Source organism: Chenopodium album, chromosome 11 (assembly GCF_948465745.1).
Source record: "Chenopodium album chromosome 11, dcCheAlbu1.1, whole genome shotgun sequence".
In the NCBI taxonomy this organism is placed as follows: Eukaryota; Viridiplantae; Streptophyta; class Magnoliopsida; order Caryophyllales; family Amaranthaceae; genus Chenopodium; species Chenopodium album.
Window position 1 is genome coordinate 50,783,948 of NC_137844.1, and position 72,089 is coordinate 50,856,036.

The following is a 72,089-nucleotide window of genomic DNA, read 5'->3' on the forward strand; positions in this document are numbered from 1 at the left end:
TGACATTCATGCATGTTTTCTTCTTCTTTTCTTGGATTTTAACACGTCTAGCGAAGAACTCACTCTGATAGTACGTAATTGTTAGGTTGGGTCTATATCATTTGTACAAATAATTAATAATATTGGCCTCGTTCTTTTGTATGTTTGTATTTGAAATCTTTATGCATGTGAGATAAAAAAAATTAACATTTGAACAATGGGAGTAATGATGATAGATAATAATATGCATGTCAAAGAATACAAGATTATTCAAACAATAAGGAGCACAAGCAAGATCCCTAGTAAAAGTATCTTTATTGATCTATACTCTGTATTAAGGAAAATTAGTCATGATGTCTTATTAGTCTGTCTTAATGTATAATTTTTAAAGACCAACTTTTTGTAATGTAAACTTATCGAGAATCAAAATGATAAACATAATTAACCCTAATTAAATGATATATATATATAAGAAGTTTAAAAGGAAAAGGTTGAGAATAAATAAACTTTTTTTTTTTAAAAAAAAAAGAAGGATAAATAAACATTAATTATATTAATCTATGCGTATTTTTATCATGAATTCTCATATTTATTTGGAGTACCATTTAAAAATGTATCTTTATATTATGTCCTTTAGGGTTAAATAAAACTATTATTAATTTATTATTACCCTATAGAAAATTTGAAGTTATGGATTAATATTTGACGAGGGTGAAAATAAAAACGTTGCAACTAATTAGAGATGAATTGAAAAAGGATAAGTATATCAGACAAAAATGGCCATTTTTTGGATAGTGAACGTCTAAGGTGATTGTCAAACAATTTTGTCCAAAGTTCCGAACATAAAGATGTGAAAATAAGTCACCCAGACAATGTAATCTGAAGGATGTATTCTCAAATATTTGTGGGGGCAATTACACCTTGTTGTCTTGGCGCTGGCCAAGGAAACATAGGCCACATAACCAATAAAAGAGCATTGACTAGAATTTTAGCATTTCATAAAGAACTTTTTCATCGTTTTTTTTAGCTTATTTTCCACAACAGTGGAAATTTGATTCACTAATGATATCTTTAGGTTTATGAAATGTAGGTCATTTACAAATATATGAAAAACTTTTTTTTTTTTTCTAATAGTAAATATATGAAAAACTATTATAATACTCCGTATTAAAGATATATTATATTACTGAAACCGCGATAAATAATAATATTTTTTACCTCACAGAGTCACGATATTCAAGTAAATAGTGATAAAGAATCAAACTCATTCTTGTTTTATGAGAACAATATAATATTAAAAAAATATTGTGGAATATGTGCATCCAGCATTACAAAGAGGTTCAAACGAAGTTGTTGATTGAGGCTTAAAATATAAAATAATTAATAATCACACAATAATAATAGTACGTACTAAAAAAATTTGGAATAAATTTGTCATACATTCACTAATTAATAAATGTATCACTGAGTATACTTATTGCTAGCTAATATCAAAACTGTATATATTGTAAAGGTGCTAGTGAAAAAAATAATTAATTTTGGATTTTGTCTTTTTTTTTTTTTTTTTTTTTTGAGGAATTGGATTTTGTCATTTTGCAGAAAAGGATTCCGCGAATACTGGTGTATTTATTCTGCTAAATATAGAGTCAATGAATGATAACTTTCAACATTAAAGCATAAAAGTTGGGTCCAAAAGGAGTAAAGGACCAAATCAAGTTAATATGTGTCATCAATTCTAGGCAGTAGGCACCCATCAAAAATAAATAAGTAAATAAAAAGAAGAGGGAATTAAATCACAAAAAGAAAGAGGAATTTATTATACATTTGTTGTATATTATTAATGTTTACAATATATACTTCATATGTCACAAAAATGATGATTAAACATGATAAAATTAATAATAAATTTATCATTTTAAAATCAAAGAGTAAAGTTTAAAGATAAGTCCCTAAATGTAGGGTTCCTCGCAGTATAACCTTCCAATGTGTGGTGTTGGTGACTTGTAGATCGAGTAGTGACTAGTGAATAACTGAATATCACTTAGGGGCTGTTTGGTTCGAACAGAGGAATTGGAATGGAATGAACAAGGAGAATGAAGGAGAAAGGAATGGATTGACCCTAATTTAGCTTGATTGTTTGGTTGTGTCTAGCAAACGGAATGAATTGCTCATTGATTCTCTTTGTGACTGTTTGGTTCAACATGAAATCAAATTATGAGTTTTTAAAATCTTTTTTTATTTTTTCCAACAGAAATCATGAAAAAAAATTGTAGTATCTAACAGAAATCAAGTCTCCCAAAATGAGAAAACATTGGTATATATAAAATTGGAAAAAAGTGAACATTGGCATTTTTTTATTTGGTAATTGATAGTCAGCCAACATTAAAGGAAAAAAAAAGGTAAAATCATGATTTATTCGTCCTTCCCAAAAAAAAAAAAAAAAAAAAAAAACCAAGCCCTTGAACAAACGTACATCAATGACTATCAATTACACACAATAATTCAACAAAAATAGGACTAAAGTGTAGTTTCTGTAACAATGAGTTAGATAACAAATAGGGTCTAACTTTTTGATAAATATTGTATTTGGGGTCCAACTTTTTTTTACTTTGTTTTTGGGGTCTAGGTTAAAAATTCCGGTGAGTTAACCTTAGTTTAACTCACCATTAACCTTAGATAAAAAAGTTAGGCTCTTGTAAAAAAATTAGACCCCTTATCTAATAAATTTATACCCTTAATACATTTAATTATAAAAATAACTAATAAATTTTATACAAAGATTCCAAACTAATAATAAAAGTTAATACAATGTGGAATACATATACCACATTTTCAAATTAATTTGGTTCTCTAAATTACTATGAATAATTTAGACGCTTTTAAAAAAAATGTTTTTTTTGTTGTTTTTTGGTTTTTTTTTATTTTTTTTTATTTTGACAAAAACACTTTTTTTTTTTTATGGTGACAAAAATTATCTGATTTATTTCAAACAATAAAATAATTTTGTAATACTTCGTAAGACTTAGTAATTTATGAAAATATATATTTTTTATAAAAAAATTAATATCATAATTATTTACAAACTAATTTTTAAGTTTTTGCTGTATCTGAATTCTCTAAAATAAGCGTGCGATAAAATCTCCAAAAAAAATTTCACAATAAGGGCCTATTTACTTCAGCTTAATTTCAGTTCAGTTTAGTTCAGTTCAACTCCAATTAGTTCAGTTCAGTTCAGTTCAGTTTAGTTCACCTCCTAATTTCCTTCTCTCATAAAATATTCATTTCAGCTCAATTCAGCTCAGCTCAGTAAATGTGAACAGGCCCTAATACGATATGTCAATTATGCATATTCTTTTTTTTATTTAAATTTAAGTTTAATAAATAAGATTCATATTTTATTAAATTGTTTCAAATCTTAGTTATATTAAAAGATTTCACTATTAATTTAATTCTTAGTATTATTATCAATTTTACACTTTTAATTAGTGAAAAATTGTCTTAAAAAATTGTGAAATATTACAAAATTTATTGATTCTCTTCTTATTACATATTTATTGAAATGAAACATGAATCATTATTAAAGAACAAATTAGCTAATTATGTATTTTGCTTACACAACCAAGGAAAAAAAAAACTAAGTTAAATTATTATCAATAATAACTAGTATCATATAGGAAATGATATCACTATAACTAAAAAAAAAAAAATACTAGAAGGGTCCAGTTTTTCAATTTTTCCAATTGGTTGTTTATTTTTTTGAAAAAAGAAAGAAAAGAAAGATTTTTTTTTTATTGGTTAACTAGAAGGGTCCAAGTTTTTTAACTAAGGGTCTAAATTTTTTGCACACAATTCATAAATCTCACCGGAAATAATATTCTAGACTCCAAACACTAAGTAGAAAAAAGTTAGACCCCAAATACAATATTTTCCAAAAAGTTGGACCCCAACTATGATCTTAACTCCCTTAACAATTCATGAAAAAAGAAAGGAAAAAAGGCTTGATTAGGGTATAAAACATGAATTCCAAAGAACAAGAACATGAAGAACGATGGTCGGATATTGTCGCCGGTGGTCATACCTCGTCAGAGTCGGAGATTGTCGCCGGTGCACGTAGTCTGGTGGCTGCCATGGTGGCTGGAGCTTCAGTGAGGGTGGCGACTATTTGGGTTTTTCAGGGTTTGAGAGGGGAGAGAGTGTGATGGGTAATGAAGTGGGGATTGGGAATGGAAAAGTCTAGGGGGAAGGGGTGGGGGTGGGAATCAGTATAGAACATATATTATTTGGATAAACTCAAAAATAAAAGTGGATAAAGGAAATGATAGAAAGTAACAAACAAACAATAACAAAGGGAATGAGCCATGTTCATTCCCTTTCCCTTTGATTATTACCCCCAACCGCCCCTTATATACTTTATGTTGTTTCAAAAAAAAAAAAACCTTCTGTCCCCCTTAAATTTGCCTCATCCCAAACTATTAAAAAAAAACTAGTATAATAGAATCTTGTCCTTTACTGGTCCATTGATGAGATTTTATTAGTGTGTTTGTGGATGATCCACTTAAATTAATGGTAAATACTTGTACTATTTTTGTGGATAATCCACTTAAATTTATGGTAAAAATCAAATATACAGCCATTATATATATGATGCTTTATAAAATTAGAAGAAATTAATCAGATCAATAGGTAGCACCCTGGCAAATGCCTAGGCAAACAGGTACTTCGTATTAATTTCTTGATGATCATAATCTAGCTGTGTAAACACGTATTATCTATAGATATGTGGAAAATGACATTGCACCCAACTTTTTCAGTAAAATCTTTCTTTCACAAAATAAGATTTTTTTTTTTAAAAAAAAAGAACAAAAATTAGAATTTTAACATCATTCAACATTGGCTATTCTGTTTAATTTCTAATTATTATTAGTCCCAATGTATACATGGATTAATAATTTTTTGACCACATCTACTATAGTTTAAATGTTAATTTTTATAGTACAGATTAAGATATGATGTTCGACATAGACATTTATTTAAGACGTTAGTGCGGATATATATGTTTATATTATGTTATCGCATCACGAAACTAACAACTAACCCATAACATAATCAATATCTTTCACAAATCAATGAGGTAAAACCAACAAAATGAGGCCCCTACCTAGAGAGAATGAGCACACAATTAAAAACCCAAAAGTCCCACCATCTAAAAGAAGATTAAGAAAAAATCACACAAACACTAAGAATGATTTAACAAGAAGACTGTTTTCTTTGATTAGACCTAAAGTTGATGGGTGATTAATCATAATTATTGAGACTTATAATAAACGTATTTTTCGCGCTTAATTCGTGTACTTTAATTGTTTTCATCTACATCAAAAACCCTAAAATTTTAATCAAAAACCCCCTTCATTTTAGCCAGCTAATTAGCAAACTCACCACCTTCTTTATTTCAACAACCACCATGCAAAAATCAAAAATAATCTTTTTAAAATTATTATAAACGTGATCTATCTAGTAGTACTTCCGCGAATTTCCCACGTTTTGACCACTTATTTCCCTAGAATATAAATTGTAATTGTGATTGAATTAATTAGATCAAATTATTAAACCCCTTTTCTATTTTTCAAATAGAAAATAATCCAAAAAATCAGTCACTATTAATATAGCTAGGCGTTGTCCTAGTATATTACACTCTACATGGCTGACCAAACTGAATCATCCAACGTTAACAAACAACTTAATCAACAACTGCCACTTCTTTCTGTGTCCATTCCTCAAACCGAGCCGTATCAAAAATCGTCACTACTACCACAACCACCACCACCGCCACAAAATATGGTAGATGCAGGGCCGTCAATGTCGACGGCCCTGCCAGTTGTATCCCCCACGGGGAAGCACCCCTTGTACCGGGGGATACGTCCCCGGGGAGGTAAATGGGTATCGGAAATTCGTGAACCAAGGAAAACAACAAGGATATGGCTCGGCACATGGCCTACAGCCGAAATGGCAGCAGCTGCTTATGATGCTGCTGCCCTCGCTCTTAAAGGGAGCGAGGCGGTGTTGAATTTTCCTGACGATGTACTGAGGTACCCGGTTCCGAACTCTAACTCTCCTGCAGACATCAGGAATGCTGCGGCTACTGCCGCAGCAATGAAGAAGGAGAGAGAGAAGAAGATTGGGGATGAATTGAAGAATGTTGGAAAAGAAGGAGCAGAAGAAGAGTTCATAGATATGGAGGCATTGTTTAATATGCCGAATTTGCTTGTTGATATGGCGGGAGGAATGATGGTTAGCCCGCCTCGATTAAGCGGGACGGATGATCACGACTTGGGTGAAGATGATTGTGATGTTGGTGAATCTGGGAGCTTGTGGAATTATGATTAATTTGGTTGTAGTAAGCTTAATTATTATTATTATAGCATGGCCTTATTGCTTGCAGTCTTTCCTGACTATTTATGAAACTTCATTATAAGTGACAGGCCTTGCTAACACTTTGACTCAGCGACTCAGTTGGTTGACATAGTAACCACGTCTTCATCGCATTTGGTTTTTGTTTTTTTTTTTTTTCTTTTTTAATTTTGGTATGTTTGTTTCCACTCAATATGAGTTTTTTTTTTCACCCATCTGATCAACTACTACGATTGATCATGTTGGATGTAAGTATATGTACGTATAGTAATTCTAAAGTATGTGGATGTTAACTAATGTATTTGGTCATTAAGCTGTCGAATGGTAGTAATCAATATTTGAGATTGAATATTGTGTACATTATTGTTTTTTGTCTCTTTCTACAAAAAGGTGTTATGCATTATGTCGATTTGGATTTTTGAGAGCCTATAAATATTCAAATATGAATCAAATATAATACTCAATCTATTTTTAAATACTATATACTGCAATAATTTTACTAGCATATTTGCCAATCTGCATGTTTAATTATAAATAAATATAGTTATATGTATTTGATTTGTTTATTTACAATTACACCAGACATGTATTTGACCATAAATATTTCTAATTGCCATAAAAAAAAATCTAATTTTAAAATAATGTTAATACCGAAAACATTGTCATTAATCCAACAAGATATATTTTACTATATATATGTTGATTATTTTTTGAATGGTTTTACAATATCTTAATTATATGTATATATATAATTTTAAAAATTAAACCAGAGTTAATATTTGAATGGTGTAAAATAAGGGTACTAATTGTATGGACTATTAATAAAATATACATATATATATATATATATATATATATATATATATATATATATATATATATATATATATATATATATATATATATATATATATATATCAAAGTACGCATAACGCACTACACAATAACATATGATCGATTAGCTCTCTCACTTTTAGTCAATTCAAGTGTTGGGAAATAAATGTGAATGGACGAAGTAATAGTAAATAAATGTTTTTCAAAATTAATGTATAAATATCCCGTCAAAAAAAAATTAATGTATAAATAGTGTAAGGCCCCATTCTCTTCATCTTATTTTTGCTGAACTGAAATTATTTTTACTGATACAAAATTATATTTGCTGAACTTAAATTATTTTTACTGAACTTAAATTAATTTTACTGAACTGAAATAATTTTTGTTGAATTGAAATTATTTTTACTGATTTTTTTGATTATAATTCTTCTTTAAGAAAACTGAATTTTACTGAACTGGACTTATTTTTACTGAATTGAAATTAATTTTACTGAACTAAACTTATTTTTACTGAACTGAAATTATTTTTACTTAATATTATTTTTTTAAGGTGAAGAAAACAGGGCTTAACAATGAATTGAAACCGTTGCAAGAATTCATAAACAAGGTGCAGTAGGATAATTTTTTTTTTTTCCGAATTGTGACTTGTGAGAGGGTTGCAGTAATATAGGTGCAAAGATCACAAATATATCTTCTCTGGGTGGTTGGGATTTTGTAACTAATTTGTGGCTATCCATGAACGTACATTATTTATACAAATGCCGGTGATAATGGCCATTATTTCCATATTCGGATAAATAATGAAGTCATAGAAATAGATAAGGGATAGACAAAACCCCTCAATATCGGCTTTATTTTTTTTAATTATAATAATAAGATGCCTTACTTCATTATAGGATGGACACCAATTAGCATTCGACACGTTCAAGTTACATAGGAAAGGAAATAAGAAAATTATGTAAAAAAAGCTTAGTGTTAAAAGTTGAATCCTGATTAATTAACAATATTATTGAGTAAAAAGAAAGCTTAATCATACCTTAGTATTAAATTAATTGTCCTTCTTTAGGGGAAATTATTAGTTTCCTTCCATTTAGGGAATAGTTTGGGTTGGTCAAAAAAGGCTAGGGCTTTTAGAAATGGTAGATTTCTTTCAAAAGAGTCACCATTCAAGATATTCTCATCAAACAAATCACCTATAGAAATTAAACTTAATACTTGTATGGATATGACATTTAAGTTAATTGAATAATTCAAGAGTGTTTTTTGTTCACTTTAAAATATCAGTTCAGATCCAATCAAATCTTACATATAACATGCATGAAAATCAGGGTTTACACTTTACCAGACCTCTAAGTACAACAAGGTTTCAACTCTAGCTATTTTATCATAGAGCCTTCGGAATAAGGGTTGGTGCAACAAAGTTGCAGGGCCAACTTAGGTCATAGCACCCGCCAGAACAAGGCGATATGGTTTACTCTCTAGGGTTTTGAAGGCTATCTTGCAAGATAGGGTCAAGATTTTTCCAATATTCATCATAGAGGACGAGACGACGACTCATGGGGTCATAGGGGAACTCAGGATGGTGTCCAAAGATTATGAAAGTTGGGTTTCAAGGAACATTAGGGGGGTGGGGGAGAGCCGGGGAGCAAATTATATATTGGCACAATTAGCCTTACATGTGGAGATAAATACTTGCTTGGGTGGATTGCAATGGCTTGTTTACCGACTACTGAAAGTTGTCAGATCACAATTAATACTGATTCTATACATCAATGACGTGGTTATAAAGGGGTGAAGAGATTTGAGATGTCAACCTTAGATGGACGAAAAATCGTATTCTTCGACTAGTCAAATAATTTAAATGGTGCAGCATACACAAGGTCCACATAGATGTGATGGATAAGGCACATATCTTCTATGGGACAACAAATTACAGCTTGTTGGCTTTTAATCATATTTTGTAGTTAGTTGGCCTTAGCACATGTAAAAAAAGAGAAAAGTTTTATTGACAAGAAGTGTGTGTGCAATTATGCATGCATATAAATTACACAATCAATGCTTATATAGTTATATCATAGGTTAAAAAACGTGAGCCTACAACATATACAATGCATATGCATTTGAAAACCAAGGCACATGTTATGTTTTCATCTATGTTGCCTTCTCATTTAACATACACAATGATCATTTAATTAGAACCTACTATAATAAGCTACATATTATTAGAGTTCATTTTTGATAGGGATCAAAATTCGCTAGAAATATCACACTCATATATACATATATATATATATATATATATATATATATATATATATATATATATATATATATATATATATATATATATATATATATATATATATATATATATATATATACTTCGTAGTTTTTATTTATTTTATTTTATTTTAAACATAGTTATCATTGTTGGGAATAAAGAAACAAAGATCTTATTTGTTCTTACTACTAATATCACAATCAACCCTAAAAAACATTTGAGAAAACATATAATTAAACTTATTAGATATTAATGCTTTGGAGCACTTCAAAAAAGGTGTAGACAAAAGAAGTACGGAGTATTTATTTTGTTAGGGTCGAATTGTAAAATTTAAATTTTCTCGATCACTCGTTTCAATAGTAGTACATAATAAGATAATAGAAAAATTCTATCGGATATACACCTTAGAATTTTCTCCTTCAATGAGGTCTATAATGTTTATATACTCTCTAGTCAATTATCCTTGATTCAAGTTCAGCATATACAATTCATGAAGTTGTTTACTCTTTTTGTATTTTATTTTATTTTTTATTCATAATCACGATTTTGTTTATTTGCATATAAGGCGACAAATTAAGTGGAAATTCGTTAAATGTACCAAATCTTATGTGGTATTATCAATAATATTTAATGTGGACGTGATTTAATCAGACTTTAGATATAGTCCAACCACTTTTATTATTCACAAATTAAAGATGGAATGTTGGTCAGACTAAATAAAAATTAGGGAAAAATAAATTGGAATACTCCTTTCATGTTTTAATAAGTATTACAATTTGACCAAATACGCATGTCGAGACACGACTTTGACCATTAATTTATTAATTATATATTAGTAAAATCATAGGAAATTTTATAATACTCCCTCCGTCCTCAAAACTTCGACCCTTTTGGGTTGATTTCGCGGTTATTAAGAAACTTAAATAAAAAGAAATAAAAACATATTGGAAAGATAAATTTACATGGGGTTTGTAAAAATATAGAGAGATAAAGTATTAAAAATATATGAAAAAACAAGATTTTATATGGGGAAGCTACTTTTGCACAAATATTGTTGTAAATTGGTGGGTATTTTAATGCAAATAGGTCGATCATTTTGGGACTAAAATTAGGCCAAAAGGGTCGAAGTTTTGGGGACGGAGGGAGTATGAAAGTATATATTGTAACGAATTCAACAATGTCTTATTCAATAACATTTGTTTTTTATATATTAGTAAAATAATCAAGTCAAAATCAGTATGTGAATAGTAAAAAAAGCCAAATTATAACACTTATTAAAACATGAAGGGAGTAGCTATGTTTTGAACACATGTAATGTGCTCAAGCCCTCTTTTGTTGCACTCTTTTTGCCTTCTTTTTTGAGCAAAGCAAATACTCTGTGTACATTTTGGCGTTTATTCCCCAAAAGAAATACAGTAAAAGCATTAAAAGCTATTCAAATTCATTTAGTCCATTTTTGGCAAATCTTGTTTGTCACCCTTTTTAGATGATGTTGGCTCAATTTATAAAAGACTAAGGGTCTGTTCTGATTTATTGAAAACAAGTGAATTGAACTGAATTGAATTGAATTGAATTGAATTAAACTGGATAGAGCTGAAATGAATTGTTTATAAAAGATAGAAATTAGGAACTGCATTGATTGGAGCTAAACTGAACTGAAATTAAGCTGAACAGAATAGGCCCTAATGCCCTGTTCGTTTGAGTTTTGAGTTGTTCTGCTTTGCTCTACTCTGTTTAAAAATAATAATTAAATATTTAATAATTATATAATTAATATTTTTTTGAGGAAAATAATATAATTAATAATTAATAATAATAGTAATAATTAATATCAAATTAATAATAATAATAATTATTATTATTATTTAATAATAATTATTATTATATATAATAACAATAATTAATTTCTGGATTTTCTATGTACATAGGTGATAGGTCAAATAGTTTAGTTGGTTAAATTATTGGACGTAAAACTCTGTATAAATTACCTTCGGAATATTCTATTGCACTAGTGATGTGTTCAATTCACTTAAAATTAAAAGATCCAAGGTTAATTAGGTATAAACAAATTTGATTAAGTTTAATCAAAAATACACGTAACATGAAAATTAGGGGTAATCTGTTATATGTATAGTAGCTCTAATGATTTGAACATTGATATTAGTTTTTGTTTATTATTATTATTATTATTATTATTATTTAATTTTTTTAGGCAAGGTACACAAAAGGGGGGTGGATGAGGTTGGAACCTCCATCACACGGGGGAACCATCATTCCATCTCCTAAATCCTCAAACATCGATATTAGCTTGCATCAATATCTTTATTGCAATGTTAGCATTTTGTTGTTGGTGAATTTTTTTTTTTGGGAAATTTCTTCTCATCACATTTTGTAATTTTTATCTCTTTATAATACTCCTCCAATGACCTGTTTGATCTATCGCAAGGATCATTTCGCATATATTTTGCCAAATGACTAATTTGTTATGTTCAATGAGACCATTAGATCAATAAAAGTTTCTTTTATTCCATATATATACTGTTAGAGGACCAACTCAACCAAAAGCTTAAGCTGATGGTTGAGGCCCAGGAATATGTTTTATACTCTATCATGTACTTTCTCGTTTTATTTCAATATTTGTTTTATATTTTCAGCTCTTGACTTCTTGGCCCCATTCAATTTAACTTATTTCGACTTAATTACAAACAATTAAATACAAATAAATATACTTAATAAATTTAATTAAACTCACATACATATGGTATGAGGTTCAAATCAGTTTTGCTACTGCAAAAGGAACAAATTAAAAAAAAAAAAAAAAAAAAAAAATCAAACACATTGACAAATAAATTTTGCCTCTTTGAAAAAAAAAAGGTAAAATCAATTTAACTTAATTAAGCTACATAAGTTCATACTTAATAAGTCGAATTAATTTTAGGAATAGTTTGATCAATAATTAAAGGTGAAAATTTATGTGGACAAAATGTGTACATGTGCCAAAATATAATTATCGATCAAACTATTATCGATCAAAATCTGCCCTGCTCTACTGAAATCTATTCTACTTTACTTAAAAATAATAATTATAATAACAATTAATATTTAATAATAATAATAATAATTAATATTCAATAATGATAATTAATACTTGATTAATATTTATTAATAATAATAATAATAAAATCTGCTATGCTTTGCTGAAATTTGTTCTGCTCAAAAGTTTAATAGAACCAGACCTAAGGGTTTGTTCACATTTACTTAATTTCAGTTCAGTTCAATTCAATTCAGCTCTAATCAGTTCTGTTCAGTTCAATTCAGCTCTAATCAGTTCAGTTCAGCTCCAATCAGTTCAGTTCAGTTCAGTTCAGCTCTTAATTTTCCTCTCTCATTAAATATTCATTTCAGCTCAGTTCAGTTCAGTTCAGTTCAGCTCCAATCAGTTCAGTTTAATTCAGTTCAGCTCCAATCAGTTCAGTTCAGTTCACATCAGCTCAGTTTAGTAAATGTGAACAGACCAGCTATCATTTCGAGTTAATTAATTACTCATAATAGTTGTAAGCAGTTATCGAATTGGTATATAATGGCGTATTAGAATTGTATGGAAGATGACGTAAAAGAATTTGATGAACAGTGAATATACTTGAAAAGATCACTTTCTGTAGGATTGTCCGCAGACCAAAAAGTAAGAGGTGACCATTTGTAAACGCCCCAGTTGCAACAGAGCAACCTTTTTACTTTTTAGTAATTAATAAAGTTCCACATTCCTTATTTTGGAATTCTTGCCTTAAAGTTTCATCTAAAGTCGTTAGATCTTGTTTCGTTGAAGTATGGAGTAATAAAATATAATGGAATTAAGGTTGGTGGAAAAATAAAGAATGTTACAGATATTAGAGCAATATAAATGGGCAGGAGAAAGAATATGAAAAATAATACTAAAATATAATATGAGGAGATCATTAAAAGGGAGGAAAATAGTAAAATATAATTAAAAGTTTTCAAAAAATAAAACAAAACATGTAATAAAATACAGCCGTAAAAAAAAAAAAAAAAAAAAAAAGAGTGGAATAAGTACTATTAAAATACAGATGAAATATTGGAATTTTTTATTTCTTCAAAAAGAAATTTTTTTACCAAAATTTTATTTACATTTGAAATACGAGTAGCTTTTATAATAAGACTTATGAAGTAATAAATTTATGTAAGTTCAAATTTATAAATTTTAGGTGGATAAAACACAAGTCTAGACAATATTGAGTACTAGTTTAGGTCCCGTGTCACACACGGTAATTTTTAAAAGATAATACTCTGTATCAACTTTTAAATATAATGGGTTATTTTACAAAAAAAATTAAAAATCTAAAAAAAATTAATAAATATACACACTACTTTAATGTGAATTCTAATCAATAAATGAACCACTATTTTTATTAGGGGAAAAAATATGAATACTTCCTTGAAGTAGATTAAAATATGTTGCAAATTAGGTTAATATTTTCTACTATAGTCATAAATGTTTGTGTGGAAAGATATATTAAATCTTTTTTTTATTTAAACTAATTATCTTTGTTAACTTATATGAGAAATTATTTTTATATAAGAATTTATACTATAATTAACTTTTTTTTAAAAAAAAAAAAAAAAACTAAGGACACACCAGGAAATGACACGTGTCATTGCTGGTGTGTTTTTAGTATATAGTTATTGATTGATGGATTAACTCTCTGGTCATTTTATAAGAAATTATTATAAACCTATATCTTATCTTTTTTGAATTAAAATTGCCTTTTTTTTTTTAATGAAAATATGATGAGGAGATCAAGGACTGAGGAGAACAAAAGTATTTTGAGATAAGAAAGCATACTTTTCCAAAAAAAAAAAAAAAAAAAAAGCATAATGGTGAGTTAATTATCAACCTTTTATAACTTCATTTTGCAATATTAAATTTACGTTCAAGCAATTCAATAAAGATTTAAGAATATATCAATATGTGTTCAAACTTGATGCTTCGTTAATTATACAACTACTTAGGTCCTGTTCTGTTGAGCTTTTAGGCAGATTAGATTGCAGCAGAGCAGAGCAAAGCAGATTTCAGCATTATTATAGCATTATTATTATGTAAAAAGATATATTTCAGCATTATTAGCTGCATATAAGAAGCTGAAATTGAAAAGAATTGACAATAAATAAACATTTATTACACCGATTTACTTGTGAATTGCCGATACATTCCCAACTTAATACTAAAAAAAAAAGAAAATAAATGCTTATAGGGCTGCATATAGCATTACCCTTATTATTATTATTATTATTATTTATTTATTTATTTTGTAATGAAATGATTTTCAATCAGCCGAGTTCATGACGAGCTTAATTATTTCAAACCTCAGTTATTTTTATTTTATTATTTTTAAGAACAAGCATATTGTCAGGAACTACCCGCCTAATCTATCATTTTGTCAACAACTACTCGCTTAAAATTTTTACCAAAAAAACTACCACTAGAATTTAAAAGTTGACTGGCACTATCAATTTTGATTTTTCGACAACAAAATCGGGCAAGTGGGGCTCACTTTTTTTCCCTTTCAAAACTTAAACACGAAATGATGAATTACACTATTAAGAAGCCCAAACAAGTGAATTAACATCAATTTAGAAGCATTGCATACCTCATAATTAAAACCACAGTTACTTTCCCCTTCTTCAATTGGCGAAATTTTGAAAATTTTGTGTTTTTAGGTTTGAGTCGTTGTAAAGAAGATTTTACAATTACTATGGGTAGTGCTACTCAAACTTTTAAAATTTAAAGAGTAGTTTTTCCCTACCTTATAAAAAGTATGAGAATACTCTTATGAACAGTGTTAAACTCAGGAAATATTGGAGAAAACGGCTTAAGTTTTGTATTGATGATAACCACATATATATATATACAATACAATAAAATACCTAAATTGCCTAAAACTCCTAACAAGATAAACTTAACATAAATACAATATTAATATAAGTACACCAAATTGACTCTAATAAATATTATTACCAATTTGCCCAAATTTTAAAAAAAAATGTAAGAAGATATTGGTACAATGGTACCTAACTAGATTAGTATATGTGGAATGGTAATAGTTTTTTTTTCTTTAAATATTAATTTGTCCTAATAAATACATCTTACTATTTACATTATTGAATTATTTAGATGTTACGAGTAATTGTAGTTTAGTTAGAGTATATTTCTTACCGTGGAATGGTAATAGTTTTTTTTTTCTTCCAAGTTGGAGTATTTTTCCTAACTTTCAAAAATTAGAGATTTTTTCAAAATTGTTATATACTTTGAGTAATGTGTAACTTAATCACGAACAAAAAGTCATTTTTTCAAATAATTACAACAAAATACCATATACATAGTCATAAAGCATTAGTAACAGACACATAGTTGCAATTACTCTTCTCAAAGGCTAACCATATCGAGCGCATCTCGCGCGTTAGACCCTCTAGTTTGATTAAAATTTTAAGCGGGTAGTTGTTGACAAAATGACCTATAAAGTGGATAGTTCCTAACAATTTTTCCCTTGTTTTATAGACTTATAGTAAGGCAAGTGATATGAAAAGCTTATAAGTGGTATATTCATAGTAACTTGGAAGGGAAAAAAATATACTTGGAACAAATAAACGATTCCTATATACTTTATTGAAATTAAATTGGTATTTTGCTCATGATGAAGGATACTAATAATAAATTAGTTTTCATAAATGTTAAAAAAAAAAAACCATAGAAATAAATTCATGAATAAATGTAACAAGTTCAAATTCAATACTCCGTACATTGAATGAACAAACTTATGGGTGTATTTCATTCACCTGATTTTCACTTATTTTATCTTTTCTAATCGAACTTATCAGGTGACTTAGACCATATTAGAACTTATTTTAATTGTAATAATTTGAACTTGGACAATATTTATTAATTCTTATTGGAACTTATTTATCATGATCTTATCTTACTTGGATTTGTTTTCTTAAAATAAGGTGAGAAATATAGATATAAAAATTTTGTGCAAACTTACATAATTTGATTATTAGTAAAAGAGAGCTTGTTTATCGTAGACATTGTTATATACCCCGGGTTTACCGTACAGGCATACACCCAACTAACCCAAGGTTAGTTTTTGAGAGCTCTTCATTGATGATTTAATGATAACAATCATCAAAATGAGAACAAAATACTTATTGGTGCACCATACACTTGAGTGTATATAACAATCTCTATGTTTAACATGTTAATTCGATTGATTTAGGTCATTAGGCACCACTAGTTTTCTTTTTACAAGCTAACAATTGTAGATTCCACCATGTTTTTCTCTCATTACACAAGATTGATTTAGGTCATTAGGTGCTACTTGTGTAATGAGAGTCTCTATTATGAATTCTATTATTCAACCAAAACTAAGCAAAGTAAAATATAATTCAGGAGCAAACAAATAAAGATGGAGAAAGTTGCATATAGGCATATAGCATTATAGCCTATAATTTGACGGCCTTAAACACAACTTAATTTTTAAGGAAAGGAGAGTTTTGTCATAAGATGAACTTTGGAGTCTTTGGACCACCCTTATTACTATGATTATATGGAGGGCGAAGGAAATTTTTTAAAGATTGTGATCCCCACTAGTGTAATCTAAAAGCATAACAAGGTGGTTTTCACATGTCAAATCTCTACTTTAGCAACATATTACTATGCAACAATTATGTCCTATATAGCGGGGTTCATAAGATAAACATAGTCATATTTCTAACCACTTATAAACCTTCATCTAATAGTTTCATAATTAGGGTCATTCTAAAGGCTTTAAATGTAATAATGAGGTGTCACTCCAAACTTAACGAGAGATGATAAAAGTTGAACTTTAGTATCATGATAGTTCAATCCAATTCATACATAAGAAATATGGATTTGGAGTGATATTTTAAAATAAAAATTAGAATGGATTGTTAATTCAAAAAGTGGGTTAGTTTTGAAAAGTAAAATTTTAAAAAATAAAAAAATCATATTCACTCCATTTTCAGTTACTTGATTCACTTTTCATTTCTGATCGTTTTTAATTACTTATTCTATTTCCTGATTTAAAAAGCTTTTACAATATTTATGTCAATTCTCTCAATTAGTGGACCCAACATAAACCATACTTCCTCTTATTTATATATATATATATGATGATTCATACTTAAGCAAAAATATAGTCATGTGGGATTTTGTTAGATTCGTCTCGATTATACTATTTTAATATCAAATGTTTATAATTATTACATATTGGTAATTAAAGATATTAATCATTGAAATCATGCATCAGCAAGCGTGAAAAGAGAAGTTTTGCAACTATAAAAAAACAGAGAAAGTATTTTATAAATTTCATATTCTCTCTCCTTCAATTCTCCCAACTACTTTTGCTTTTTTATAATTTTTTTATTCTTCTACTAACCCCACTACTTCCGTATTTTATTACTTCTCCAATTTCTCCTAAAATTCTGCGCATGGAGAAATGGAGCAAGTAATTAAAAACGAATTGAATGGAGTAATAATTACTACGGTATAGTATTTAAAAAAAATATAGTTAAAATATGAAATGTGTTCTAGCTAGGGCTGTTCATCGATCCAAGACCGGACCGGACCAGACCAACCCGGATTGAAGACCAGGCGGCCGATTAAGCTAGGACCAAACACGGACCGAACCGAAAGAATCAGTCCAAAACCTGAACCGCACCGCTTTGAACCGATTTAAGATTTTTTTTAAAAAAAGAATTCTAATTTTTTAATAATTTTATGGAAAACTCGAAAAAAGTAAAGGAAAATTTACACTTTAACGTCTTCTTTTTGTATATTTAGTACAAAAAAGCTCATAAATTTAAAGTTTTCTAAGCTAATTAAGGATAATCTTAACCATTATTTAGGTTTCACGTATATTTTTAATAAAAAAATCGGTTCGATCCAAAACCGGTTTTTATAGGGCTTTGGACTGGACCGAAGACCGGGAAAATAAATTTATAGACTCGAAGACCGGACATCCGGTCCGGTCCGGGGTCGGTTCGAGGTGGTCTGGTCCATTTTTCGGTTTGGACCGATTTATGAACACCCTTAGTTCTAGCCACATGAAAGATTACATGTGACATAATTAAATAGGATCTTACATATGAGAGGGAGTGTTCGGGTCCAAGCTAGGGGGGTTGGTTGGGGCCATGGCCTCCCCCTTGGCTCAAGATAAAAATTAAAATTTGCTTATACTTGTTATAAGTTGTAATTAAATTTTGTTTATACTTGTTATAAGTTGTAGTGTGGAGGAGTTAGTTTTTGTCATGTGATAGTGGACAAGACGTCAATAGTTCAAATCTTACAACTAATAAATTTTATTTTATTTTTATTATTTATTTATTTTTATGATCCTCCCCCTCTTTAAAATTATGGCTGAGTGTTGAAATGTAACATTCCTAAAAAATACTTGTAAATGTGTAATGTCCTACAATGATAAATGATATGAGAAGTAAAACATTTTATAAGGCTTAGGGGATTACTCCTCCTATTGCCGAACCATATAATTTTGGTATGAAATCTCCTAGGACTTATGAAGTGCAAACGTGGTGGTTGTAGCTAGCTTAGACCTGTATTAAATACACAGTAAATATAAAAAATAATAATTAAAAAAAAAAGTAAAATATGTCAATTATTTTGAGATGAATAAAGTACTACTCTTTAGACAATATGGCGTAACATCCTCAAGAATGTAGGGGTGTTTAAAATTGGTTCATACTGAAAATTGGACTCAGATGACCCATGGACCAAATTGAGGAGGAAATTTAATTCCTGGTCTCTCGTTTGGTCCACTCCAAAGCCCCTTAAACCTAGTCTTAAATAGACTGTTTATTTATTTACAATTATGCATATATACATTTCGTATGTTTCAAAAAACATCATTATTTCTAACTTCAAATGCATGGACAATTTCTAGGTTAGACTTTTGTTTTTTTTTTTTTTTTCATATAAAACCATTACAGAAAAAAGAAATTATAATAAACAAATGGATTGAGTAGATCATACTTAGGTGTAGCATTGGGTAACTAAGATGGGTTTTAATTTGATTATTAGTTTATTACTATGGCTTCTTTAGTTTACACAAGTTAAATATTTGCTTCTCAATTACACATAACTTTAAATATTAATGTTTTAAATTTATATAAGCAAAAGATATACTAAAAATTTGGTATTTGCTCACACATGGCTATATTTATTTTTGTAAATCATAAAAGATGACAAAGAGTATGTGGGTAATGTAAGAGTACAAAATAATACTCGGTACTACGTAGAAAAGAAAAATTAAAAAAAGAGACTATACAGTTTAATTCATCTCTTACACAAATATAACATGTAGAGTTTCACAATTTCAGACCTAAAATACTAATCGCAAAAAAAAAAAAAAAACAAAAAAAAAAAAAAAAAAAAAAAAAAAAAAAAAAACCAATCGCCCGATTTTGTGGCAAGGAAAAATGTAAGTAATGTTTGATTGGGCTTCACTTAAAGTGGGCCATTCAATGGGTATGCTAACTGTGGTTACCAAAAAAGGCCCAATTTACCCCATAGATAATGGGCCTTCTCAACAAGTGATTTACGAAATTACAAAAACACTTCTATAGTTCCCGATATTTACATATTATGTCAATTTGTAATCGCCTCTTTCAAATGTAATAATAAAAAAAATAAATATAAATAAATAAGTTCTTGTACCTATCATTTACTGGACAGCAATTTCATTTCATACCCTCTTCTATAATAATTGACTGTTTGACAGACTTTGACTTTTATAATAACTTTGACCATATTATTTTGCTGTTGCATAAAATAAAATGTTCATGCGTCACATATTGGATTTATTTATTTTATTATTATTATTATTATTTTATTTATTTATTTTTTGAGAAAGATAGGTTGGATTTATCTTAATGTATCAATATCCTTAGCCAAAATAAATAAATAAATAAAAACCTAATCCCCCGATTTTGTGGAGGGACAGTATAAATTTCTAAGCAAAACACTAGTTATTCATGATAATCACAATTCACAACCAAAAAGAAATTCGATCTTTAATATACCCAAGAGAATATAGAAAAAATAACCAATATCCTTAGCTTTAAATATCAGTTTAGAGTCTGTTCACATTTACTTAATTTCAGTTCAGTTCAGTTCAGCTCAGTTCATTAAATGTGAACAATGTGAACAGACCCTTAATCTTTTTGATATTGAGTTAGTTCCTTAACATGATATTAATTTAGAGTCGACGTAAAAAATAAAAATCACATATTACGTTAATATTGTGGAGAATGGTAGACTATCAGCTTAATATTACGCTAATATTGACGGCACAGTCGGCACTCTTACTTCTATAGAAAGAAAAAAAAATGCTGCCGAAATTCAGATTCATAGTACATGAAGTCGGCTAATGAAATGTAATGAGAGGAAGGGGGGCAAAAAGGATTATTCAAACAAGGTCACCCTTTTTGTTATATCATCTCACTTTCTTTTCATTTAAATTTAGGATTGTACTACTTTTTATTTTCATGACATCTACCAAAAAGAAAAAAAATCCTTGTAGGGTGTTTGTGGGGCTTTTTGTCTGATTTTTGAGCAATTTTTTTGGAACATTTTATGAAATATTTCATCTTTGATTTCAATTTAGTTTAAAAGTTTGACTAAGAGAAGAAAAAGATTATTATTAGGGTAGGCCGACATGAATTCCTTCTCAACAAGTCATATCATATGTACCACAAAATGAATTTAAAGTTTGACTAGCAAATCCTATGTATATTCTCTCAAGAATTAATTACAAGTGATCATGAGGTATGAAACTAATTTATTGATTGATATATTCACTAAAAAGGTACGAGTACACTATATCAAGTTGTTTTTAAGTCTTAGATGGTGATATGATAATGATGGCACTAAAAATACCGAGTCCAAAACGTAGATTTGTTTGATTGTTGTAAAGCATTTGAAATACAGCTTTATGCATGAATACTAAAATTCATATTCCTCTTTTTTATTTAAATATTGCACCATTTAATTTTATACTGAGAAAGTGGAAATATTGCTATATACACCCGGTGTACCGTACACCCAAGAGTATATATAGTTCTCATTTTGATGATTGTGAGAATTAAAGCTAAAAATTAATTGGGACCTTTAATCGTTATAATTTAAAGACTCACATACTTCTCGTGTCATTAGTTATATTTTATATTTGTAAAGTAAGAATTTCTTATCCGATTAGGATTATCTAGGTCTTCTAGGTGCTAGTTGATTTTATTATTTCTTCACATTTTTATTTCTTCATACATATATAGGGGAGGGATTCCATGAGAATAGGTCTTTATATGACAAAACTATCATATATGAGAATACATCACAACCATTAAATAGAACAAGATCCAACAGCTGAGATCACTCCAAGAGTAATGGCAAAAATGTAAATTTATGCTCAAATAAAACCCTCTCAAAAACCTAAAACACACGCATTCAACCCTGCTCAAGTTACTAGCTTCTCTCTCTCTCTCCATAAGCTTGACTTTCTCTCTCCTCTTGTTCTTAGGTAAGTAATTCAATTCTTTATATTCTTATGCGATTTTTGTCAATTTTTGAAGTGATTTTTTGCTTCGATTTTTATGCACTTTTTGATTTTTATGCGATTTTTTGCTTTAATTTTTTGCTGCAATTATGTTTGATTATGTTCGATTTTCATCAAGCATTTGTTTGCTTTATGTTTGATTATGTGGAGTGCTTTTTTCTTTGATGTGGAGTGCTAAATTTATTGATCTTGATTGCTTGGATTGAATTTGTGTATATTATCAGATCAGTGTTTTATTTGAAATTTATCTGAATTTTTGCAGGTTCATTATATTAGGTTGAAAATTATGGATGAACAAGCAAATAATGAAGCAGGTTTTTTTTTTTATTTATTTTTTTTTTAACTTGGATGTTTTTATGTACAACATGTTCCAAAATCGTAGAACATGGTTGAAAATTTTAGAACATGTATGTATAAAATTAAAACATGCTGGTAGGAAAGCAAGGGAAAGTAATAAATGAGAATGTAGATGAGTAAAATTTGATAAATAATTTAGAACAAATGAGTAAAATTTTGGAACATGTTCTGATTTTTCTAATGGGATGTCTAAAATCATGTGTTCTAAATATTTAATCATGTGTTCTAAAATTTTAATCAAATGTTATGAAATTTTATTCACATGTTCTAAAATTTGCCTTTTATGTTATAAACTTTTAGTCCAATGTTCCAAATTATGCTCTAAATAATTAAGTAAACTTCAGTCTGAAATTTATGCTCTAAATAATGTCTTCTGTTCTGATTTAATTATGAGTTCTAAATATTACATCATATGTTCTAAATTTTTTTTTCATTTGCTCTAAAAATTTTATTAACTTGTTAAAATTACTTTTGTGCAGAAATAATTAACAATAACGAACAACTTGATAATGTTTCTAATGCCAATGCAAGTGTGCCAACTACTCCTACAGTAGTACCTATATTAACTCCCGGAGGAACAAAAGAATGGTTTCCTATGTGCCGCAATGAGTTAAAACCTGCAATAGGAATGAAATTTAATAGTGTTGATGAGGGTGTTGAATTTTATAAATCATATGCACTTGCTGCTGGTTTTAACACTAGGAAGTCTACTAGTAAAAGGCATACAGAGAACAAATTGGCATTCCAATATATCTTATGCAACAAACAGGGTTTCAAGGAGAAAAAAAAGCCTATCGTTGAGAGTATTCTAAATGATAAAGAAGGACAAAGCAAGGAAGGCAAGATTTCAATAACAAGAAAAAGATTAGTCACTCGCGTTGGGTGCAGAGCTCTTATGATTCTAAAACATTGTGAAGATGAAAAGTATATAGTGACACATTTCCACAAAGGACATACTCATCCCCTCTACACACCAAGTTGTAATCTATTTCAAAAAGAAGGAAGAAAGATGAACATTTTGCACAAAAAAATGATTGTTGATAATTCTAAGGTAACTCTTTCATAAATTTTTACACTAATGCTCTAAACTTTTACTCGTATGTTCTAAAATATTATTCACATGTTCCAAATGTTTCTTTATATGTTCTAAAACTGTTTTGTGCCTATAATAGATGAATATTGGTCCTGTAAAAACTTTTCGAATGATGAAGGAAATACTTGGAGGTTATGATAATGTTGGCGCTTCCAAGCAAGGTTTTAAAAATTTTCACAGAGATTTAAAAGCATTCATTCAAGGTTCCGATGCTCAAATGTTTGAAGACAATTTCACAAAAAAAAAGTTGATGTGGAGTGCTTTTTTCTTTGATTTTGAAGTTGATGGTGATTCTTGTCTCTCTAGAGCTCTTTGGGCGGACCCTATTTGTAAAAAAAATTATGCTCTCTTCGGTGATATGATATCATTTGACACCACTTTCCAAACTAACAGGTGATTCATATAACTCATGTCTTATGTTCTGAATTATGTTTTGAATGTTCTAAAAATTGCTTCTAATGTTCTAAATTTTTAGTCTAATGTTCCAAATTATGTTTTACATGCTCATAAGCTTCATTCAAATGCTCATGTGAACTAACTCTTCATTCAAATGTTCTAAATATTGACTCTTATGTTCCGATTACAATTAAGTAAACTTCATTCTTGAAATTAAGCTGTAAATAAATAGTCTTATGTTCAAATCATGTGTTGTAAATATTTAATCACGTGTTCTAAAATTTTAGTCATATGTTCTAAATTTTTATTCACATGTTCTAAAATTTTCTTTTTATGTTATAAAGTTTAATTCTAATGTTCCAAATTATGTGTTATAAACACATTACCTTTATGCTCTAAATAATTAAGTAAACTTCAGTCTTAAATCTATGCTCTAAATAATGTCTTCTGTTCTGATTTAATCATGTGTTCTAAATATTTAATCACGTGTTCTAAACTTTTACTCATATGTTCTAAATTTTATTCACATGTTCTAAAAAGGTAGTGCTATATTTTGTATGTAATGAAATTTGATCTTCATGTTCTAAACAGGTACAACATGGTATTTACTCCATTTACAGGGGTTGATCATCACAAGAGTTGTATCACTTTTGCAGCTGGTTTCATAGCAAAAGAAGATATTGAATCATTTGAGTGGCTTTTCAAAACATTTCTTAAGGCAATGGGCAATAATGAACCTAATTGTCTAATCACAGATCAAGATCCAGCTATGAAAATTGTTGTTGGTAGAGTGTTTCAAAAATCTGAACATCGGTTCTGTATGTGGCATATAATGAAAAAGTTGCCAGATAAAGTAGGGCGAGCAATCACAAAGGAGGAAACAAGATTCCTGAAAAAAATATGTGCCTGTGTTTGGCATCTTGAAATTGAGCCTGCTGAGTTTGAAGAAAGGTGGAATAAGGTGATGGTTGAGTTTCAATTGGAAGGAAATGAGTGGTTGTGTTATATGTACGAGATAAGGGATAAGTGGATTCCGGCATATTTTAGAGATGTGTTCTTGGGAGGAATAATGCGTACCACATCAAGATCAGAAAGTGAAAATAACTTTTTTTGCTCCTTTATCAATCCTCACGTGTCACTTGTTGAGTTTTACATGAGATATGAAGCTGCAATTGATGCCCAGAGACACTCTCAAGGTCAAAATGACAATGATTCAAAGCACAAATACCCAGAGTGCAAGACACCACTAGGGATAGAAAAGTATGCCTCAACCATGTACACTATTTCTGTTTTTTATGATTTCCAATATGAGGTAGAAATGACTTGTTTTTCTTGTGGGTGTGAAGAGTTTAAGAGAGAAAATGGATTGGAAATTGCAAAAGTAAGTGAAGGGGTCGGAGTAGAACATTGGATGTTGTGTTTAATCCGACTAACCAAGAGACAACATGTTCTTGCAAGTTGTTTTATAGGCAAGGCATTCCATGCAGGCACATGGTTTGGGTTTGGAAAGAAAAACAGTTTGAAATTATCCCTGAGCAGTATATTCTAAACAGATGGACTAATATCGCAACGAAAAGGCCAATATTTGACCTAGGAGGAAATTTGTTGGAACAATGTGCCAATATAATCGACAAGAAAAAGTTGTTGAATGAGTTGTGGTCAGAGATACATAATTGTGTTAGTTTGGCAGAGGGTGACGATGAGGATATCAAAGACCTTGTGATTAATCTTCGAGGATTGAGGCTGGATTTGGAAGCTAAGAGGAATGCAAGAAGTAATGGTGAAAGGAATGCTACTAACAAAGAAAAAGACATAGAACTATTAATTGGAGCTAGTGTTCCAACTGAAATATCTATCAAACCTCCAAAAATTTCGAAGAATAAAGGCACTGGAGTTCATTTGCCAAATGTTGAAACAAGATCTGTAGAGACTTCAAATGTTGAAACAAGATCTGTAGAGACTTCAAATGTTGAAACAAGATCTAGAACTGGGAAAAGGCTAAAGGGGGACAAAGAAAAGGCAGTAGAACAAAACCAGAAAAAGAAAAGGTTATGCAAAGGTTGTGGGGAATTGAGTCACCATGATATTCAAAATTGTCCAAAGAAAGTTAGATGATACTTAATGATTTTAGAACATTTTGTTTGAACTTGTGTATTGAATAACACTTTTTTTGTATTATAAAAATGATTACATTTTGGAACTTGTGATTTTAATTTAGAACATATGACTAAAAATTTAGAACATATAAGTTATAATTAGTAATCATGCATGTGTGTTGTATGTTTCCGATGTGATTTTAAAATTTTAATTTAGACAATATGATTAAAATTTGTCACATAAATTCTTAGTTCTTGAATAAATGAGTAATATTTTGACATTAATAATTTAGAATATATGGGTAAAGATTTGGAACATATGACTAAAAATTTAGAACATATAAGTTATAATTAGTAATCATGCATGTCTATTGTTTGTTTCCGATGTGATTTCAAAATTTTAATTTAGACCATATGATTAATAATATTTTGACATTAATAATTTAGAGCATATGGGTAAAAATTTGGAACATATAAAGTATTAATATATAATAAATTGTATTTTTATATTCTTGCATAACTATGAAGTAGATAACAAGAAAGACAAGATAAGCTTATATATTCGAATACAACCTTTTAGAAAAATAGTTTTCAAGTGAAGGCTTACAATTTAAAGTATAATTATACTACATAAAATTCTACATGCTATTTCTAAAATTATATTACAAAATATTTTCTTTCCCCCATTTCCGTGATCTTGAAGTTATCTCATAATGTAGCTCATTTTCCTTGTGTGATAATATTTTAGCACAAAAATCCACCCTCAATTTCTTCATTTGATTGATCTACAATATAATAAGATAAAATCATTAGACTTTAGAACATATGTATAAAAATTTAGAACATATGAAAACGAGTAATACTATAAAACAAACTTGCATCATTCAATTTTAATCCGCTATCCCACTTGGTATCTTTCTCACCATGATATGTTTCCATGTGTTTAAGCAAAAACACGCCGCAATCATCTTTGTTATCATTGGTCCTCCAACTCATTTTTAATGTCCTATTTTTGAAACTAGAAACCTCTTGATCGCATTTTGATCTCTTGGTTGACAAGAACATGGCAAAAGCCCTCAACTAAAAATTAAACATTAAAATGACATACGAAGTATAATTCCAAAAATATAAGTAAATATTAAGAATGTATAAGTAAACCTGTTAAGAGCATAAGTACTATTTGGAACATGAAATTTTTTTAAAATTTAGAACATATGTATTAAAATTTAGAACATATGACTAAAAATTTAGAAAATATGAGTTATAATTAGTAATCATGCATGTGTGTTGTACGTTTCCGATGTGATTTCAAAATTTTAATTTAGACCATATGATTAAAATTTATCACTTAAATTCTTAGTTCTTGAATACATGAGTAACATTTTGACATTAATAATTTAGAACATATGACTAAAAATTTAGAACATATAAGTTATAATTAGTAATCATGCATGTCTATTAATTTTTTTTTAAAGCATCTGATTTAGAACATATGTGTATAATTTTAGTACATGTGATTTAAGATTTAGAACATTGAAATAAATGTTTAGAACATCTGATTTTAAGCACAAGTAAATGAGACAGATAGATATTACCAAATTCTTCGGTTTATTGTTGTATTTGTGCCAAAAAGAATTTTTATATTCCAAATATCTGTTGTCAATCACGTCGAGAGTCTTGCTCAGAAAATTCACACAAAGCAGGTAGTAATGTGATGAAGATGCAACTGGGAAAAATACCTGCATATAATAATAGATCATGAAATTGAAATAGTTATTTTAAAAAAATGAAAGAAAGAAAGAAGAAAGCTTATAAAGAACGAAATCTATATTCAAATTCTTATGGATTTCTTAATGTCTTACCAAATGAACTCTATCAAAGTTTTGCACTTTAGAATGCTTCATCTCTTTATCCAACCTTTCATATAAAGTAGGATATCTATCTTGAATTTTCATAGTTGGACAAAAGTGATAATTCATACACAAAATTTCCTGAAAGCATTTAAAAATAAGTTATGAAATCTTAATTTATAACATGAAAGAAGCCAAATTAAATATTAAGAATCATACATAAGCTTGCGTTGAAAAAAACAATCTGTTTGTTGACCCTGGGGTTCGTCTTTTGCTTTCAATGTTCAATATGAATGACCAAGCATCAACAATGTTATTAAACACATGATTGTTCGCTGCAAGGCTTGACATCTCATCTCTACGGATTGTAGTTTGACCATCATCATATAAATTCTCACTACAAACATAAAAACAAATAGCATTAAATGTTATTATATAAGATTAAACCTTATAATATATAAATACTAATTTAGATAGAACATATAAATACTAAGTTAGAACATGTGAATACTAAGTTAGAACATGTAAATATTAAGTTAGAACATATGAGTAATAAATCTGAACACATGACTAATTATTTAGAACTTACTTAGGTAATCCATTGGCAAATGCATACTCTGCCATTCTCTTTTTGTGTCCATCGACCTTTTTGAATATGTTGTCATATTGAACCATAAAAGGTGAACGGATACAGTTTGGAAAGTTTTCAAGACATCTTTTCACCCTTTTTTCTACATTTTCTTTCCTGTAAATATATAGGTGAACGTATACAAATATTTAATGAGCATAGCATTTCAAAAAAATATACCACAAGTTCTAAAATTATAAATGTATATATATAATTAGTGTCCCAAAAAAATAAAAAAAAAACACAAACTAATAATTAGTGTTCTTAAAAAATAAAATATTAATTCATCAATAATTAATAATGTCCCTAAACATAACTACATTACCCATCCATCTTATCATCTTCTTTCTCATCATTGTTCTTGTTCTTCTCTTCATTTGCTTGAATATTGTTCTTCTCTCCATGAACATATTGTTGCACTTTAGCACCTGAGCATGCTCCTACTAATATTGAAGTGGAAGACCCTTGAGTTTGAGGAGGAGGAGGAGGAGTGGGTAACTGAGAATGAGAAAACAAATCAAAACTTGGAGGAGTCATCTCAAAAGGTGTCTTTTTCTTCTCTTTGAACTTTTCCCATGATCTTTTCATAACATCATCTAACTCCTTGATGAAAGCTAGTTTGTCAAACAAATGCTTGTCTTGACTTAGAATGGAGGGGCTATCCTTTTGTTTTTCTTCCTTTCTCATGGAATACTTATTCCAAATATTCTGAATAAATGTGTTCATATCAGATGCTTCTTCTTTAGCAAATATTTCATTCGCCTTATCCAACATGGCATGCATCTCACTTAAATTCTTAGCAAGATTCTTAGCCAATGTTCCGAATTTTTGAAGGAATTCCTAACAAACAAAAGTTATATAAATTTAGAACAATTGAATAACCATGTAAAGCATCTGATTTAAGTTTAGAACATATGACTAAATATTTAGAACATGTGGGTATATATTTAGAACATGCTATTTCAATCACATAGTACATACAGAAGGAGAGGGGCAGCGGCAGGGGAATAGCAGAAGGGAAGGGGGAAGCAGCAAGGTAGCAGCATAAGAGAGGGGGGCATTTAGAACATATAACTAACTATAATACATACCAGCATTTCATTAGAACCACTAACATCACTTCCACCAAGTTCGGGATCTCCAGCCACTTGTGATACATTGTTATCAAACCTATCAACTTCCATTCTATCAAGTACATGTCCCTTTCCAAATCCTCTTTTCATTTCCAATTTCATCCGTTCCTTGATCAAATCTTTCTTCCAAACAGAAAGGAGTGGGAATTGCCTTGGATTTCTTATTTTAGACCTTTCCAAACGATCAAAATAGCATATCTAATACAAATATACAAAAAAAATGCGTTAAACAAGGACAAATTTAGAAAAAGACAAAATAATATAAAAAAAGAAATTACCATCAAGAAAGGCAATGGACCGGTGAAGTAAGTTGAACCACCTTGCCATTCAATTACAGATGACTTTAAACTCCTATACACATATTCACACCAATCCAAACATTCGATCTTCTTTGTATCCATGCAACTATACAAAAACTTGTAATTTAAGGCTGGGTTGGCAGTGGATTTCATACAACAATTGACAACAGAAACTACAAAATGCCAAATGAATTCATCATAAACAAGTTCCTTCTTTAACTCCTTCAATCCGATTAATAATCACAGAGTTTGATGGACTTCCACCACTTATCCCAAAACAAGATCTCCATCGTGTAATAAACTCAACCCATTCTTCATCCTCCTCTTGTTGAGGCTCTTTAATAATTTCTCCTCCCATCGGCAAACCATAAACCAAATGTATGTCTACGGGTGTAATTTTAATCTCTTGGTTCCTCTCAAGAACTAAAGATACCCTATCACTGTCAAAACTCGACACAAGCTTAGAGCAAAACACAGATTTATGTGCATCTAAATCCAAATCTAAGAAACCTCCAAAGCCAATTTTTCTAATAACCGCCTTATGAGATTTTGGCAAATCTTTAAGCACGGTGTTCATAAAACTCTTGGGAGTAATTCGTTGATTTAATGCTCTACATTCCATTTGATCCACATGAACAACTTCAATATCATCATCAGAATCACTCTCATCAACCTTTCTTTTCCTTTTTTTCCCTTTGTCTTCCTTCTTTGGTTCTTTCTTCATTGCTTTGTTTTTCGGAACATCTTTAGCTCTAACTTTAAGTTTTCCCTCAATTGGATCACCTCCTTTAATATCTACTTCAGTACTCTTGTTTGCATTTCCAGAAGATGTTGTAGCAAACTGATTAGAGGTTGTAGCAGCACCATCACCAACAAGATTATCAAAATTATCACTGCAAGTCATAGACATATAAAATAGATAAAGGTTAGAAAACAAGGGAAAAATATTTAGAACAGAACATATGTGTAATAATGTAGAACATATGTACAAAAATTTAGAACCAAAGCAAGCAATAAACCGAAGCTGCTGTTGCCTTGCCAAGCTGCTGCTGCAGGTGGCCTGGCAAGGCTGCAGCCGCTGCTGCCCTGTCGAGATTTGGGTGCGAGGGTTTCTTAATGAAACAAACCCTGTCATGATACTATAGGAAACACCTTCAGCTAGTATAGGTGAGATGAATATATCTAAATCACCACAGATCCTGCTCCACCAACAAGATAGATAATTGTTTTTATAGTCCTTGAGATAGAGATATATGCAGATGTATTTATATGAAAGCTTAGGGTACTAGGATACTAGCAAGATAAGTAACTTCCTTTTAAGTGCAGGAATTCCTAAATCTCAAACTACAGAACTATACACAAAGTTTCAGGTTGATGAGTTACAAAGGAATATGATCACATAGATCTTATTAACCATCAAGACAAACGCCAAACAGATATACATTATGGATTAATCTTATACACTCCAAATACTTGTGAAATCATGGACAACACCTTGGGATGGAGGCAGTAGTTGAATATTGAATAACAAAAAAAATATGCAAAATCAATTTGCATGAACAGCTCAATGCTGATTTGACGCATTCTCATGCTGTTTTGACCTATTCATTTTATTGACAATATATAACTTGTTGTCAAAGGATCCAAGAAAGCTTAAAGACATTGAATGCATCGGTATCTTTTGTAACAAAATGCTGAGTAATTCACCATAAAAGGTTTTATGTAATGAATCAGTGAGTGTCCTGTGCTGATTATCCAGGTGCAATTTTATGGAGCAGTTCATGTAGTGTTTAGTAGGTTATGTTGAAGGTGAAGTAAAAACAATAATTATAGTGGGATTTTAAGACTAAAATCATATCAAATTTCCACACAAGGCAGACTAATGAGCAATTTAAGGAAACCAAATAAGTTACAGTCTTACAGATAAAGCACATTGGCTTACAATTGCAAAAGTGCTCTAGACACATGAGCAATGGATGCAAAATACTGCAGGTAGTGGACAGAGAGAAAATCTATTAATTAAAGCTAAAACATGATATGTTTTCCACTCCTTTATTCCCAATCTGAATAATGGTCTCACTTCCCATGTTGGGGTTTACCAAATGAATTTGACCTTTATCTAGATCTAATTTTGCCTATGTTATTGAACCTATCAGCCAACCTTTCGCCATACCTACAGAATGACAACTATTATGCTATAGATGGGATAGCCAAGATGATTAGAAATCCATACAACAGATTTAGGCTTCTAGCACCTACAAGATATCACTAAAGTTCAACAATGGCAACCTTATCCCATTTCATTAGCTCAATGGCTGGCTGTACAAAGGCCAACACTACAGGAATTACTCTGGTTTCTTTACATTTTCCTTATAACCTCGTGTAATACTATAATAATCATAATCATTAACCATCAAGACAAACGCCAAACGCCAAACAAACCCTGTCATAATACTATATATCCTGCAATACTAAACAAAATTCCAGTAGAAAACATAAAAATGTGAGTAAAATAAGAATTAAATTTAGAACATACAAGTAAAGTTTTAAAACATATGAGTAAAATTATAGAACATATCTAACATGCATAAAAAATTGAACAATATCCATTGATGATAACCGACCTTTGAAGCTGATCATTGTTTATAGCTTCTAGTAAAGATGACTCCACAATTGGACTTCTAGACCACTGATCACCAGTTTTTACAGCTTCATCATCATCACTTTTTTTGTTTTTGACAAGTGCTTCATCACCATCTCTATTTGAAAAAAAAAGTATGTTAGAAGCTTAAAATAGAGGTAAAAAAACATTTTAGAGACTCACACACTACAACCTACAGTCACTTAGAACCTGCTGCTGCCGTGCCGAGGCTGCTGCTGCAGGTGGCCTGGCAAGGCTGCAGCTGCTGCTGCCCTACCGAGGCTGTTGCCCTGCCGAGATTTGGGTGCGGGGATTTCTTGATGAAGCAAGCAATGTGTGATATAATTAGCTAGAAATTAAATATTTCTTTATTATGTTTTCAAGCAATAGAAACATGTAGAAGGTCATACCTTGTTATCTATAGTTGTTATCCTCTTAGATACATTCAAAATAACTTCAACTATTATAATTCAATTGATGCTAAACTAGGTTATGCACGGAACATGGACTTAAAATTCTTAGCTTGGTATTTTATCAAACAGGTTATGAGCATCTAAAAATGATTTCTAAATTTGCAAAAAATCAAACATCAAGAATACTATTGCAGATAATAAACAATGATGATAATGAAGAAGAGAGAGAAATACATCATAATCATATTATTGATCCATTAAATCCAATAAGTAAACATTTTTCAGCTAACAGAACATAAATTTAGAACCAAGTTACATCTTTCGTACTCAAGTTAGCAGTAGCTTACATCTTTCGTAACTGGAGTATTTAAATTGATACTTACATCTTTCGTTCATAAGGAGCAGTAGCTTCGATTGAATTCGTTTGATGAACAATTCGCGATTTCTAGGGTTTCAACAAAATCACAAAAACCTTATTCAATACAAAAATTAGAACATTGGAGCCAAATATCAAGGAAAAAATAACGAAAACAGCAATACCTAACAATAGTTGTAGATTGAAGTCGAAATTCAAAGATATCTTAGCATTTAGATCAACCCAGTGTTCATGAAGAAATTTTAGGGGAAAGAAGAGAGAGAAAGAGAAGACCTAATTCAATATCTAGAGATTGAAAAAGATTGACAATTGTTTTTCATTTTTCTTATATACAATCTAAAATTTACAATATTGCCATTACTTTGACCGGGTAGATATGGAGCGTTGGATCTTGTTTGATCCAATGGTTATAAATTATTCTCACATATAAAGTGTTCTCATATGAGAGAGGTATTCTCACATGAGCCTCCCCCTATATATATATATATATATATATATATATATATATATATATATATATATAATACAATTTGACAAGGAAGATGGAATCCTAAATTTGCTATAATTATTGATTTACTAGATCTAAGCCCGTGCGATGCACGGATTTTTATCAAATATTTTTCTATATTTATGTTGATTTTTTAAATTTTGCTTTTCTATATCTTATAAATAGCTACCTTTAATTTAAAAATTATAATAAAAATCATATCTTTTGAAGATAAATTTTATCATTCTTTTTTAATCTAATCTCATTTTTTTAAAAAATCATTATCTATAAGGATTATGTTTTTCTAATTGTGACTTTATGTACTTTAAATATTAATGATAACAATTATCATAGATAACATAAAATTAAAGGATTATATTTTTTTTAATTATGATTTTCTTTTAAATCATAATAATTATTATTATCTTTATTTTTTCAATTTAATTTGTATTCAATATATTTTTAAATTTTCTGTCGGATAACATGTTTTAATAATATTTCATAAAATTATGATTTAATATATTCATAAGATTAATTAATGATTTGAATTCTCAACCACTATAATTTAAGTTCATAAATCTCATTCTTTAATCAATTTTGAACGAAAGTGTTGAAAAAAGTTGACTTTAATTGAGGCATAAACATAATCATCCTGTAATTTAAAATAAGAAATAAAGTTATTCATAAAATTAATTAATTAAAAAATAAAGAGGCTTATAAAAAAAATTTAATAAATGGAAACAATTTATAAAAATAACTCCTCGTTAAATAGCATCATATCCAAACTTATTAAGCTATCTTGTTTGCGGAAGTTTAGTATGTCAAACAGGCAAGAAATTCGTAATTTGATTTTCCTTGCTTAAATCTGCATATAAAAACAAAATTCAATAAATAAAACATAACCATATAATCGTTAAGTATCCCCCAAAAAAATAAAATTTAAGTAATGGCGATTACAAACATAAATTTAAAAGGACTTACAAAATTAAAATAAGAATTACCTAGCCATTGATTACCTAAAACGACACAAAATTACTTATACAGAATTCTCTTGTGGTTTTGTATTGATACGAAATTTTGTTGGTTTCGTATGATGTGTCGTCAATTTATAATGGTAGGCATGACAAGTTTTAATTTAATTATGATTAATGAACAATTTTTAGTTCTTATCATAAATTCTATAAAAATTTATCTTTAATGGTATTTTATCATTTAAATTTAATACTATTATTTATGATGTAATCATATAATAATAAATTTTTTTTTTTTATAAATTATCATATAAGTTATTTTTTCTAAATTATCATGTTTTAAATTTATAATTACACGATAAAAATCTTTCCCATATAATCATACTAAAATGCCTACTTTATTTATATATATACTAGTTAGTGACCCGGGCGATGCCCTGGGTTTGTGTTTTTTTTTTTTTGGTTCTCTTCAAATGAGCATTGACATTTAGTTCAATCATTTAATAAAAACCACCAAAGAAAATTGGAATAAACCCATCGGTTACCAAATTTATTAGGCTCTACTTTTTGCTCCAATTGAAGAATGAAAATTATTACAATGACTAAATGACGCATAACAATTAAATGAAAATAATAGAGTGAAAAGCTTTTATATAGATCAGTTAGTAGTATCCTTTTAATTGTTTGTATTTATGATATTAATGAGATTTTAGTTTGCAAAACTAATCATATATACAAATGAAAAAGATTCCCCACGTGTTATATAGGTTGTGAGTTGTTAATATTGTGAGTTGAATGAAGATTGTGGGTTGAATCAAGTTTTTAAGGCAAATAAGAACGAAAATTTTAAGAGTTATTAAAATTTCATTTTTTTTTTTTGGTCAATTTCTAAATGTCAATTTATTACAAAGAGTAAATTATGCATAACAATTAAATGGAAATAATAGAGTGAAAAGGTTTTAGTTAAACCTTAGTGGTATCTTTTTTGTAGAGACATTGCTATTTTAATAGAGTTAATTGGTTTGATTACGTGGCATATTTGATGACATGGCTAAATAAGAGAAAAAATTGACACATGGAGGAATAGAACTTCTTGCCTTTGGGTTTTAATAATAATATTGATTTACATAACTTATATAATTACATAATTATATATATTAGTAATAACTAAACAAAAATTAAAAGTTCTGATATGATATGATGGTTTCTTAAATAAGCAAATACTCTGTATTGAATAGAGATGATTGATGTGGGTAGTTAAGGGTAAAAACAACCGGTATTTAAGAAAAAATATGCAAGGTTTTTATTTGTAGGATTGATCTGATATGAAACTTAATAAGATAATCTCACAATACGAAATTAAATAACAAAATGAACAATAAGAATATCATTTTGAAACAAGTGAGTAAGTAATAATTTTTTAAATATATCAATTACACAAAACCGTTTAGGTAAAACAAATTACATGAAAAAATTATATAATTAACAAATTGAGTTAAGATCAAATATGGTCCCTGAACTAACGTATTTGTGACATTTTAGTCCCTCAACTATTGAGTGAGGCAAATTGGTCCCTCGACCACCAAGGAGTACTATTTCCGGTCAAATAGTTTAGGGACTTTGCCTAGTCATCAATAGTTTAGGGACCTGCAATGCATACTTGGCAATAGTTTAGGGACTTTGCATTTTTTTTTTGTCTGCTTAGTCATCAATAGTTTAGGGTCTTCCATAAAAAAAATGCTTATAATTACATTAAAAAAAAACTGAAAAACTAAATCAGTCAATAGTTTAAGGATTTGCATTTAATGTATTAACATATTTGTACAGCAAATTATCCAAAAATTCATCTGTAAAATAAATAGCAATTATAAATAAAAATAATTTGTTGATGTATGTTCTTCAGATTGTTGTTGATCATCCAAAAAGTTCATATGCTCAAAAAATTTCTCCCACGAACTCAAATACCAAGTACCTACACATATAATTATATCAATTAGGAACCGTAATATGAATAGCATGAATTTTTTGAATTTTTTAAAGATAAATTTTAACAGCATAGCCAGAGGTTCAGGAACTTCCTGAATTTATAATTCAACTCAACTTCAATCACCAAACAACTTAACAGAAAGAATAAAGAAACATAACAGAAACAGTTACAAGGTAGTTATAACTGCTTTTCCTCTCAAAAAAGAATTTATAAGAGTTGATTAAAAATCAACTAGCTTATACGCTTATCACAGCACCAAACTAGATTCAAGGTAAATAATAATCCTGATGTTATTGCGTTATCCTTAGTGCCGGCTAGAACCAAGATCTTGTACACATCTTATCTGCTCCTCATTATACAAACCATCCTCCCAAAAGTTCATACAATCATCAATAACATCATAAATAAGCATAATTAAAATTAATCAACTATTAAAAAAAAAAAATTTGGCCTCAAACTCTTAAAAAATTCAAACCATACCTCACAAAATTTTTTAAGATAGTCAAGAACATCATATATAAGGATAATTTAAATAAATTAATAGCAAAAATTTCACATCACAACTCTATAAAATATAAACCCTAACTTAATTTTCGTAAATCAAAAGGGGCATAAACTGAAGAAAGATTAAAATAGGATGAAATTGAGGATAAATTTACCTTCACTTGATGTTATATTCGTAGATTTTCCTCTCCTTTGATCAGATGATAGTCCCAAATCTCACCATAAGTTACAATGGAGGTCATTCTTTTTTTTTTTAGGAAGAAATTGTTTCAAAGTTCAATACTCCCAAAAGTCCCAACTTCCCAAATACTATCCCCTGCTTCTCTCGTAAAAAAAAAAATCAATAGTCTTTTATTATTTTTTTCTTTTATTTATTTATATATATATTTTAAAAAGTCATTATTAATTAAATATTGCCATGTTGGCAAAAAAAAAAAATTGCCACATAATTTCAAATATTCCCTAAACTCTTGATGACTGGGCAAGGTCCCTAAACTATTGGCCGGAAATAGTACTCCTTGATGGTTGAGGGACCAATTTGGCTCACTCAATAGTTGGGACTAAAATGCTACAAATACGTTAGTTTAGGGACCGTATTTGATCTTAACTCTTAACAAATTACATGAGATAATTACGTAATTAACAAATTACATTATACTTTGTAGAGTATTTTATTTATTTTTGCAATGATCTAATTTTCGAGTATTTGATAATTTGCTTAACCGAATTAACTTATATCTTATTGTATCTTGTTTTTATTTGATTAGTTGGAGCCTATCAGAGACACTTTAGAATAAGCCCCTTAATGAGCTTCGGAGAGCTATCAAATCAATTGGTAATTTTTTAATTCATTCTATTTTGTAGTTAGTTTTATAATTATTTTTTTTCTTTGTGTTTTAGATTTATTAATTTGAATTTAATAATTGTATCAAATACTTAAAAATAGTGAAAAAAAAATGCGGAATCATTGTACAAGGACAAGGATGAAAAGTTCATTGAAATGATAGCTAGCGACCTTTCTAGAGAGTTAGAGAAGAAAATGAAGATGTCACTAGTATTCTCGTGTGCAACGGTGGATGGAAATCATTTTTTTCAAGATGTGTCTGTTATTCTCGACAAAGATTTTAACCAAGTTCATTACAAAATTGGAAAGTTGGATCAAAAATACCATTGGTTGCACCCACCTAACAAAATTGAAGAAACTGACATTATCTTTTTTTCATTGTCAGGTATATTTATTTAATTTAATTTTTTTAAATATAAATTCTTATATATTTATATAACTAGATGAAAGCCCGTGCTATGCACGGTTTTCCATATATTAATCTCAAGAAAAGATATTTTCGTATTTGATTTTTTTTCTTTTCTATTTAATAATTTCAGACAAAAAAAAACATAATAATTTAATTTAAAGTGTTATTGCCTATTGCAAAAGTATTATTTTTTTAATGTAATTTATAATACGACTTTATTTATTGTTGTTATGTATTTTATTTGTGGTTGTTAGTTATATGACAATTGAATTTAAAAATATAAATAAATTGTAAATATGATATCTTTCAAAAAAAAAATTGTAAATATGATAATTTATCGGTTATATAAGGATAAAATCTTTAATGTGAAATTTTTTTTTTTTATTTTTTACATATTTAAATTCTAAATTATTGTTTGTTGATTTTTTAAAAATAGAAATATTAAAAAATAATAAAAACATGTATACTATTATATTCTATTTCTTCATCTAATAAAACTGGATGAAGAAAACATGTTAGCAAAAATAAAATTTATATAAAATTAATCTTTATAGTCTTAAAAAATAAATCAATAAAATTTTTGTAAAATTGATCTAAAAATTGTAATTGTACAAAATCAAATCTATGTATTGGAATTTTTTAATCGTCCCTAGTCGCCGCTTCTTATTTGTAACGATTGAAAAGTAACTAATGGAGTAAACTTTTCTTTCAATTAATTTTGGACGAAACTGTGCAAAGTTGGCTTTAATTGAGGCATGAACGTTAATTTGTTCAATTAAGTTAATTTGATGACTTGATTAAGCTACCTAAATCACAAAAGAATTGTTTTAATCATAAAATTAATTAATAAAAACTAAAAAGGTTTATAAAAAATTTAATAAATGTAAACGATTTATATAGATATAATACCTTATCATACTTTGTTTTTCCAATCATTTTTGCTCGAATTTAATTCGTTGATTAATTAAATTAGATCTGCATATAAAAACAAAATTCAGTAAACAAAACATAAACATATAATCATTAAGCATTCCAAATAAACACAATGTAAGCAATAATCACAAATATACATTTAAACATGGATTTTAAAAATAAAACTAAGAATTACGCAGTCACTGATGACCTAAAGCTGACACAATATTCGCTTGATTTGGTTTTGTATTGATATGAAATTTTATTGGTGTTGTAGAATCTGTCAATTTATAGTAGTAGGCATCAAAATTTTTAATTTAATCATTATTAAGGAATAATTTTATTTCTTATCATAAACACTATCAAGATTATCTTAGATATATAAATCCTATATCTAAAGATAATTGTTTTCTTAAAAGATAATTTTTAGTTTTTTAAATAAGTTAAATCCTTATAAATCACTATTCGTTATTTTTAATTACGTGGCAAAATTCTTAAATCTCATTCGTCACTTTTATTTAGGTGGCAAGTGAATTTTTTAATTCTAAAATAAAATAGAAATCTAATTTTTAATTGGTCAAAAATATACCTTTGCTTATGTGGCGCGTCGAATGCTCTCCAAAATTGCCTACTTTATATATATATATATATATATATATATATATATATATATATATATATATATATATATATATATATATATATGTATTATATATTAGATTAGACTTGGATGTATAATTTTGATTTCACATGCTAAATAATAATAATAATAATAATAATAATAATAATAATAATAATAATAATAATAATAAGTTAATCTGATTGAAATTATACATCCCAAGCTTGATTTTGTTCCTAAATTAAATTTGAGCAAAAGGTTCTTGAAATTTCCCTGATTCATATGAAAATACTCAAAATAATATTGGGCTTAAGGACACAATTTTTCGTTATGTGGTGACAACGCAAAAATTGTGTGTGGTTTTTAGCAAGGGGTTTAGGGTTTGTTCTATTTACCTTATTTTCACTTATTTCAGGTCTAATAAGTTCATATAAATTTACTTGATTTAAGATAGGTTTAGACAATTTCAGTTCAAGAAAAATAAGTTCTGATAAGGATTACCGAAGTTTAATTTACAATTTAAATAAGTTTAATAGGTTCATTTAAGTTTAGGTTAGTAGAAATCAGGTGAACAAATACACCCTTAATGTGATAATGTGATGTGGACAGCGCAAAGTTGTAAACTTGGAATGTAAAAGCAAAGTGACATTGGTGGTGGTGCGATGGAGGGAAGCATAGACATCAAGAAAGTGCTAGGCGCCTAGGAGTACCATATGGGTAGAGAGGCAAATGAAAATTGAGAAGAGAGGTAGAAACTTTTGAAATTGAAGATGAAGTACATTTTGTAGTCTATAAAGGTTGAAAGAGTAATGACAAAGTAGAGAGAAAGAGGAATAGTTGTTGTTTGTGGTGGTGTTGGATGCTAAATAACGTTGTGAGGAGGGAGAGAGTTAGCGATAGCAATGGTATTAAAGTAAATTAACTTGATAGTTAACCATAATTAGTAGTTAATGGAGTAGATATTATTTAATTAGGTAAGGAGAAAGACTCTGACCAATTTTAACCCTTACAATTTTTGGTCCAATAATTGTTGTTGGTCCTATAATTGTGGGTAGGCATTTTGAAAATAAGGATTAGATATTCAAATAGATCCATATTGGGCCATTCTTAGTAATTGTGGTTGGTCCAATAATTTTGGGTAAGCATTTTGGGCTTGAATAGATTCAAGTCTCTTATACTACGGAGTAATTGGTTTTGGTTTTTTGGTATTAAGTCATTAACCATATTAACTATTAAGTCTCAATACAATATGAATTGTGTGAATTCTAGAGTTGTGTCACGTTCTAGTAGTGCAATTCTTTGTTCAATTTCATGTAAAAGTTTTTAAATATTTATTCATATACTATAGGCTTTTATTTATTTATTCGTTAAAGCGTTTGAGTTACATTTCAGCTTAGTTAGTCATCCATACCAATGTCAACCTTTCTTCACTAAATTTTCCAATCTAAACTTATTTGAAATTCACTATAAATTCTATTCATCTGATAATCCAAGCCTAGTGGCTCTAAATTCTAACTAATTTTATTTGTAAACTAAAAGATAACTATCAAGCACTAACTACTATAATTTGATAATTTCAAATTAGTTTAAACAAGATAAATTCATATATACATGTTAAAAGTTAAATCAAACTGAGCCGCGCGAATTCTACACTAAAATCTTCCTACCAGTTTAAAAACAATTACTTCAACTTTTATGAATAAAATTGATTAGATTTTCTAAATGCCACCCATCCTTCATGTGCAGTAGCTAGTGTACATGTGTAAGGTTATTTTTAGATAGGTGAAAAAATAGTGAAAAAGAAAACATAAGCATATTCATCTTATTTTCACTAATTATTAAGTTCATATAATTTCAGTTCAAGAAAAACAAGTTATCATAATGGTTATTCAATACAAATTACAACTAAAATAAATTTTAATCATTTCGGATAAAATTATAAGATAAGTTCAGATAAATATCAGATGAATAGAACACACCCATAATTTACTCCTAATTTTAACTTGGTTGGTTACCCCAATTGTTCTTGAACTTAGGTTTTGTGTTTATCAAAAATAAGTTTTCTCTGAATCTCAAGATAGGTGAAAAAGTAGTGAACAATATAGTAAACTATATATGCATGAACGTTTTCATACAAACTTTTTATTATACTAAAAGTGAACAAAATAGTATCTTAATTTATTTTCGCTTGAAGATAATAGGTCCTTTACATATTAAAAGAAAGACATAATACATGAGATCATGTTGGAAAATGTTTTTATGTAAAATTACTTAAAGATAAAAATATTCAAAAACTTTTGTATACATCATATTACTGCTTATATAAATAAAAGCTTAAATAACTTTTATATACATCAGGATAACTTATATAAACTAAGTAATTTTCATTTATTATAGGGTAACTTTTGATCATTTTAAGGTCAATTAGAGGATTGCATTGGAATGATTAAATATAATACAAAATACGAGTACAATGATATAAATTTATTTTTTACCAACTCACCGAGGGTTGAGGCCTCTCTCCCAAAAAAAAATAAAAAATAAAAAAATAACTCACTGAGGCCTCAAGGGGGTTCTTATCCATTTATATATTTGTTTATTTTTCAAATTGAAAATCTGAGATGTTTAGGTTGGAGTAACTTAGATAAATAGATATAATTTTAAATGTAAATAATTATATAATCCCTATAAAACTTATCTATTTGTTTCTTAAAATAATAAACCTTATCTTTCCTTAAAAAAAAAAAAAAAAAACAAAACAAAAAAACTTATCTATTTTTTATAGTATAAAAAAGGAAATATAAAGGAAGAGGTTGTTATAAGATAGACCTAGATTAAAAATTACCTAATTGAGGTATTATAGGGTTACTCAGTTATTTACATAGATAAGGAATTCGAGTCAAATTAAAAATACTATGTTGTGCTCTTTATAAATATCGTTCAACTTCTTAGTTCATTCATACGTTTAGCTTTTACCGAGAGTAGTGAAACTTAGAAGAACGAAGAGATCGAACAATGGCGGGTGGACTAGTAGTTGATTGTGGTAAGGAGGGTAAAAATTATCCCGGGAAACTTACCGTTCATGTCTTTCTAACGTGCCTACTCGCTGCTGCTGGTGGATTGATCTTTGGCTATGACATTGGAATTTCAGGTATAATTCAATTTATACTCGTAATGTTGTATATATGCTTAAATCTTTACTTTCGAATGTAAATTTCTACTATTGATCTAGTATGATTCAATATATACTTTGATGATCAAGTGCTATGATACGAATTTTGAAAAATTGGACGAATATATTCATATGCATTATTTAGGAAAATAGCTAGCCTAATTAAAAAAACGTAATACTTCGTATATTGTAACATAATGATTTAATTTAATTTATAATTTGGTTGTTTTATAATTTAGACTTGCAAGTATCACAAAGTTTTGTAATTTTTTTTATTTTTATTTTTTTAATAATATTATGAACATGAATTAGTCTAGAAATACTACAGAGTTATGCATTATACATTTATACGTCCAATTTTGTTATATTAAAGTATATTTAACCAGGATAATATGCATATTTGGATCGTAGTTATGACAATTATCTAACGTACCGGTAATTATTGAACCTAATGATATATATAGGCGGAGTGACATCAATGCCGATGTTTTTGGAGACATTCTTTCCATCAGTGTATAGGAAGCAATTGGCAGACTCAGGAACAAACCAGTACTGTAAATTCAACAGCGCGAAATTAACAATGTTTACGTCCTCCTTATACTTGGCTGCCCTAGTCGCCTCTGTCGCGGCATCCTTTGTCACACGGAAATTGGGTCGTAGGAGATCCATGTTTTTTGGTGGTCTTCTCTTTTGTGCTGGTGCAATTGTCAATGCTGCTGCTCAAAACGTCGCTATGCTTATCATTGGTCGTATTTTGCTTGGTTTCGGCATCGGCTTTGCTAATCAGGTACTCACAATTATACTTTTTGTTTGAAAATTTTACAGTTGTTTTAATGATTATATAGTTCATAATTGACATATTTTTTCGAAGTAATTAATTACATTACTTTATTAATGGTATTATATAGTATTATCAACATTTTTTTGATTTATCAAATTTTTAGTTTCATTTGTATAATTTTTATTCTTATTTTATAGTTTTATTTTATGTTGGATTAAAATTTTCAAAATTTATATTTACATCTTAGATACAATTAAGACTAATTGTGGCCATTTTATAATGTGAAAAAATAAACTGATCATATTATACTACTTCCGTTACATATTAATTGCAACTTTGGAATATTTGTACAACGTCCCAAAATTGCTTGAATTAAGTTTTTAGTCTGATTGTCATATTTTAGTGAGATTTCAATTTAATTTAGGAATTAGAATCTTGTAAACTAATTAATTAGTACTAATTGTAGTTAATTCTTTGAATATAATGCAGTCAGTACCAGTTTTTCTATCAGAGATGGCACCTTACAGGCACCGTGGCGCGCTAAACATGATGTTCCAACTGACAATAACCATAGGAATCCTAATAGCAAATCTCCTCAACTACAGATTTGCCAAGATTGAGCACTATGGATGGAGGTTGAGTCTCGGGGGTGCTATTGTACCCGCTTTGATCATCCTTGTAGGCTCACTAATCCTCCCCGAAACCCCAAACTCCCTAATCGAAAGAGGCAAAGTCGAAGAGGCCAAGCAAAAGCTACTCAAAATCCGAGGGGTGCACAACGTTGACACCGAGCTCCAAGACCTAATTGCAGCTAGTGAAGCTTCTAAGAAGGTGGAACATCCTTGGAGAAGCCTCTTAAACAGGCAATATAGGCCTCCTCTTACGTTTTCGATTGCTATCCCAATGTTTCAGCAACTAACTGGAATTAATGTCATCATGTTTTATGCACCTGTTTTGTTTAAAACCATTGGATTTGGAGATGATGCTTCACTTATGTCTGCTGTGATTACGGGTGGTGTTAATGTCATTGCCACTTTGGTCTCCATTTACGGGGTCGATAAATGGGGTAGGAGATCTCTCTTCCTTGAAGGAGGCCTTCAAATGCTCGTTTTTCAGGTAAATTTCTTCAATTTAAGTATTTTATATGCAAAATTATTAAAATAGCTCGCTAAAAAAGTATACTTATTTGACTATAAAATTGATAAGATCATTCGCTAGGTTTAATTTGACTTTAAAATTGGCTATTTGTATACTATAATTAAATGAGTCTCTACTGTATTGCAGATTTTAGTAACCATCTTTATTGGATGGAAATTTGGGGTGACCGGAAATGCGGTGGATCTACCTAAATGGTATGCGATAGTAGTTGTACTATTCATATGCATTTATGTCGCCGGATTTGCATGGTCATGGGGTCCTTTAGGGTGGCTTGTCCCTAGTGAAATTTTTCCGCTTGAGGTTAGATCAGCAGCTCAAAGCATCAACGTATCCGTAAATATGATCTTTACGTTTGCGATAGCTCAAGCTTTTCTGCCAATGCTATGCGCCCTTAAATTCGGCCTCTTTATATTCTTTGCATTTTTCGTCGTGGTGATGACGATATTTATTTACGTGTTATTGCCCGAGACCAAGAATGTGCCTATCGAAGAGATGGTGATTGTGTGGAAAAATCATAAAATTTGGGGTAAATTTATTCCAGATAACGCAATATCACCTGACCTTAAAATTTGAGTAGTATACTTTAAAACTTATTTATTGTTATTTATCAGTTTTATTGTTATTTATTGTTTAATAAAACAGAAATTATATTTAAATACAGATTTGAATTTATTCAAACTAATCCTTATTAATTACTGTTTTGTTGGTTTAGCCGTTTTTACTTAGAAATTCACTTTTATCCTATTAAATCTACAATCAATTTTATATTTAATTATTTTGTCAAGATTGGAGGAACGAAACGCCATAAAAACAAACGTGGAAATTGAATAACTCTATATTGTTCTCTACTTGATTAGCTAATCAACTTACATAGAAAAAATTTAAATGATTTACATCAAACATTTACTTTATTAGAGCACTTGGAAACTAATCTTGTTCCGCTAGAGTGGCTTGTCCCAAATGAAATCTTCCCGCTTGAGGTTAGATCAGCAGCTCAAAGTTATGCGCCCTCAAGTTCGGCCTCTTAATATTTTTTGCATTTTTCATGGTGGTGATGACAATATTCATTTACGTGTTATTGTCCGAGACCAAGAATGGGGGTAAATTTTTTTTAAGATGACATAATATCACCCGACAATAAAATTTGAGTCGTATACTTTTAAGAGTTTTATTGTTATTTATTGTTTTATAGAATAGAAATTATATTTAGTACAGATTTGAATTTATTCAAACTAATCTTTATTAATTAAAGATTGTTGGTTTAGCCACATTTGTTTTTACTTAGAAATTCTCTTTATATCTTACTGAATTTAAAAAACTTTATAATTAATTATTTTGTAAAGTATCTAGTACCATTTTATTAGACCTCTATTGTATGAAAAAATTGAATAAGCATATACTCCATAGTAGCTTGCCTGAATAATCCCTTAACGCTACCCCACCACCAGCAGGTCGCGGGGTACACCGCGTGCCGCACCATCAGTATTTAACGCTAGTCAACAATAAGGAGGAGCTAGCCACCTAATGAAAGCCTCACTTCGTTCCCAAGCACTCTTTAAGTTTTCCTCAAAATTGGATTATCTTGCGCATGATTAAAGACAATGTTGTTTATCCACCTCCAAATCCACCAAACAGTAATTGTGCAACTTATACGAATAGTTTTCCAACACATACGAATTATAATGTACGTTTTTGTGTAACGTTTTTTGCCAACAATTATAATATAGGAATAGTATATACGAATTATAATGTACGTTTTCCAAATAATTGTGTAACTCTAAGTCATATAAAAGCCCATTCTTTAGGATTTTAACTTCGCATCCAACATATACGAATTATAATGTACGTTTTTGCCTTTGTTTGCCTATAGTATAGACTATAGAGCCAGATATGCCCAGATTATCAAGACTTTGAGGAAATTATTTACTACTCATTGTGATTTAGCTACGTTACCTTCAAGGGAAAGGGTAGGAACTAGGAACTAGGATGCTCATTTAGTCATTTATGATGTCATTGTGACTTGTGAGTATGCACATGTAGTCAAATAGTAACAATCTATCCATTCTAGTAGATCCGATCAAAGTTGGTCCCGCTCGAAAAATGTCAGGTTTGGAAAGATTTTTTGGTCGGAAGTTTGGGCCTGTCTTTTTTTATTTAGGTTTTGGGTGGCCCAAAATTACAACTTTAGTTAAAAAAAAAAATAGGTTTGGCCTAATTTTGGCCCAAATAGCCCATTAGTTTTTTTTTTTATTTTTTTTTTAACATAAAATAGCGGTTTTGGACACAGCTTTTTGGCTTGAAGTCTTGGCCTAAAATCAACCACTTTTTCTTTCTTTCTTTTCATTTTTTTTAAACCAAAGCGCGACCCATGATCATCATTCATCTAACTAGTTCCAAAGTTAGATTGGAAAGTGAAAAAAAGGTTGTCATAGATTAGAAATGGTCAAGAATGGACTACTTTCTAGCTATAAGAATTGCTCAAGTATAGAATAGTGTTTGATAGCAAAGAGAAAATAGGCAAAAGTTTTAGTTATTCATTGACTAGTAATGTAAATACATAATTTAGAATTAGCAAGTATAGCACCTATTCAACAAATTTGGTTCACTAGATGCTAAATGTTAGATACTTAACTCATCATAAAGTCATAAGTACATACTCTTATAATGTCTAGAATGTTGTGGCCCATACACTATTTGTCACATCACTTTCTTAATTGTAATGACATTTTACTTGTTTTGCAAAGACAATAAATTAACGTTTGTTTTACGGTATGTTTGTATGAAATGCAACTAAGCAAAGTCTTTTATTAAGGTTCCTTTAAAATTCTTCCCATTAATTTACCTCTTCTGGAGATTGAAATTTGAAAATTCTTTTTCTTATTCTATTACTTCCTTCGTTTCAATTGTATTTCAACAATGAGACTTTTCACTATTCATCACTCTTGTTTGACCATATAATATGATGTATACGTTAAGCAAAATATAGTCATGTGTGATCTTGTTAGATTCGTCTCATAAAATATTTTCACAATATAAACTTTTTATAATTTTTACTCTTATACAACAATAAATATTCAACATATAAAATGTGATTTAAAATGCGTAATTTTATCCTTATAACAATATTATTCGAACAGAGGAAATGGATTCTTTCCAAGTGTAGTTGAATTTCAAAAGTTTTTCTTTCCAAGTGGATTCTAGAAAGGAAGGTGCTACTTAAGATGGGTTGTTGGTCATGTTTTATGCCGAGCTTACATGTCTTGGGCCTTGCTTGAATTGATCCACGATCAATCAAACCCATTACTTCAGTGAATATAAAGAGAAACAATGGTGATTGGTGTGTCCCACATTTTTTTTTTGACAAAAGAACATCATATTGGTTGAATTACTTGAATAGAGTATAAAGTGAGGTGAATTTTCACTTAAGTAAATTAAACATGACAATCATCTAAGAAATTACGAGGATCAATGATATATTGACATAAAGATAACACATGTCATCATCACAGTATATAATACTTTGGATTTTAGTAATAATCTAGAGTCATGCAACTTTATCATCTTTTATTTTGAAACATTATCAATCATTAATACCAAGTATCATATTAGAATGGTGGTTATATTGATGTTATTTTTAAGTCTTCGCATTATACAAGGGTGTTACATGAAATACATTTTTCATTTTAATAAATTATTCCATCCATTCCATAATATAGTTTTCGCTTCTCATATTTCACAAGAATTAAGAAATTGGATCAGAGAAGTGTATAAAAGTCTATAAAAATCAAAAAAAAATAAAAAAATATTACAATAGCAATAATGAATAAAGTGGAAAATTCCAAAAAGCATTTAGTATGTAGGGGCAAAAATTACCGGGATAAGACCCTGTTCACTTCACCTTAAAAAAATAATATTAAGTAAAAATAATTTCAATTCAGTAAAAATAAGTTCAGTTCAGTAAAATTCAGTTTTCTTAGAGAAGAATTATAATAGAAAATCAGTAAAAATAATTTCAGTTCAGTATAATTAATTTAAGTTCAGTAAAAATAATTTAAGTTTTGCAAATATAATTTTGTTTCAGTAAAAATAATTTCAATTCAGCAAAATAAGGTGAAGTGAATGGGGCCTAAATTTAAAGGTAATTTGTATGAGAATTATAAAAGTAGGGGTATTTTGATCATTATTTTAAGTCACCTAAAAAATGAAAGAAAAGAAATGGGAACAATATTTTGGGACACGCAAAATGTCATAATACAAAACAAGAAATATATTATAGGACAGCATATTTCCCAAGTTTACTTTTAGTTGCTACAGTTTGATTAAAACGGTAAGAGTATTTTAGGCGTAAATACAAGTTCATCTTCGAGATATACAATTATTGGTTATCACATGATATTTTCGTAAATAAATTAATGAGTAACTTCTATCTATAATCTCTCTATAATAATAATAATAATAATAATAATAATAATAATAATAATAATAATAATAATAATAATAATAATAATAATAATAATAATAATAATAATAATAATAATAATAATAATCTATACTAAAGTAATCGCTGAGATGGGACACTTGGCATAATTCTGTGAAATATTTTCCCTCCAAAACGCTATTTATTGATTTTTTTATATAAAAAAAATCTAAAATTCTTTTAATAAATTTTTTTATATGTAATATATATATGAATTTAAAGTTTAGACATTAAATAAATTCAAATTTAAAAAAAAAAAATTGTTACATAAGTCATTTAATTTAAATTAACTCCATTTCAATTGACTATCATAATTTTAAATCTTATTATTATTATGAATCTTATTATTATGAATCCATGCATTGCACGGGGCCAAAATTAGTAACTAATACTAAAGTAGCAATCGCTTACATCATCCTTTCCTAAAACTAGACACATGTCAGGTTGTCATTAAAAATTTTCCCTCCAAAACTATAAATGATGTCATCATGATATTTTATTTGATTTAATTAAAATTCTGATCAGCTATTTTATTATTAGTGTCAAATTTCGAAAATAGTTTATCAATCTAATAATAATAATTTAATTTTTCTTCCTCACGTAGCCCTTTTATTATTCAATTTTTATATGAACTCTAAATTTTATTTTTAGTATTTGATGCATTATTTATTTCGGGAATTTTTTATTTTTTATTTTATTTTATTTTATTTTTTTAAAATTTTGGTATGAAAAATAAACAAATTTTAAAAAAATTTATTTGTTCCAATCGTGCATCGCACGACACTAATCTAGTTTTCAATAAAAGAGGATCCCACGGTGATGATGGTAGGATAAAGTTATTGATTTATTTATCAAAATGTCATGTGATAAACAATTTTTATTTATCCCAATGATTAACTGGGGCTTTCTCGATTTTTAGTCAAATTGTTGCAACTTAAATTAAACCGATGAAGTAGATTAGATTTTAGCTGTCCATCACTTGATCAATGTAGACCATTGAGCAAATCAGGATATCGTCCAGACCGTTAATTGAATACTATATCCACGTAACCACTCTAACGAAAATATTGTGTAAATCTACTACTCCGTATTTGTTACTTAATATACAAGTGGTGAATAGATTAATGACCATGGTTCGATTATAGCCATATTATGCACAAGATTCAATGTAGGATCAAGTAAACCTTAACACTAATCATAATACAATATACTTGAGTGCACCAAAAATAATATAATATACTTGTAGTTTTTGTTCACATGCATTGTAGTACAACATATATACTTCCAATGAAGATCCTTTGTACTACAAACTTTGCATGGTAAAACAAATGAGTCAGTGGTGGCATTTACCATGCACTATATTAGTAATATTCGGCGTAATTTTTTGACATATTGTTTGAGTTAGATAGTACCCTATTTTTATTTATCGACATTCAACATACTATGATCGAGTCTAGCTATATGAGCCATGTGAGGTCTAAACCACACCTTAATTGTATAATTGAGGTCCCCATATCATGGTCTGTTTTTTTTAGTTTTTAGGTTAGTGTCCACACTCTACAAGCCTTTTGAAATTAAGCTAAAATGGAGAAAGATCCTCAAAGGTGATTGACTTTAATTTCCAACTAGGTTAGAAATGTTTTACTTTCATTCACAATATTATTTCTTTTCAATCTCTCGATAGGTTCTACTGATTGACAAAACATTAAATGCATACCTTAGCTTCATCAATCTTTGTCATCTATTTTGTTTTGGTGTGTTTTGAGAAGCATAAATCAAGGATAATGATAAACATACATGAAATTTGCTTCTCTTTCTTGCTATCTTGGATATCACTTTCTAAAGTATTATTGATCAACTATGTTAGTTAACATCAGGTGAAAATTTATACACCTTCTTTTATCAATATATGATTATTACTGTAAATTACAATACCACAGTCAGTCATTCACAATGAATTTCATCAGTAAAAAAGGATTCGATTTAAATGAAATTAAAATATCAACTCAGATCTTTTAATTTACCATAATTTTAATTAGAATCAATATCACCTCCTACATAATAATACTACTGCGTAGTAATTAACTAAAGAAGTAAAGATCACATTTCCAATGGTCCCAAAACTTATCTTCTAATTTTAGCAATATTTAAACATATCTAAAGTCATATGAAAATACAAAAATTCCTAAAATCTCATATGAGAACAAATAAAGAAAGATGTTAACAATATCTCTTGGCTTATCCACCTGTTTCCTAGGTCTGTAAACTGACTCATTCCTCTGTTGTTGTGAAAGATATTTTACTTTAAGATTCAGAAGACAATGGCAAATGATTGGCTGCTCAAAGAATACCAACATTTTAATTTGTAAATTATTATAACCGACCAATTTTATCATCATAAAAATATATTGTGATTTTCTTCCGATTCTATATATTGTTGTATCCAATGTAGGCTATGTGGCTTCACTCTACTCTCTTTATGCAATGTACTCGTAGCTATGTAAAGTCTATTCTCTTATGATATTATTAACTACTCTCTTTCTTTTTGCTTTCTTTTGTTAAGTAAAACGTTTATCTTGGACACATATATCAATGTAAAATCTTGACTAATAAATTATTAATAAGTAAATATTGTAATAATTGAATATTAATAAAATATTCACTGAGACGGTTTTAATAAATAGTTTTCAAAAAAAAAAAAAAAGATAATTTCAATTAATATTTATAAGACTATATTTTTTCTTATTATGTATAGATCACTAATATTAATCAAGGTAGATTAAGGATATGTTCTCTTCAGATTATTTTCAGTTCAATTCAGTTCTTAATTTCCTTCTCTCATAAAATTTTCAGTTCAGTTCAGTTCAGTTCAATTCAGCTCCAACAAGTTCAGTTCAATTCAACTCCAATAATTTCAGTTCAGTTCAGTTCGATTCATCTTAATTCAGTCAATCAGAACAGACCCTAAGTGAATCCTTATTCCTACCTTAATATATACTATGTATATGAATAGTGCATGGACATTTATATCCCTTAAAATGTTCTTTTACATATTTGCCCCCACTGAATTCAAAAGCCTTAAAAATGTCTCTCCTGACTCACCAAAATTGATTAATTATTTTTGTTTGTTATTTCAATATTTAAATCATCCTTTAGTCTCTCTATTTTTTTTTAGTTTTTTCTATTTGGATTATAAACACTATTTGATATAAAGTATGTAAAATTAATTTTAATATACACGGGTACAAAAATTACGAAGTATATGTTGTATGATGACTTGTTTAACTTAGTAATAAGTACTTAAAAATATCATGCAAATAGATATAATAAAATACCATATAGATATACATAAGGCATAAAGGTCAGCTATTATAATTCTCTCAAAGGCTAGCTATGTTAAGTGCATCGCGTGCGTAAGAATCCGCAAAAAGTTAAAACATTATTCTACTTAAAAGAATATAAAGGGACTAATTTTTGTCACATACAATGCATTAGTTTATAATATTTAACTATGAGTAGTTGTCCTATCAAACCTGTAAAATGCATATTATATATGAATATGTTATGTACAAGTACAACTGTAATTAATGTCCAAGGTATGCTTTTACTCCATAAAATTTAGTTACATCCATCTAAGAAAATACAATTTTGTATAATACAAGTACAATAAATATTCTAAACAAAAGTATTATAAGGATCAATACAATGAAAATAAAGTACCAATATTCAATTATTTAGATGGGGAAAAAAATTAAATATTCTAAACAAGGATCAATTTTGTTTGGCATCGTTTTTGTTTTCAGTTTTTTGATTTTTTGAAAAAAAAAACCAAAAACAGGAAACAAGAAAAAAGTGTTTTTACTTTTTTTTTTTTTTGTTAGTTTTCAAAATTGTCATGATTTTAATATGTATGACCACTTTTTAATTCACTATATGACATATTTTATATGATTTTGAAAAATAGAAATTCAAAAAACAGTAAACCACAGTGATGCCAAATGAACCCATTTTATAGGTTATAGTTTTGTCATAAATATTTCTAAGGAAATATAATTTATTTATTTTTTTTTTAAAAAAAAATAGACTAATTAAAATGAACCGAAAACATAGGTAGGTAAAATTTAAGAAGAAAAAGTATCCCAAAATAAAAGTTTAATTTCACTTTAGCATATATAGAGTATAGATATATAAAAATTATAGAGTATAGATATGTTGAATAAAAATTACTAGTATTATTAATCATATATAAGGTTGAATATCAAACCCATAGATAGGATGACCCATTAGCCCACACTTGATTCCAATATTTTTGTTGAAATACTATACACACATATTTTAATTGGAGAGGTGGGGGTCCTAATTGTCCATACATATCTTCCCTCTCGTGCAAATATATTTGAGGTAAGCTTCTTATAAACTCCACCCTTACTTGACCCCTAGTTTTGGTGTACTAAAAATCCCTTGTTTAGACAGTATATGTATTTTGTTAAGAAATTAACGGTGATGTGAGTTGGGACTAATTATATCATATTGAGTCACCTTTAACTTATTACTTTATTGTTTTATATATGGTCAAACTTTCTTTTGTCATAAGCTTAATTTGTAAAATATGTATCGATATTATACTATTATTGCTAGTAATTACGAAGACTATAACAATAGTTCATTACTAGTGCAAGTAGCTTGGTGGGCAATGTTACATCTAATAATCAATGGGCTATCTTTCCTTCCTGCAACAAGATAAAACTCACCTAGATACATGCATGGTAAAGTTGATTTTTTTGCCTGTAAAAAAAAAAAAAAAAAAAAAAAAAAAAAGTAGATTTGTTTCCCAAATAAACCTAGCTACTACAAAACAAATTAAATGTCAATCTCAATTTTTCGAAGAGCTTTAGGCCCTGTTCTCTTCACCTTAAAAAAATAATATTAAGTAAAAATAATTTCAGTTCAGCAAAAATAAGTTCAGTTCAGTAAAATTAATTTCAGTTCAGTAAAATTAAGTTCAGTTCAATAAAATTCAGTTTTCTTAAGAGAAGAATTATAATAGAAAATCAGTAAAAATAATTTCAGTTCAGCAAAAATAATTTCAGTTCAGTAAAATTAATTTAAGTTTAGAAAAAATAATTTAAGTTCAGCAAATATAATTTTATTTCAGTAAAAATAATTTCAGTTCAGCAAAAAATAAGGTGAAGAGAACGGGGTCTTAGACACGTTAGAATAATTTAATTCATGCATATTCATTAATTTTATTTGAAAAATCAAATCCCATGCAAGGATCACACGATTTATCCTCCTCTCTTAATTAGTCTCATTTGTCAAAGTTGACCAAGATACTAATTAATCTCCCCTTTCAAATAATTCAACCACTTTACTGTGAAGATTAAAAGTTGCTTATAATAACTTACGTATATCAGCATGAAACATGACATACCATTACACAAATGTCCCATGCAACAAGAAAAGAGTCACAAGAATGCTTTACCCAATAGTGGTCCTTCAACATGAGGGCTAAAATCTTTAGAAATTTCACCATTTAGGTAGGGGCATTATTGTCATTTGAATAGAACCTTCAAACTATACAAGTCAACTAGATAACGACTTCCGAGCTTTGTGTATCTTGTCTTCCTAACACTTTTCAAATCCTATGAGTTTCTTCTAGATTCAAGTACTTTGTTTTCCATGGTAAATTTATTGGATTACCTTTGATTTCTTTGTTGGTAAAGAGAAACTTCTAAATTATTTGACTATGTGTTAGGAATATATTGCATTTTGTTGAAATTTGGTGCAAAATACGATCAAAGTAATCTAGCTTGGCTACCCAACAAAAAAAGGACAATAGGAAAAAATATCAAATGGGGTTTTATTAGATTTGTACTGATGTGCATTTCCTAAATACACAATATTCATATTTTGTAAATTATGAAAATAAGATATTTGGTGATAAGAAATCGCAAATTAAATGATAACGTGTTATCTTAAATTATTTTTTCTAATCTAATATGAATTAATTTATTTGATCTAATCTGTAATCAGTAATAACGACCTAAATTAAGATTAACTAAACATAGCCTTACGCTCCCATACACTAAATGTTCCACTTTATCATGTTTCAAGTTCAATTAATCTAATTTTCACTCATGTAAACTTAATTAAACTCATTTGAACTAACAAACCTGAACCCATCATCTCAAGTTACAAGATTTTATTAGACCTTATTTTACTTCAAAAGTGATTGTGTAGCCCTTTTTAACACTTATGAGAATTAACACGAACTTATATCTCTAGAACTTATGCTTCCTAAAGAAATTGGAGATAAGGTGAACAAATAGGGTTAAGGCAATGTTCTCCCTCACTTTATTTTTCAATTCATCATTCTTCTTACCTTATTTTCTTATTTTTCAATTCATCATTCTTCTTACCTTATTTTCATCTTTAATTTGTTGGGATAATAAGTGTATATATATGAGTTTAGTACTAAAATAAGTTAAGATTAATCCTTTCTTGTAAGTTTGGATAATATAAATATCAGAATAAATAAAACCAAATAAGATAAAAACATATTTTAAGTATAGAGTACAATACCTAACGTAGCTTCACATTATGATTAGTGTAGCGTATTTAAAATTCTATCCCATTTCAACTCGAATGATTTTGATTATCAATAGTTTAATGATAAGTAGGGATGACAATATTAAGTGGATATCCACTAACCCGCTCCACCCGCAATAAATAAATGGACGAAAATCCGAATTAAATGGATGAGAAGCGGGTGATGGATGAAGCGGATGATGGATCGGATCGGATATGGATGATACTTTTTTCACCCGCTAACAATCCACCCACCCGTTTAACATATATTAATTTTTTAATCAAAGAATTTTAATAATAAAATATGAAATGTGCAAGAAAATTATATGTATTTTTTGTTGCAAATTAATTTTTCAAACAATATATTGTTATTGTTTCCTTTTTAATTAATAAAATTAATAAAACTATTGTACAAATAACCAAATATTAAAGTTTATGTGAGTTTTTTTTCAACTTTAATACTCATCCATTAGTCATCCGCTCCACCCGTTTCATCCGCGGATGATGGACGGATGGATATGGATGATGGGTGAAGCGGATGATGGATGGATGTGGATGGAGCGATTAGAGTAATGGATGGATGCGGGTGAAGCTCCACCCGATCCGAATCCGATCCATTGCCATCTCTAATGATAAGAGGTTGAACAAGTTTAAGCATTGATACTTGTCTCAGTTCTAGACAGGAAGAAAGGGACGGTGCATATATGAGAATGCAAGGATGTTGCTGATTTGATGTGATGCACTAATGTAATATAGACTAAATGATTTTTTTTTTTTTTTTTATAACCACGTTGGCAATGTAAACACCAAGATACTTCAAATAAGAATACAATAAAATTAATTTTTTTTTTAAAAAGGAAAAAGACAAAAAAGAACTCATATAAAACCATAGGACTCCCTCCCAATTCTTCCCATCAACTAACAAGGCCATTTTTTGTTTCCCATCAACCCCTTAAGTCATGTCTTCCTACACAACTAAAACTCATGAAAAAGAATCCACCAACATAATTCATGAGCCTTTGCTAGCCAACAAAACACCAATACCTTACCAACAAAAGCAACATGAACATCATCAAATCTCACAAACTCACCTTATGCTTGCTTTAAATGAAGCAAGGTTAATCACTAGATTAGCACTTCCTTTAGTCTTAACCGGCCTTCTTCTTTACTCGCGCTCCATGATTTCCATGCTCTTCCTAGGCCGAATTGGAGATCTTGCCTTAGCCGGTGGATCTCTAGCCATAGGGTTTGCCAACATAACCGGCTACTCGATTCTCTCTGGCCTTGCCATGAGAATGGAACCCATGTGTGGCCAAGCCTTTGGGGCTAAAAGATACAAGCTCCTAGGCTTAGTCATGCAAAAAACAATCCTCCTACTCCTCTTAGCATCAATACCTATTTCTTTCCTTTGGCTCAACATGAGAAAAATCTTGCTCTTTTGTCACCAAGATGAAAACATTGCTAATGAGGCTCAATCTTACATTCTTTTCACTCTTCCTGACCTCATTGCTCAATCACTCCTTCATCCGATACGAATCTACCTACGAACTCAATCCATAACACTACCCCTAACATGTTGTGCCTCCCTAGCAATCCTCCTCCACATGCCCATCAATTACTTCCTTGTTATACACCTTAACCTTGGAGCAAAAGGGGTTGCCTTAAGTGGGGTGTTAACCAACTTCAACCTAGTAGGATCACTTATCATTTACATTATTTTCTCGGGCATCTATAAAAACACTTGGTGTGCAATCACAAGCGAATGTGTTCGAGGGTGGAAGACCCTCGTCAACTTAGCCATCCCAAGTTGCATTTCGGTATGCTTAGAATGGTGGTGGTATGAAATCATGATTTTACTATGTGGGTTATTGTCTAATCCTCAAGCTACTGTTGCATCAATGGGAATTTTGATCCAAACGACAGCATTAATGTACATTTTCCCATCATCCCTAAGTTTAAGTGTATCAACTAGGGTGGGAAATGAATTGGGTGCAAACCAACCAAAAAGAGCAAAACTTTCAACAATTATAGGCCTCTTATTTAGCTTCATACTTGGATTTTGTGCACTTATTTTTACAATCATGGTAAGAAAAAAATGGGCAAGTTTTTTTACCAAAGATGTGGAAATTATAGCACTAACTTCAATAGTACGTTTTGCCCATAATTGGCCTTTGTGAGCTAGGAAATTGCCCACAAACTACAGGATGTGGGGTTTTAAGGGGGCTTGCTAGGCCCAAATTAGGTGCAATTGTTAACCTTGGAAGCTTTTATTTGGTGGGTATGCCTGTGGCTTTATGGTTGGGATTTAAGTTAGGATTTGGGTTCAAAGGTTTGTGGCTCGGGTTGCTAACGGCCCAAGGTTCGTGTGTCATTGCCATGTTTTTCGTGTTGGTTCGGACGAATTGGAAGGTTCACGCCCAACGGGCTCAAGAGTTAACCTTAGATGGTGGTGGTTTTGGAGCGGATAATTGTGAATTCGTGAAGTAATACATATACTAAAAAAAAAGTACTAATGGAGCAACGAACTAAAAAATCCGAGGTGTATTAGATAACTTAATTATGATTAAAATCAGTCATTGGTATGTCACATGGAAAAGAGTTGTGCCATACATTTTATTCAACATAGTATGATATTCTTAAACTAATATTATATTTATATTTATATTAAGATAGAAGATATTAGGAGTAAAGTACCTAACGAATTATTCAATAGGCACGTAGGTTAGAGTCAAGAAGCTAGTAAAATTCGAGGTTATATAAACGGAGGGTTGAGAGAGATTTAGAAGTGTCTCACAGGGGTAGGTTGGTCATTTCATGTGGGATTTAAATTTTGTCATTTTAGATTCAGTGGTACAAAATACACTCTCAGTGGTACAAAAATATAATTTTAATGGTATTTAAAAAAAGGTTCAAATATCTAATTACGCTGTCAAATAATACCATTACATCTCAGTGGTACATAATACACTCCCAGTGGTACTCAATGCGGTTTTAGTGGTACTTAAAAAAATCCTCAGTGATACAAAATATACTTTCAGTAGTTGTGGTCCCAATTTTTTTTGTCGTTTTCGCACGTGAAACCATTTCTGACTCCAAAGGTGGGCCCTACCTCACCCTTTTTCACTCTCTCTATCTCTCTCTTTCTTTCTCCCTCTTCCTAGTACATTTGCTATATTATTTTATGTTATGAGACATTTTATTTTGTCTCACAACCCTTCAAATGTAGTTCCTCGTAAAATTCAAGGCCTACGTCTAACGTGTATTTGGCTATTTGTGCTATACAGAGAGGGAAGTCAGTAATGGAACTTTGATATCTTTGTACACTTCATTGAAAATGAGTACTCGTACTAGTCTATACATTTTTATTGTTCCCGCAATTTTCAATTATTCAAATAGGGAATTTGTTGTTGTTGTTATTAAACTAGTATAGTATTGGTGGTGATAAGTAATTTTTCCATATTTCTTTTGTGTATTTTGTTGTTGATATCATTTTAAAATAACTTGGCTTGCTTTTTTATATATGTAAAAAAAAAGAAAAAAATAATAATAATAATAATAATGGTATATAAATATTAAAAAAAAACATGTAGATAGTCCTTTTTTAAAAATGTTTATTATTTATTGTTGCATTATAATATTTACTACAATGTTATATAAAATTTTCTAAAATGATGGTTAGACAAAATATATTTGATGTTTCATCATCTATTGAGCTTATATGTTTAGAGTGGAAGCTTAAAAAATGTATATTATTAGCTATCAATATCTTATATTGTTGTATATTGAAAAGATCAATTCAAAAGTAGTAATGAGTATACAACAATATTGATGTCAAAGTCAACTTTCGTATTTTTAGTTTTAAACCTACTTAATCCTAAAATCTAGCAAGTAAAAAAAAAGGGCAAAAAAATTAAAAAAATAAATAAATTGATGACATCATAAGTAAATTTGAAGGGAAAATTTTTAATGAGAACTTGACACATAGAACACTTTAAGAAATTGATGATATCAACACGTTTTGTTTTAGTAATAATTAATAGATTAGTTAGTATGTTTTTTATACAAAATTGAAAAAAAAAAAAAAAAATGGGAAGAAGTGTTTCCTTTCACCGAAATATTAATCACTATATACTTATTTAGACGTTGAGAACAGAATGTCTTATTCAAAACAAGTGATTATGTAATTGATAATTCTGTCTTAGACTACAATATGTCGATCTTATTAATGTATTATTTGTGTAATATGATCCCATGTATTGACAACAATATCATATTGTTGGTACGGACTACGGAGTAGTATCTAAGAAACCTTAACTTAAGAGTACTCCTATAAAAAAAAACAAAAGTACACACTCGTCTCTCCTCTCCTCTCCTCTCCTCTCCTCCTCTTTTCTAGGGTTTTCCTAAAATCTTGACCATTTAGGCCGGAAATAATCTAGTTTTTCGGAAATTAGACTATTTTCAATTCTTTTCCTTTAATTTTCTTTAATTTTACAATTTAAGTTTCAATAAATCTACACTAGACTCCAAAGCATAAAGCGCTATAATTGACATTTAATAGATTTTACAGAAACTATTGGGTGCGTCCACTCGCACCCAATAATTTGTGCGGCCATTCTCCATTTTACTCAATTTCACTTTTCTTCTCTCTGAAAATCAAAAAAGTGAATCTTTCTCTCTCCTCTTTCTTCTTTCTTCCACCAAATAGCGATTTATTTGGAGGAGATTTGCGATTTCGCACCACCAATTGTTGCGACTTGCGTTTTGTGGTTGGAGGTGGTGCCGCAATTGGGTGATTTTGGGGAGGTGCAGCTCACGAAGATCGAAGTTGAACTGATTGTTGCGATTTGCAATTTGTGGTTGCAGGTGGTTGTTGTGGGGATGCGGTTTTGGTGGCCAAAAATTAAGGGGTTGGTGGGTTCAGTGGTTTGTAGGTGCGGTGGCTTGGGTTGGGTGGTTGAAGGAGAAGGAGTGGGAGTGGCTTGGGCTTGGTGGTTTAAGGAGAAGGAGTGGGAGTGGTTAGCTTGGGTTCGGTGGTTGAAGAAGAAGGAGGGTGGTTGTTTGCTGCTGCTGGTGGTTTGATGGTGGCTGGGTGCTGCTTTTGTTGGTGGCGAGAGGAGGAACGAAGGAGTAGGTTGGGCGTGAGGAATGAAGGAGAAGGCTGGCGTGAAGAACAAAGTAGAAGAAGAAGGAGAATGACTTTTATTATTAAAAAAAAAAAAAAGTATGGCGCATATAAGGCAAAAAAAATTAACATATAAGCTAATAAATGTCTTATATCAGATATTAATAAAAAAATGTGTACCAGTCAATAAAAGGAACCTATCAGAATAAACAAAACATATATATTTGCCAACAAAAGGTACTTATCAGTCAAAAGACGGAACATATTAGCTAACAAATGAAGCATATCAACCAATAGAATGATAAAATCAGCAAATAAAAGCAACATGTAAGCCAATAAAAGAAATATATCAGCCAATAAGAGGAGTATATATATCAGCCAACAAAAGATACTTATCAGCTAACAGAAGGAACATATCAGCCAACAAAAGGATGAAATCAGCAAACAAAAGCAACAAGTAAACCAACATAATAAGTATATCAACCAACAAAATGATACATATAAGCTACAATTCAAATATACATATCAACCAACAAAATAGATATATAAGCCAACTAAAAAAACATATAACCCAAATGATATCTGATATCAGTCAAACTTATCAAAAATTTTACAAAAATATATATCAGCCAACAAAAAGAATATGTTAGCCAATACAAATAAAGTATATCAGCTAACACATAAAACTTATCAACCATCAAATAAAACATATCAGTCAAGCCAGCCGCACGAAAATTCGTGTTTCTTTTATTACATATCAACATATCAACCATCAATATGTTCTCTAGATTTTAATAGAAGTTTACTTTGCTTTTTAAAAATTATTGGAATCTATTTGAAACGAGAGAGTATGAGTAGTGTCTTACCTTTAAATCTTTAATTAGCTCCATTATTAATAGAAAACGTACCTTCTTTACAAAACATTATTAAATTAGCTATAATGTTTTCAATTGAATATCATGCTTAATAAATTATGAAAAATATTAATAATATAACATTTTTGCGTCAATTTTTCACAATTAATGACGATATTGATTTTTAAATGAAATTCTAGACATTTAATCACGTATACCTTCATTTTAATTATTATCTCATATCAAACAAGTTAACTTCATTTTAATTAGTATCTCATATATAATAAAAAAAGTTAATTATTATAATTTGTGATTCAAACTCTAATTGTGATTTCTCTTATTGTGTCACACCTCCATTACAAGCACTGGGTCTACGTCCAATCATCACACATGTCAGCTCATCCCTATTATGTTATTTTTTTTTTTTTTTTTTTTTGACAATGAGTACTTCATAAATAAAGGACAAATTACAACCTAGGAGATCTAAAATAAAAAACTAAAAACAACCAAACCCATTTAGCTAAGCCATTAGAGGGAAAACGAAGTGAATGATTACACCGTTGTGCATCGTTCCAAACACCTCGGAGCTCGGAAAACCAAAAGGTTTTGACCAAAACCTTTTCATGGACCACAAGTTGCCAAGCGAACCAACATCTTGGAGAAGGACAGATAATGCAAGCGAACACTAAAGAAGGAAATCAAAACCTGCTATAAAACCTATGCAAAATTCCGGTGGAAGTAGTGTAGTGACAATACACTCGAAAGTCGAAAGCACCCTGTTGCTGAAAAAAAGACCCATCACACGACTCCACTCCTAGGGATTGAAGAGCATAGCCACCTCCTAAGAGTCCGGGAGCCAAACCTCGAGAGTCGAAATTTTCCACGACTCTACCAAGTGAAACCTTACACCAAAATGCAGGTTTCTTTCCTGCAATTCTACCTATATAGAATGCAAGAAAATGGAGGACTTTGCTTACCCCAAACATTAAAGATGGGGAGCCTCCTTCAAGATTGTAATTTTTAATGATGACTGTCTTTGTCATCACCAACACCAACACTGACACTGGGATGATAGTCGATGAATGAAGACCCAAATCATCCCGCAACCAAGAAGCAACAGGACAAACGAACAAACCTCTCCCCTCAAACTTACCTTCTCCCTGCAAATTCCAAATGCGGGGGATACTTTTTGCTTGCATAAATACAGCTAGCCTCTGGAAAAGAGCACAAACACAGAAGACAGCACCCAAACTATCAAAGAGGGAAGCCACACATGCAACATGACAACCCCCCATAACACGATCCCACCCCGAACAAACAACTAAAAGGGCCACCGACCAAACTAGCAAGGGATTGTTTATCCTTACAACCCCTAAAACCAACCAACAAGGCTCCAAGAACAACAACACTTCATAACCCTCCATAACTAGAACTACTCTATGCATCTCTATCTCATGAACTAACTCAAGTCCAAGTAGAGAAAGAGACTTATTAAAAAACAGAAACCTAAGCAACAAAATAAACAGCTTAAACAAGAACAACATAAATCAACTAAACCAATACTAAAAAATAACAACTAAAGAAAACCAGCATACAAACTAGCGTGAGAACAGAGGAAAGGCAACGAAACCTGAAAACCTCACCGGCAGAAATCCAACCCAACACCGAGAACAATCATCAACGGCTACACGAAGAACCCCTCACTGACCCTAACCGTGGATACGCGAGGAAACCCTAACCTTAACTTCACCTTTACCGCCGGGAATTAATTAACGAAATTTCTTTCGACGACGGCGTTAAGACTAGCCTTTGGTTCTTAATTTGTTGAGGCAAGCCGCAGAACACTTGACGATGAACCCAAATAAGCGGAACCACCAAAGAGAAACCCTCAATTCTTCACCACAAACCCAAAAAACGAAAATTAAACAAACAGGGAAGGGGAAAAACGGGAAGGCTGGGCTCGCCGACGACGGCTAGGCGAAGCGCGCCAGTCGCCGGCGAGCAGGGAGTGAGAATAAGGGGGCGGTGGAAGCGGTGGAGATAAGGATGGGGGTTTAGAGAGAGAAAGCTTCTTAGAAGATGATGACGGTATATTTATCCCTATTATGTTCGTTATAACAGACTTTGAGTTTGTTAAAACTTTTACACAATCAGCATTTAGTTTTCTTTTATTACAATAAATGGTTTCAACCACTTTAAGTGATTAGTATTAATAGCCTTTTCATATCTAGTAGTTCTCAACTGGTTGCTTAGTTCTATAACCCGAACTCGAAGTCTAAGGATAGACCAATGAGGGAAGAAAATCTTGTGCACTGCTTCTTCTCTACTCACTATATGCTCGAGTTTGCGTTTTTTCACATAAATTATATTTAATCTTTACTTCTACAAACTAGCTAAATGATAGTTAACTAGTAATCAGATATTCCTTATAAATTCTCGCCTCTCCTCTTCTCTCCTCCTCTCTTCTAGGGTTTCTCCAAAATCTTGGCCGTTTAGGCAGGAAATAGTTTAATTTCTTCGGAAATTAGACTATTTCCGACCTTTTTTCCTAAATTTTCTTTAGTTTTGCAATTTAGGTTTCAATAAATCTGCACGAGTACGTGTAGATACGTCCGTCTCCCTATGGTGGAGTGTCTCTCTATGGTGGAATCGTTAGTTTTTGTTGGTTTAGTTGTTTGTTTATGTTTAGGGTTTGTTTGTGTTTTAGGGTTTATCAAAAGGTAATCATCTTTTGCCCTATTGTCAGTTCTTTGGTAAAGATTTGTTCGGGATCGCAACGGTTGTCAAATTTTCAAATGCGTTCAAGCGAATCAGATGAAAATCATCCTTACGGCTACAACAAATCATTAGACCGTCTCTCCAAAAAGGTTGTATATTCCAGCGATGTGTGCGAGAGATGTACCACGGTGCAAGATTTTTTCAACGATCGTAGCTTTGATGAAGTAAACCCCAATTTGATTCAATTTTATGTATTTGTTAATGTAGATTTCATTTGTAAATGGCGGATGACTTTTTATTAATGAATTGATTTGTTTCAAAAAAAAGCTAAATGATAGTTTTCACTGTATGATCAATTTTGTTTGAGGCATTTCAAGTTATAACAGATTTACCCAATTTGTTGTGTTACTATATATCTGAAATAATTTGGCGTGGTATAAGGAATTTCTTAAGATATATATATATATATATATAAAGCTAAACTTTTAGCCAGGTCACAAGACAGCGACACTTGGCGTTCCAACTTTTCGCCAAGTGTCGCGCCACGTTGGATAGATTTAGATAGAGTTCATAAGATAAAAAAGTTAGTTTAGAATTCTATTTGGATAGCATTTTAGGATAAAATTGTTAGTTTAAAGTTTTATTTTCGATAAAATATTAATATTTCAGATGTAAAAATTGAATTATAATTTTATTCAAAAAAAATTATTAGATTATAATTTTCAAAATTTATCATATAAATTTATTTTTATATCATAATATTTTTTTGGAGTGAAGGAAGTAGTTCAAAGAGTAAAACATCCATTTATAATATATACTAATCGGTTAAAATAATATACTTCACAATCTAAAACTTCTTAGAATTTTATTACTATGTAGACCTGTCAATTAGGGTTGGGTCATGAGTCATCTCAAATTGGGTCACTTCTGGTTACGAATTAGGAAATGTTCAACCCTTGTCCAAAGTTTTAGGTTCTGGTCAACCCAACGAGTTTTGAACATTTATTTTATTTAATTTATTTTTTGTTAATTTTTTTTTATTTTTTTAATGTATTAAATTAAATCGAATATTTCCACCAACATTATTATTAGTCATTACATGCCTACTAGATAGCAAATCGTAACAAAAACACATCAATTCCTAACTAATTTTGTATTAAAAAAATATTTTAAAATTTAATATATAGATTAAAAATTTATTTTAAAATTCAATAAACAACTCGGGTATCGCACGGGGCACAAAACTAGTGTATATATATATATAAAATTGTTAGTTTCTCTTCCATTTCATTTATCAAAAGTCTAATTTTAACTCAATTGCATAGGGGTCTCCTTAATAATTGGGATGGCCTAACACTAGTTTTATGGAACCATTTGTGAGACACAATAACAAAAATTAATTTTTTGGAATCATATAATATAAAGTATAAATGATTACTCAAGGACACAAACATTTTTCATTTCAAAATTATATAGCTGGGGATGGAAGTTAATTGAAGCACCATTATTTAGAGGAAGATTACTTGCATTTACTCAACTTGTTCGTAAATATGAGTCTCGGTGTCAATTTATAAGTCAATCCCCTAAGCTTAAAAACTTCCTAAATGTAGAATGTTCTAATATTCTTACTAAAAGTGTTCTAGACAATACGAGTAACTCTCAAGAACAGTACACACACATTCCATAATCATGTACATAAATATTTTAGGGTATACTTAGCTAGAATAATAGAAAATAGAGGTGACATTTTAAAAAATAAAAAATAAAATTATTGGGGTTGTGAATAAAATGTAGAAATACTTTTTTTTTTTTTGGGTTGTTAAATATCGCCCTCGAATATCTAACTAACGCCCGCAAAATAAAATAAAATTACGTATTTATCCTTATAATAATGTTTATAAAAATAATTAATTTTACCTCAATTTCACACTTTTACTGTACACAAAACTTTTTACTGTTCTCTCTAGTGGTCAACAGCCACTAACGCTCATCGAACAACCACCCCAACCACCATGAGTTTCAAAATCAAACAAATTTTTTAAATTTTGCAAAATCAAATTCGTTAGATCTTATGGACAACGACGAAATACCAGAAACACAACCTTAGACGCTCGCCAAAAGCTCGTCGAACCGTATGGAATCGGTACGTCGCGATAATTTTTTAAAAAAAATTCGAAACCCAAGAAACGCCTAGAATTTTCGAATACCCTAGGCTGAAACGCCTAGTTTTTTCGAAACATCCTAGGCTATTCAAAAAAACTAGGCGTTTCAGCCTAGGGTATTCTAAAAAACCAGGCGTTTCACCTCAAACGCCAGATTTTTCATACAACCACACAGTTGTTCGCACGAACTAGGCGTTTGAGCCTAGGACGTGCGAAAAATCTAGGCGTTTGCCGTAAATTCAGAAAATAAAAAAAAAAACAAAGATTTTCTCCGCCGGCGACCGACTTCCCTTTGCCCTTACTTGTCATTACCGCGGCTGTATAAATCGTGAAACCGGAGATAAGGAGTTGGTGGTTAAAAGAGGTGGTGGTAGTGGTGGTTAGTATGAAGAGGTGGTAGTGGTGGGTAGTATGAAGAGGGGGGTAAATTGAGGCGGTAATTTTTTTTAATTAAAAAAGGGTAAATTTGTAATTTTAATTTATTTTGTAGGCGTTAGTTAGATATTCGAAGGCGACGTTTAGCTTCTCACTTTTTTTTTTTGTGAAAAGAAAGATGGGCTATATTCTATATCATTATGGCCTAATTGTACCTAGCATTGTAGGCTTTCTAGTAAGGTGCAAGTGTACAACCAGTTCTTAGATTAAAATTGTCATCCCCAGCAAAGTCCATGCCATTAGTCATTGGAAACTAGGAAAAACCAAAGAAAATGAAAATAAGTTGCTAATGTTACAAAATATTGTGTGGATGCCCATTTTACCCCTTGTATCATTCCAGAATATTCTAGATAAATCTAGGGTTTATATTTTTATCTAAGCAAACCCTAATTATATTGTATATATATATATATATATATATATATATATATATATATATATATATATATATATATATATATATATACCCATCAATGGAATAGAAATATACTGATCAATTTTCTCCCTAATTTTTCTCTCGTTCTCTCTATTTCACAACACGTTATCAACACCAAAGCTCTACCCGATTGAATTAGGTTAATCTACTCTAATAATCAGGAAATTAATCTTAGTCGATTAAGCATTAACCTTGGCCGACAAGGCAACTAATCGTTTAATTTAGATCTCTATCAAAGGTACGCATGTACTTCAGATTGCTTTATGTAAATAATTCTATGTACAAGCAATAATTTCGATTTTATTTCCATCAATTTGATAATATCACTTAAATTAACGTATACTACTTCTATTGCAATTTATTCTTTTTCCGCTTTATTTTGTTCAACAATGATTATTAGAGCAATTTCATAATGAATTTGTGATTATCCTATTCACATGTGCACAAATTTTTTTTATTCGTATAATTGTATTGCATTGTATCGTATTGGTCAATATTCCTTTTTTTTTTTTTTGGTTACTGTGACTTTGAATTAGTATAGAATTTTATAGCATGATCGGCAAATTCCATTAAAGCTTTTGAGATATTTGTTGATCATCAGTTGGACTTATTTATCAAAATCCTAACGGCTTATCAAGTCGGCATATCGGTTACGTTATTTTATCGTTTTGTTAATAAATAATAGGATCAATTAACTTTCTATGCTAATCTTTATGTTCAGTGTTATAGTTTATGATATTGCCAAATTATATTGTGATTAAATAATAATTTATTATTATTTTCTTTATTGGCTATGATACGATAATTTTTAACAATATGAAAATCAATCCTATTCGATAAAGCGAAAAAAAAAAAGGAAAACCAATCGTCATCAAGGTAAATGTTTTGTATTTTACTGAAATAAATAGTATGAAATTTATCATGAAATCATCACCTTTTATGTTAAGATTGAACTATATTCTTATTTATTATACATGTACGTGCTTTCCATAAGGCAAACTATATATGGTATGCGCCACTTGTTGAAGTTGTGGTATATAGTGTTACTGATGCTTGCTTTTATCAAAATTAATGATTAAATAGTTTGTATAATCTTCTTATATGCATGATGAAGAACACAATTTGGTACCTTGCATGCGCCGAAGAGGTTGCAAAATGTTAACAGCCTAACACCATGTATTAATAAATATATATATATATATATATATATATATATATATATATATATATATATATATATATATATATATATATATATATATGACTCCATGATTTTTATACTTGATTATTTCTACCTTAGCTTATATATTATTGTACGTGCTTGATTTAGGATTATCATTGCTACCTTTTTATAATAAAGCATTATTGGATGATGGTGGACATATATATTGTCCAAAGTTTTTGATGTTTCGTATTTTTACTCTGATATGCGTATGGTATGGTATATTGGAGTCGCTTGAATTATGATGTTCAATTCTTATGTGCATTGAATTATGCCTTTTCTATTCCATAAGTAGTAATGAGAAGACACTTAAAATATTATTTCATATGAAGATTGATATCATTATTTGTTAGTAGTGTTTGAAGTTAATTTTAATTGTTAATGGTAATGGTTGCCTTTGAGATTAATAAAATGTTGAATATATGGACAATTGATATAGAGTATCCATTATTATTCTCTTTTATAGGTTCAATAATTATCTTAAAAACTTCCTCCTTGTTCAAAGCATATATGCTAGTTTTCTAGTACAATAGAAACAAACTTGTATTAGTCATGGAATACGTAAATGTAGATATTAATTGTGTTACATATTTAACTTTAGGAGTCTAAACTATCTTGATTGAATCAAGTGATTATTGTATCATGTTAATACCGTTTTTGGTAGAATATAGTGAACCAGTCAAGTTGTGTAGCAAAGTACCAAATAGTACTATTTTATTAACATAAAAGAAAGAGTCATAATTAGGAAGGTAATTTTTATATATGGTTCTGAAGCTCTTTAAATTATGAGGGGTAAAAAAAACTCTCCAAAATAACATGAAGATACGTATATGCCTTTAAATTACTTTTAGTTTATAAAGCATGTTGCTTAAATTATCTACCATTCCCAATACTAATGTGGTTTTATATGCACAATGTCATAAGAGAATATACAAAAGATTTTGTATAATATTCTATCAGCATATCGAACTCAAGGTGAGAATTGATAATTCATATATTACATGATTTATTTACCCCCAGAAGTGAATAGGAATTTGTGGGATTAATAGGATATATAACAAGTATGTTTGCATGATAATTTCTTGATTATATGAAAAGTTTATAAGAATATCTATTTGAGCAAGAAATAGTGTTAATTATGAGTTAAAGAAATTAAGCATGACATTATTATTTTCTTAGTTGAAAAATGTATTCATTATGCCCATACTTTAATTTTGAGAATTTTCAATATAAAGATTCATATAATTGGGCAAGAGGAATTGCTTGATACATGCATTGCTAAAAGAATTCATGGCTTAAAAGGACCAAGAGATATAAAGATTGTTGGACTATTTTCATACCCCCATATGCAAGGATTAGGGGGAGATAGTGTTTATTCCATTGTTTTTATGTAATCCTTGCACATGAATAATTAACTATGTTGATGGTCAGTTTGGTACATACACTATCCTAAATATCAATGATATATTTCTTAATAGAGGTGGCCACATGATAATCAATATTTAGAATGATACCATCCTGAAGATGGATATGAATAAATGTCATTACCTATATACTAGCTATAAATGTATATATAAGTTGATGTCCTAGAAGGACAAGATCAGTTGCTATTGAAATTAGCACACTTGAAGTGTGGTAATCCTAAGGGTTACAACGATAAGAATCCTTGGAAGAAGAAAGGAGCAATAATTGACAATGACAAATTTGAGAAAATGACACATTTTGATGGAGCTCCTGAATAGATCATTTCTAGTACATTAAAATGTGTTACGATTATGTAAAGTACTCCAAAAGAGTATAAAATGTTGTCCAACAAGATTAGCATGTATCAATATTACAATCAATGCTCTACCAGAGTATGAGTATTAGTTAATTGTCTTGCCAGTTGTAGAAAGAAACACATTGGTGTACTTATATCACATCATACTCATGACCATGCATAAAGTATCTTTAATAAGGCGATCACCAATATTATAAAACTGATCATAATTTAAATACTTACTAAAGGAAAAGTGATTGGATGTGATAATTAAAATATGAGGCCATCCGGGGTTTAATAAATTCCCGTTATAGAAACCTGAAGTTTCATTTGATAATGTGCTGACGCTCTCTCAATGTTAGGTATATGAAATGAATTGAATGGCAAGACATAACATTGAGATTGAGGTATATTTGGATTGTGATTTTTAAATAGTTTGTGTTTTAAAAAAAAAAAAAAGTTTAAGAGATAACATACTGGTTTTCTGAATAATTGCTGACCAGGAGTTCACTAGAATAATTTATATGTTGACAAATATTAGGTGATTGGAAGCTCACCACGTACACGTTATATGTGGAAATTTTAAATAACTAGTATCATACTGTCAATGTTTTTAGTGATCCCGAAGATCACCACCTAGTGTAATTACAAGAAAGTTTATATTTGTATTACAGTTCTCTTGATTGGGGCTATTGTATGTCAGCACATAAGAAATAGAATAAGAACATAGACAACTGCATAATTTATTACCCCCTATTAATATTGATCTCTAGAAGAGAACAAAATTCATTATTCTCCAAAAGAGATATAAATTTGTTGAATATATATGATTATCCTACGAGATGAAATTTGTTGCACATGAAATTATATTCTAAGTTGGTGAGTAATTGCCCCAATATTTGAAATATTTTACCAACTTAGGGGGGAGAATTGAAGTAAGTTGGCAAAATTATAAAATAATAATTAGTTGATCCCTATAATAATGATATATACTTTGTAAAGTTACATGCCAACTTTTATGTCAAG

General features: G+C 29.6%; 2 protein-coding genes and 3 pseudogenes across 2 annotated transcripts; 4 read left to right on the forward strand and 1 right to left on the reverse strand.

The window, feature by feature from the left end:
* Positions 1-5,676: 5,676 nt before the first annotated feature.
* Positions 5,677-6,729, forward strand: LOC145569090 (ethylene-responsive transcription factor ERF027 pseudogene; annotated as a pseudogene).
* Positions 6,730-23,527: 16,798 nt separating this feature from the next.
* LOC145566794 (protein FAR-RED IMPAIRED RESPONSE 1-like) lies at positions 23,528-26,122 on the forward strand (annotated as a pseudogene).
* Positions 26,123-29,775: 3,653 nt separating this feature from the next.
* On the reverse strand, positions 29,776-42,760 carry LOC145566795 (uncharacterized). Its single transcript, XM_081626100.1, has 5 exons — positions 42,734-42,760; positions 33,451-33,512; positions 32,638-32,772; positions 29,993-30,906; positions 29,776-29,912 (listed from the first exon to the last, which is right to left on the reverse strand). Exons 1-4 carry the CDS (start codon positions 42,758-42,760, stop codon positions 30,210-30,212), a joined length of 921 nt encoding a protein of 306 aa, XP_081482226.1. The 3' UTR covers positions 29,776-29,912; positions 29,993-30,209.
* Positions 42,761-43,191: 431 nt separating this feature from the next.
* LOC145566796 (sugar transport protein 1-like) lies at positions 43,192-45,860 on the forward strand. The gene is made up of 4 exons (XM_081626101.1): positions 43,192-43,327; positions 43,813-44,135; positions 44,619-45,245; positions 45,414-45,860. Exons 1-4 carry the CDS (start codon positions 43,192-43,194, stop codon positions 45,858-45,860), a joined length of 1,533 nt encoding a protein of 510 aa, XP_081482227.1.
* An 11,436-nt stretch (positions 45,861-57,296) lies between these two features.
* On the forward strand, positions 57,297-58,839 carry LOC145569091 (protein DETOXIFICATION 49 pseudogene; annotated as a pseudogene).
* The last annotated feature ends 13,250 nt before the right edge of the window (positions 58,840-72,089 follow it).

Excerpts from the sequence above, each read along its gene's own strand:
- LOC145566796 (XM_081626101.1), top strand. The coding sequence starts at position 43,192 with ATGGCGGGTGGACTAGTAGTTGATTGTGGTAAGGAGGGTAAAAATTAT. Across the intron at positions 44,136-44,618 it reads GCATCGGCTTTGCTAATCAG|TCAGTACCAGTTTTTCTATC; the intron begins GTACTCACAATT and ends AATATAATGCAG. Across the intron at positions 45,246-45,413 it reads TTCAAATGCTCGTTTTTCAG|ATTTTAGTAACCATCTTTAT; the intron begins GTAAATTTCTTC and ends ACTGTATTGCAG.
- LOC145566795 (XM_081626100.1), bottom strand. The coding sequence starts at position 42,760 with ATGGATAAGAACCCCCTTGAGGCCTCA. Across the intron at positions 33,513-42,733 it reads AGAACCCCCTTGAGGCCTCA|AAATCGCGAATTGTTCATCA; the intron begins GTGAGTTATTTT and ends TTGAAACCCTAG. Across the intron at positions 30,907-32,637 it reads AACAATGATCAGCTTCAAAG|TGATAATTTTGATAATCTTG; the intron begins GTCGGTTATCAT and ends TATGACTTGCAG.